General features: G+C 33.3%; 1 protein-coding gene across 5 annotated transcripts; it reads right to left on the bottom strand.

Annotated features, from left to right (window-relative positions):
• Positions 1-28,803: 28,803 nt before the first annotated feature.
• Positions 28,804-43,340, bottom strand: LOC120087991 (putative cadmium/zinc-transporting ATPase HMA1, chloroplastic). 5 transcript variants are annotated; one of them, XM_039045015.2, is made up of 14 exons: positions 42,537-43,340; positions 41,387-41,537; positions 41,121-41,305; positions 39,578-39,724; positions 37,768-37,963; positions 36,171-36,283; positions 35,187-35,428; positions 34,573-34,678; positions 33,708-33,872; positions 30,947-31,163; positions 30,572-30,756; positions 30,401-30,487; positions 30,070-30,246; positions 28,804-29,166 (listed from the first exon to the last, which is right to left on the bottom strand). In XM_039045015.2, the coding sequence occupies exons 1-13, from the start codon at positions 43,014-43,016 to the stop codon at positions 30,070-30,072; spliced, it is 2,451 nt and encodes an 816-aa protein (XP_038900943.1). In that variant the 5' UTR covers positions 43,017-43,340; the 3' UTR covers positions 28,804-29,166. The 5 variants fall into 5 exon arrangements, with proteins under 5 accessions (XP_038900943.1, XP_038900942.1, XP_090161885.1 ...); XM_039045014.2 differs by lacking the exon at positions 28,804-29,166 and adding an exon at positions 29,552-29,781; XM_090305759.1 differs by lacking the exon at positions 28,804-29,166 and adding an exon at positions 29,552-29,781 and having other exon boundaries at positions 41,387-41,461; positions 42,537-43,166.
• Positions 43,341-72,089: the final 28,749 nt, after the last annotated feature.

Below are 72,089 nucleotides of genomic sequence, written 5' to 3'. Positions count from 1 at the left end.
GAATAGTAACAATATGGATAATATGAGATTTGGAAAAAATATACAAATAAGATAGAGAAAACAAATGAAAAATTGAGATAAAAGTGAGATTTGAAAACAAAAATTTGATATTATCTCAATATTCAAACAAATAGGTGTTGGATTTTATATCCTAAAACTCGTAGTTTGTAAAATGATAAACATTTTCTATAATCAATAAACTTATTATTGATTTCATAAATTGTATGAAGGTCTAAATCCAATAAACCAAGACTAATGACTATTGTATGAGTACTTGAACTTTATGTGGAGACATAAGAGTGGATTAGGTTCGAGTAAATAGTCAAAATAATCTATGGTACATGAATAAGGTTGAGTACCTTATTCTAGTAACACCATTGGATGCGGCCTACTCTGGAGTTGTTACAAAGAGTTGTAAAGTGATACATACGATGTGATCCTAATTCGTACATGTTATGACATGAGGAGTGGGAGCGTCATATGCAATGAGTTTGTATAAGATCAGATCAAGAAATAAGTCATTCTTACTTTATAACATTGTTTATTGTATAAGATTGACTATTTCACTTAGATAACCTAGGTAACTCAATCTTAATTCTGAGCTAACTATGAACTCCTGTTTATACGGGATTGCCCTTAGATTTTCATAGATGAGGGTTGGCTCAACAGCGCCGACTCAATAAGACTCCCATTTCAGGGGTAAGACCGAATAGATAGCTGAGGACATAGGGTGCAAGACGGAGTTTACGCCTACCCGATTTAGGGATAGGAGGAAGGTTGTTCTCTCAAGTATCATATCTAAATCTTGAACAAGGGGTCTCATCCTCTCACTGGATTGAGAGAGTTTGGTTTAGTGATTGGATCACAAACCAGTTGTTCATTTGAGTAGCAATAGAGGCTTGAGGAATAAGACATTATCTCGGGGTAAAATAGATATTTGACCCAACCGTCGCAACAACCTGTGAAGGGTCGACTTGTTGATTATGGTTAAATCATATAGACATAATATATCTAGGAGTGCAACTATGGGCTTTAGTGGAGTGACTCACTAGTTAACGAATGGGGATTAATTTGGTCTAATGAGTTTAGTCAATTAATCTTGGATCGTTGGAGCCCATGATCGGTAGGTCTGCGAGGTCCCCTTATATTAGCTCTAGAATAGCGTGATAAGTTAATTTGAATCGTTCAAATTAGAAAAGGGAATTAGTAATTATATGGGATATAATTACTTGTTTAATTTGAGAATTAAACGGAATAGGAGAATTTATATATTTAAATATGATTTAAATATATACAGATGAATATATTTAATATTTGATATTAAATTAATTAAGTTTTATTTAATAATTAATTAATTAAATTAATTAAAATTTTCAGTTTTAAAATCAAAGTTGATTTTATAAAATCAAATTTTGATTTTGAGATAAAATTGGAAAATTAGAAAACAAAACACAAAATGGAAGAATCTTATTTTCCATTATCCATCACATAAGTAGCTCACACAAATAGCATTCATTTTGCCCTGTCTTCTCCAAATATGAGCTGCAACTCATGCAACTCTCTCCTTTGCATGTTGATATGCAATATAATGAAGAGTTTGTAGTGATTTTCGGGCATGCAATCTACAGAGAATTTTAGAGAAAATTTGGGTTGAAGAAAGGATTCTTCAGTAAGATTGCTGCTGTGAGCATTTCTTCTTCATCCCTTAATTCATGCTTGTTTTAACTCCCACAACTCAATCTAGAGCACCAAAAGAATAGTGGGGAAGATCTTGAGGTAGTCTGCAACAAGATTTAGAGAAGATAGCAGTTGGAGAAGGAGCTTTGAAGAAGTTATACAAGAGGTATGTCTTGAAACTCATTTGTTTTCTACAAGAGCATGCTTTATATTTTGCTAAAATTAGTGAATTAGAGTGCTTAGATAATTCTTGTGCTTCCATTGTTGTTGATACAATCCTATAATAGGGAGATTTCCTAGGTTATAATATAGGAAGACCAAAATTTAGTTACAGTATAATATAAGATATTGAAGGCATTTTAGGATTAATAGAAAAACGCATCATGTGCAATAGAAGTGTTTTGCCATAATTCAAATGAATCCAGTCATTTACTATTTTTACAAATGATAGTGTAATTACTGTTATCCCTAATGATTATTGAACTTCATGAATGTTAAAAAGTTTTTGAACAAGTCAACTTTGGTGTAAATTAAACACATCGTATAAAATAGATTAAAAATCACTTTGGATTTTTAAACTTTGAAGTAACAATCTAGTCTCTAAATTTTAATTTGTAACGAATTAATTCTTGTATATCTAAATTTATAACAATTTAATCCCTACAATTTAATAAGTATCAATTTAATTTGTATACTTTACCATTTATAACGATCTAGTCCCAAACATGAAAAGTACTATTTAGGTTAAATGAATTTCTTACAAACGTAGATTAATAAACAAGGGTCAAGTTTATTTATAAATTATAAAGATTGATTAATCACATAATCAAAATTGACAATCAAGTTTGACAAATTTTTTCATGATAGGTATTAAATTGTTACAAAGTTAACAACTAAATTATTATATGGCTAAATTGTTACACATCAAAGTTCAGAATTAAATCGGTACTTTTATGAAAGTTTAGAGGACCAAAAGTGATTTAAGGCTATTATGCTTATGAGAGGTTTTTTAGTCCATGTGTGTTTTGAGAGTTTTTTAAAAAACTACATTTATTTAGGACTATTATGCTTTATGAGAGATAAGCGAAGAGAATCCTCCTTCTAATTGTCCGTCATATGCATGAGGAGCAGCAAAAGCAATAGGACGGATGAAATCTATAGTTGTGCTTATCGATTTGATATCATGGACATGGGGTGCTAACGCGACCATCGATCCCAACGGGTTAGGTGTGGGCAGACAAACAAATCTTTGATATCAATTATCCGATTTGACGGATGGATGAATGTATTTCTTTTGTTTTAATTTGTGCACTACCAAAATGTACATATTTAGTCTCATGATTTAAATCAATCTTAAAATTATTTCTTAAACAGTTTATCATTAATTTTTTCAAAAAAAAAAAAAGAAAGAAAGAAAGAAAAATCTTCACTACTCTCCTATATATAAAATTTAAATGTCATTTTACTTCCTATACTTTAAACTTAATTTATTTTACACTTTACACTCTTAAATATCTAAATATCTATATTTTTAATTAATCTTTACTTTTAATTTAAAGTTATTTTTTATAAAATAAAGTGAAATAATAAAAAGAATTCTCGTATGTTAAAAGACATAATGTGAATAGAATTTGTTTCCAAAAGTTGTAAAGAATAGGCTTATGAAGATAACTTGTTGAATGTACCTTTGCTAAAAACAGAGAATATATATATATATATATATTTTAAAAAGAATAAACTAAGATAAAAAAAAACCTAAATTTATGATTTATTAACTAGTGTGGAAGTATGAAAATACAAATATTAAATTAGAACAAATCTTAATACAAGATTTATTATTTATTATTTTGAAAAAATGTGTGACAAGAAAACATGGACGAGGAAAAACGACAGGAACTATCCCAACTGGACACTGCTTATTACCGTCACTTCTTCTATATTTTTTAACGGTCTATTTTTATTTCCTCAATTGCCACTATCTATCACCCACTCAATTCTCATCCTCCAAGTTCGAACATCTCAACTTACTTTATTTGGTTGGTTATCTTTTTAGTTATAGTTTTCTAATTGAAAAATTAGAAAATCTTTCAAATTTTGAAAATAAATTATTTAACTTAAAATAAATGTAATCTAAAAAAAGCTCTTTTTGTAAGGGGTTCTCAATTTTGATCTTCTAATTTTTTATTTCTATCATAATTGAATTTCAAAAATTAGTACCATAAAAACAAAATTTGGTTTTGTATAAATTAAGTATATACAATTCCCCTTCATTTATCTGTGTTTATTTACTTCCTTGTCTACTTTTATAAAAGGGTAAGAAAATAGAACTCTAAATTTTAATCAATTTTGATGTTTTTTTTAATTATTATTATTATTTTTTGAGTTCAAATAGGAGATTGGATAAATTTGTATCAATTCATATACTTTTAATTTTGTGTTGGGTAGTTTAAAATGAAACTTCTTGTTTTTCTATGAATAAGTCTTTTGACCTTTCGATTTCATGTGTAATAGGTCGTTTTTGACTTTTTTTTTTTTAATTCATAAAATTAATAAAATAAATATAAAGTTGAAAGTTTAGACCTCATTTAATAACTATTTGGGTTTTTATTTTTTGTATTTAAAAATTATCTTATAATTTATAAACACTACTATTGCCAATAATTTTTTTCTTTTTGATATCTACTTCTTAACCATCTTTTAAAAAATTTGAGTATTCGAGAAAACTATCCAATATAAAATTGAAAGTTTGAAAATTTATTTGACATTTTTTAAATTAAAAAACTTATTAAATATATATTTTTTAAAGTTTAGGATCCTATATAACACAAATGTATAAATTTAGGGATAAACTATGAGATTATGAACTATTAAAAAGAAATATATATATAAAAAAAAACCATTTTTAGTCTCTAGGTTTGGGTCTAATTTCGATTTTAGGTTTCAAAATATTACATATTTAATTATTCAGTTTTGAATTTTGTTTTAATTTAGTTTGTAGGTTTCAAAATATTGCAATTTTATCATTGCCATTTGGGTTTTGTTTAAATTTGGTTTTAAATTTCAAGATGTACATTTTTAACCTCAATTTTTTATTCAATACTTGTTAATGTATGTTAATAAATTTATACTTCTACTTCATAATTATTTAAAATTAATTAATAGACATTTACCTCAATGTTTGAAAGTAAGTATTTAATGAGAAATTGAAGTTAAAAATGTAAATCTTCAAATCTAATGTCAAAATTCAAACAAAACTTAAATGTCAAGGGTAAGATTATAATATTTTGAAATTTATAGACTAAATTGAAATGAAATTTAAAACTTAAAGACTAAATATATAATATTTAAAAATTTTAAGGATCAAATAGAAATTAGACTTAGGATAAAATCTTTTATTTTTTTTAAAAAAAGAATTATTAAAATGAAAAGGTGCGTCCGTGGGGAGGGGGAAATTAGTTGAAGAGTCGCATTAAATGAAACAAAGAAAGAGAGAAAAAAAGGGTGTGTTCCCACTTATGAGAGCATTAAAACGAATCGTATCAATTTTCTGTTACGCTTTGTACGTCCCCAACTACCATTTAATTATTTCAATTTACGACTATTTTCTTTTTTTCAAAAAACAAAATTATGAAAAACAATAGATTGACTTTGACCTTTACCGTTTACTTATGAATATGCACCATAAAATTGGATTGGGTTGAGTTGAGCGTATTTTTGGATCAGATTGACACAATTTAAAGAATTAAAATAAAGTCTCCAACCCAACTTTTAAAATTCTGGTGGTCGGATTATAACTTATTTTGGAAATAAATTATAACGACCCAACTCCTTATGACTTAAACTAGGTTGTTACTATAGACATGCGTGCATACAATTCAAATTGACATCTTTTCATGACTCAGTAAAACCAAATAAATAACATAAAATAATTAACTTTATTAAAACTAAATAACTGAAATTCATTTAATATGGTACCTTAAAATCATAAAACGAAACTAGAAAATTCTCTTAAAAAGTTTAAAATCACAAATACCAAAACTTCAAGTTCAAACAACAAGATTAGCAATTTTAAAACATAAAATTCTGAAAATATGAGCGAAAACATATGACTGGTTCTAGTGGCTCGATCGCGGATTTCGTTTGTTATTCACTGACGTGTTCTTACCTTTACTTGAAAAGAAACATGAGAAAGAATGAGTATAAAATATTCAGTAAGTATCCCCACTACCAGTATCAGGCTAAACATTTATGTCCTTCAGATGCCACTCTCTAGTGAGACATTCATAAACCTCTACTTTCCATGGAATGACTATCAAGTGGATAATTGAACTCATCCTACCGTAGGTGAGATGTACCTACAAACCTCTGGTGAAATCCCGTAGGAGATCAATAACCTCTGGTGAAGTCTCGAAGGAGATCATTAACCTCTGGTGAATCCCGAAGAAAACACAAACCTCTAGTGAAATCCCAAAAGAGATCACTACCTTTAGTGAATTTGAAAGAAGACACAAACCTCTGGTGGGTATCTAACTACGGGTAGGGGTAATTATCACTATCATATATAACGTGCGTCATAAAATAAAGTCCCTTGATCATGCTCAATATTCTTCTAGCAAATCATATAAAAATTTAATTCATGCTTGCACTCATAACATGCTTCAAAACGTAATTGAACTCTTCTTGCCATAGATATATTTCTATGTCCATTGGATATAACCAATCATCAGTACGATAACCCTTCAAAGATGCTCGTAATTACACTAGGCCAATTTACCGTTTTGCCCCTGTAATTACATCTTCCTCCTTATGTACCACTGATCCCTCTAATGGACAACACAACATAGTCCTACTATGTGTGAACCCCTCTCGGGCCATGAGAAGGTGCGTGGTACCACATTGTTCAAGCCCTGAGATCAACTTTTAAGAGAGCGATCTACCTATTCACCCCTGCTCTGGGGAAGGGGTGAACTCCATCTTGTGAAACTGAGTTTGCAACTCCCAAATCAGACGAATCCTCAAAGTGGTAGGTTTGAGTCGGCGCTCTGGTCACTCACACCTATGCAAATCAAAGGACCGCCTTCAATAGCAGGAGTTCCCAACTCACTCAGGATTGAGGTCATGTTACCTATGGTCATCCTAGTGAAGTGAAGTCTCAGTCATGAACAGATTTATATAACTAGACATTAACACTTCGAGGTTAGGTCTTATATAAACTCTTTGTATAGGACGCCCCCGCTCACATATCCACTACACGAATGATCAGGATCGAACCATCTATGACAAGTCATAACACTTGTAACAATTCCACAAAGCGGGCCGCGCCCGTAGTGTTATCAAGATAAGGTTTCCCTCCTATATCCATATACTACAGACTATGTTGGTTGTCACTTAAGACATGATCCACGCGTATGTCACTACATACATGCTTAAGTTACATAAAGACAACCATTGATATTAAGTTTATTGGTTTGTGGCAAAATAAAAAACATCTAAATATGCAAAGTCAAGAAGTGAAGTAAATATCATATATATTTTACATCACAAGTGTTCTTACAAAGTTGTTTACAAACTACAAGACACGAGACTTTAGGGCACAAACCCCAATACCCATCTCATCTCCTCAACCTCTTAGGCGTCTTAAGACACATTTCCTTAGATAAAGTGACTTTATACCTGAATGACATTGAGTACTTGAGCAACATCTTGTCAATGTACGATGCCTGAGATAGTGCTAGGACTTTGTTCTTATGATTCTGAAATATCTGAAATATCTGCACCTTCCCATCAGCACTCCATTTGCGCTTGTTGATCCATTTACAACCTATAGGTCTTACTCCATCAGGTTGATCTACAAGATCCTATACTGAGTTGAAGTACATCGACTCCATCTTGAGATCCATGGCCTTAATCCATTCATCCCGGTCTACATCCTCCATTGCCTTCTTATAAGACAACAGATTCTCAACATCGCCATCTGCTGACATAGCAAAGATTTTCATGAAACCCAGATAGTGAATGAGTGGGTTCACAACCCTCCCATTGTGTCAAGGTTCCCTCAACTCTTGAGGTGGAACCGACCTACTAGATTAAATACCATCAACAACTCTTGTTGATGAAGCAGGTTCTTCAAAAACTCTTGTTGAAGTTTCAGTAGTTTCATTGGAAAGTTCACACAACACGACTTTACTTCATGGACTGTGCTCCCTAATATGATCATTCTCCAAGAAAGTAGCGTTCGTGGAAACAAACACCCTATTTTCCGATGGATCATAAAAATAATTCCCTCGGGTACCTTTGGGGTAGCCTACAAAAAGGCATAGCCTCGATCGTAGTTCTAACTTCTTGGGATTTGCCTCAAGCACATGTGCAGAGTAACCTCAAATGCGGAAGTGACGTAAACTAGCTTTACGCCCGTTCCACAACTCTAGAGGTGTTCTCGCAATACTCTTAGAAGGAACATAGTTGAGTATGTATACCGCAGTATCCACGGCAAAACCCCAAAACGAGTTCGGTAAGGAAGCGTAACTCATCATTGAATGAACCATGTCCAACAAGGTTCTATTTCTCCTTTTCACTACACCATTCCACTGAGATGTACCCAACATTGAGAGTGGGGAAACGATTCCATGTCCTATCAAATAGTTCCGGAATGCCGAGTCCAAAAACTCTCCACCTCGATTTGATCGAAGTGTTTTAATTCATCTATCCAATGCGTTTTCAACTTCAGCCTTGAATTATTTGAACTTTTCAAAGGATTCAGATTTCTGTTGCATAAGATAAACATACCCATACCTAGAGTAATCATCAGTAAAATTGATAAAATACTCATAGCCACCTCGGACTCGTACATTCATAGGACCACAAAGGTCAGAATGTACTAACTTAAGAGACTCTTTAGCTCAATAACCTTTTCCAGTAAAAGGTCTTTTAGTCATCTTACCCTCAAGGCAAGATTTGCACACCGGTAAAGAGTTTTCTTCTAACTAAGTTAGAAGGCCATTTTTCACCTATCTCTCAATCCTATTGAGATTGATGTGCCCTAATCGAAGGTGCCAAAGTTGGGAATTCTTTTTTGGAGAAATTCGTTGATGTTTATATTAAGTTAAGACAGTTTTAAACAATTATGTGTTATGGAGGGAACTTATGGCTAATGGTCTTGGCACATACAAGTTACTTTCCAGATAAGCTGTACAAATATTAACACCATCTTTATGAATAAACACTATACTTTCCATATAAGTTGTAGAAATCTAACTCAAACTTGATTCAAAATCTCGCTTGAACTCGAAATCTTGCTCGAAAATTCCATCAGAATCTCGCTCGAAACGAAATCTCGTTTGAAACTTAATCAAATCTCTCTACTTGAACTCAATCTCGCTGGAATTGTGAGTACCGTTGTAACGCTCAAGGGCAGCTTCGCAACCTACCTGATGTAAATGTTGCTCTTGTTGGTTTTGAATAGGAATTTCACTTGACCTTTAAACGAAAATCTCGCTCTCACTGAAACTTTGAGTAGCGTTGCAACGCTGCTACCTAGGCAGAAGCTTACGATCTTTAAACAACAACTCGACCTTCTTCACTTCTTTCTTTAATTACAACTTAATTTCAACTCTAATGATTCCAAATAAATTATAGACTTTTAAGAACACATATAAGCTCATCAAACAAGAGCCAATTATAAATTTATCAAGGAATCAAAGAGAAAATAAATGCCTCAGAAAACCATATCAGTGCACCATTTTCATATATCTCATAAAAAACACCCATCAAGCCAATATTAAACCAAATTGAATGCTTAAATAATGCTCTGATACCGATTGTAGAAGTATATCAACATGCAGTGGAAGCAACAAGGATCAATAAGTATTCTAATTCATTAATTTTGGCTGTAACTAAAGCATGCTCATACAATAATAAGAGGGTTTCAAGTAATACCTTTGTAAAACCTCTTTGAATCACGAACTCAGTTGCAAATATTCTCCAAAACTTGTTGTGAACCACCTTAAGATCTTTCCTACTATTTTTTTGGAACTTTAGATTGAGTTGTGGGACTTAAAATAAGTTTAAATGAAGGAAACTTGGAGAAGAACTCACTGCACCATCCACTTGAAGAACACCTTTCTTCAATTGATGCATGCCTCAATTCCACTTCCATCTTCTCTATTTATTGTAGGACACTCATGCAAAGAAGAAGGCTGCATGAGATGCAGCTCATGCTTGGTGAATTGAAGCAAAAGTCAAGTGGATTTTGTATGAGCAACTTCATGATAGTGGAGAAATCCAACATTTCCAATTATGCGTTTTTCCTAATTTTTCAAATCAAACATTTCCAATTATGTGTTTTTCCTAATTTTTCTAGTTTACAAACTGAATTTCCAAAATCAATTTGAATTTCAAAATTGAAGACTTTTATTAATTTTACAAATTTAATTTCATAAATTAATTTTCTAATAAAAATAGAAAATAATTAATTAAACAATTTAATTAATTCTAATTAATTTAATATCAAATATTAAATTAATTTTACACAAATTCCTTTCATGAATTTAATATTTAAATCATATTTAAATATTAATTAATTCTCCAATTCCGTTTAATTTTAAAATTAAATGCGTAATTATATCACATATAATTACTAACAACCTTAATTCTAATTTGAACGTTTCAAATTAACTTATCATGCTACTCTAAAGCTAATCCATTTATGAGCTAGTAGGGGGACCTTGTGAATCTACAGATCATGGGCTTCAATGATCCGAGATCAATTGGCTAAACTTTTTACACCGAATTAACCTCCATTCGTTAACTAATGGGTCACTCCACTAAAGCCCATAGTTGCACTTCCCTCACTGTAGATATATTATGTTCACTTGATATAACCATGATTAGTAAGTTAACCCTTCACAGGTTGTTCATAATAATGGTTGGGTCAAATGTCTGTTTTATCTCCGAGATTACCTCTTGTTCATTAAGTCCCACTAATCCTCTAATGAACAATTGATTTGTGATATGATAAAAAAATCGAGTCCCTCTCCGGCCAATGAGAGGGTGGGGCCCCTTGTTTAAGACCCAGAGTCAGCACTTAAGAGAACAACCTCTCTACTATCTCTAAAAGTGGGTAGGAGTGAATTCCATCTTGTACCCTATGTCATTAGTTATCTACCCGGTCTTACCCTTAAAATGGAGGTTTATTGAGCTGACGTTGTTGAGCCAACCCTCACCTATGGAAATTTAAGGATAATTCCGAATAAACAAGAGTTCATAGTTAGTCCAGGATTAAGGTTAAGTTACCTAGGTCATCGCTTTGAAATAGTCAGTCTTAAACAGTAAATAGCGTTATAAAGTAAGAATGACTGATTTCGTGGTCCGATCTTGTACTAACCCATTGCACAGGACACCCCCACTCCTCATATCATAACATGTACGAATTAGGATCACATCGTCTGTAGCACTTTACAGCTCCTTGTAACAACATTAGAGTGAGCCGCATTCGATAGTATTACTAGAATAAGACACCCAACCTTATTCATATACTAAAGATCATTTTGACTATTTACTCGAACCTGATCCACTTTTATGTCTCCACATAAAGTTCAAGTATTCATGTAATAGTCATGGGTCTTTTAGTTTATTGGATTTCTAAATCGATATAAGCAATACATATATTCTATAACAACTTATTGAATTTTTAGAATAAGTTTTATTGTTTACAAACTACGAGTTTTAGGACATAAAACCCAATAAACTCTCACTTGGACTAAAACTCCAGTGGTAACTTATATATCCGAATATATAATACTAAGTTTCTGAGTTTTATAGAGAAATACAATAAACTAGGACACCCCATACCCATGGTTTACCATTCGGTATCCCAAACCCGATTTTTCTCCCACTTGCCTTAGGTTATTAACCTGGTATTCCTAGTCTTACTAGGTGATTCTCTAACACTTTGGCTGAGAGAATCTTTGTAAACATGTTAGTGTACAATAGAATTCTTATTAAACTATATGAGGAATGCATCTTATTCTCAATAATGACCAGGAAGTCATACTTTTCTCCCACTACATTGAAGTACTCTCAACTCTTTGAGTAAGACGCAACTGACCTTCTTTCAAACAACTCTTGTTTAACAGTGTTAATTTAGTAACTCTTTATTAATTTATGCAAGTTTTTATGGAAACAAATAATACAAAGTGATCTGGAACAATATTCCAATGATGTTGAGAAAATAATCTTAGGTATTTAGAAAGTTGTTCTTTGGATTTCATGTTCTATCAAATAGACCTAGACATCTTAAACTTTCTATGCTTTGATCCAATCGAAGTATTTCGATTTTATTTTACCTAACAAGTTTTGTACACTCTAAACATTTCAAGTGTTCTAAACTTATCATTTAGGTTAAATAACTACATGCCTTAATTGAATTCTAACCGTGCTATGAGATAGAACAAACATAATTTTCGAAAATGAATATTTCATTCACAACAAAAATCTATACATTTTGTTCTTTACAATATAACAAAAACAGATAAGATTATCATCAAATAGTAACATCTTCCACTAGTTAGGCTGAGCAAGCAGTCTTCAGGAACTAGTTTGCCTGTTTTGCTTTATTTGCTCTTTTCTCAGCAAGGTACTGAGGGCAATTCCTCTTCCAGTGCCCTTCCTCGTTGCAGTGGAAACACTTTCCTTTATTTGCAACGTTAGCCTTGCCTTTTTTACCAGTGGGTTTCTTCTTCCCTTTTTCCTTTGCTCTTCTTAACAGAAATACTCTTACTTTGTGAAGAAGAAGCAACATTAAGCTTTTTGGAGGACGTTCCTCTCTTCTCAGCGGTAGTAACGTGTACTTTCGGTTCCAGACCTTTAGCTGTCACTATGTCTGGTAAGCTTGTAGCTCATTCAGAAGAGTAGTCAAGCTATATTCAATTTTATTCATTAACGTGTTCGTGCAGAATTGTAGAAAACTCTTCGAAAGATATTTTAGAATAAAACCAACTTGACTTCTCTCGTCAATGACAACTCCATTTACTTCCACCACATTGAAGTGGACTATCATGTCCAGGACATGTTCACGAACAGAGGCCCCCTCTTTCATGAGACAGTTGTAAACGTACTCAATAGCATCATGCCTTAGGGAGAAAGACGGTTGGCCGAACATCCCTCATAGAGATTCCATAATTTATTTGGTACTTATATCATCATGTTTCTTCGCCAAGACATCAGATATGCTGGCGAGATTATAAGCACGGGTTTTATCATTCACCCTAATCCATCTATCGTACGCATCTCGAATAGTTTGATTTGCATTAGAGCTTGGAATGGGAGGACAATCCTCTGTTAAGACGAACCGTAAATCGTCTATCACCAGTATAGTATACAGATTCGATTTCCATGTTGCATAAGTATCCCCTATCAATTTATCAGACACCAATAATTGTACTAGTGCACTCGTCATTCTAAAAAATATAAATAAATTTTATAAGTGAATTTCTTTTAAATCCAATCAAGTCTTAGCAAAGTAATAGTATACCCAAGATTATTTTTGCAACGATACTACAACAAGACATTCTTAACTAAACACTACCTCCAGAATAACTCATATTTCAATAGTCATTTAGCACTTTTTTCATAAGAAATTACTAATTCTTTAGTAACTCTGTAAGTGTAACCCTCTGTTTTTAGACTTCAGAAGTCCGATCCCAACGATGCTCCCAAAGTTGAAAAGTCAAAGTTGAAACCGACTTTAAAAATCCTATCCATTTCTGGAGTTTGAGTTTTTCCGAATCCTATGTTAAAACCCTCCTAGGGGATAGCCGTTGTTAAACAACTAGCGAGGCCGACTTAAAGACGATAAGCAAGCACAACATAAAAATCACACGGTTTAAACCAACAGAAGAAACCGTAGGATATGTAACACATATCCTTCACCCACTTACTATAAACTACCTTCCCCATTCACTTTGGTCTTGATCTATGATGAACACTTTCCGAATGGAGGTCACTTCTAAGGTGACACGAAGTGCTGCACGGATCTCACGGTGGGAATTATATAGGGATGTGAGATTTGAAATCAATATATTATATATTTGATTTTTTGGTGGACAACTTCCTTGTTCACCATGAACAATTCACGCAAACACTTTCCATATGGAGGTCACTCCTAGGGTGACTCAAAGTGCCCCATGAACCTTTCGGTGTGAACATCTTGAGAATTGAAAATTTTAAAATCGAAACATCATAATTGATTTTAAAGTGAACAACTTCCCTCATTCACCAAAATCTCAATTTATGTAAACACTTTCCGAATGGAGGTTACTTCTAGGGTGACACGAAGTGCCACATGAATTTTTTTTTATTGTGAACTCTTAGAGACGTGAGAGCTAGAAATAACCACATCATATATGTTTATTAATCTCCCACTGAAGTGTTCTAACATATCATATACGTTATTTGATTTTCACTGAAGTATTCTAATAGTATCATATATGTTATTAAACTCCCACTGAAGTGTTCTAATGATTAAACTGGGTATTCGTTTCTTAGGCTTGTTTCGGCTAATTAAACAACATAAGTCTAGGTGTTTATCTAAGTATAACGTTTATAATTGGATTCAACATACGATGTCTAGGTGATAAACTAGTTTTAAAACCTCACATCGCTCACGTATTGCTCATAAAACCAGTTAATAATGCTCAATAATTCGACCATAATATCCTGGTAGATGGTGTTCCGTAGACCGTCAACTTGAATACCTCCAGCCTTCGACAAGATTATATACCGTTTGAGTTTGTAACCCCAGTTTTACAAGTTTAACGACCTATTTTAACTATTAAAACGAGTGGTTAACCTACGTGAGCATGCAACTGTTCTTTGTTATAGATTTTAAATATCTATCCCAATTTTATAACAGCTTACAAAATTTTAGACATGCTAAACATCCACAACAGACATCAAAGACATTCAATATTTAATATAAAAATTATATTAAATAAAAGAAACTCTAACATGTATACTATATATTATAACAGTTTATAACATACTTTCAATGCATGCAACATGCTTCACATGGTGGGATTTTAAATGTACATGGCATACTGTATGCACATACAAGATTTATTTAATTATAACACACATCACATGCATAAATAATTAAACACATACTGATATAGTTTTAGTTTTGACATAAACAAGCAAACAAAGGCCTAATATTTACAAAAACAACAAGAAACAGAATTCGCTCCTAGCTCGAAATCTTGCTTGAACTTGATTCAAAATCTCGCTCAACTCGATTTCTCGCTCAAAATTCCATTACAATCTCGCTCGAACTAGAAATCTCACTCAAACTTGATTCATAATCTTGTTTGAACTCGAAATCTCGCTCGAAACGAAATCTCGTTTGAAACTTGATCAAATCTCCCTACTTGAACTCAATCTCGCTTGAATTGTGAGTAACGTCACAACGCTCAAGGGCTGCATCGCAACGCTACTTGATGTAAATCTTGCTCTCGTTGGTTTTGAACAGGAATCTCGCTTAACCTTCAAACGAAAATCTCACTCTCGCTGGAACTTTCAGTAGTGTTGCAACGCTACTACCTGGGCAGAAGCTCATGATCTTTAAACAATAGCTCGACCTTCTTCACTTCTTTCTTCAATTATAACTTAATTTCAACTCTAATGACTCCAAATAAGTTACAGACTCTTGAGAACACATATAAACTAATCAAACAAGTGCCAATTACAAATTTAATCAAGGAATCATAGAGAAAATAAATGCCAAAACTCAGAAAACCATATCATTGCACCATTTTCATATATCTCATAAAAAACACCCATCAAGCCAATATTCAACCAAATCGAATGCTTAAATGATGCTTTGATACTGATTGTAGGCGTATATCAGTATGCAGCGGAAGCAACAAGGATCAATAAGTATTTTAATTCATTACATTTAACTGTAACTAAAGCATGCTCAAACAATAATAAGAGGGTTTCAAGTAATACCTTTGTAGAACCTCTTTGAATCACGAATTTAGCTACAAATCTTCTCCAAAACTTGTTGTGAACCACCTCAAGATCTTTCCTACTATTTTTTTTAGCTTTAGATTGAGTTGTGGGACTGAAAATAAGCTTGAATGAAGAGAACTTAGAGAAGAACTAACTGCACCATCCACTTGAAGAACACCTTTCTTCAATTGATGCATGCCTCAATTCCACTTCCATCTTCTCTATTTATTACAGGACATTTATACAAAGAAGAAGCTTGCATGAGAGGCAACTCATGCTTGGTGAATTGAAGCAAGAGTCAAGTGGATTTTGTGTGAGCAACTTCATGATAATGGAGAAATTCAACATTTCCAATTATGTGTTTTCCCCCAATTTCTAATTTACAAATTGAATTTTCAAAATCAATTTGAATTTCAAAATTGAAGAATTTTATTAATTTACAAAATTAATTTCATAAATTAATTTTCTCATAAAAATAATAAATAAATAAATAAATAATTTAATTAATTCTAATTAATTTAATATCAAATATTAAATTAATTTTACACAAATTTCACTTTCATGAATTTAATATTTAAATCATATTTAAATATTAATTAATTCTTCAATTCCGTTTAATTTCAAAATTAAACGCGTAATTATATCATATATAATTACTAATTCCCTTAATTCTAATTTGAACGTTTCAAATTAACTTATCACACTACTCTAAAGCTAATCCATTTATGAGCTAGTAGGGGGACCTTGTGAACCTACAGATCATGGGCTCCAATGATCCGAGATTAATTGGCTAAACATTTTACACTGAATTAACCTTCATTTGTTAACTAATGGGTCACTCTACTAAAGCCCATAGTTGCACTCCGCTCACTGTAGATATATTATGTCTACTCGATATAACCATTATTAGTAAGTTAACCCTTAACCATTATTAGTAAGTTAACCCTTCACAGGTTATTCGTAATAACGGCCGGGTCAAATGTCTTTTTTACCCTCCGAGATTACCTCTTGCTTTTTAAGTCCTACTGATCCTCTAATGAACAATTGATTTGTGATCCGATTGACAAACTGAGTCCCTCTCGGGCAAATGAGACGATGAGGCCCCTTATTCAAGACCCAGAGTCAGCACTTAAGGGAACAACCTCTCTACTATCCCTAAAAATGGGTAGGAGTGAATTCCATCTTGCACCCTATATCCTCAACTATCTACTCGGTCTTACCCCTGAAATTGAGGTTTATTGAGTTGGCACTTTTGAGTCAACCCTTGCCTATGCAAATTTAAGGATAATCCCGAAAAAACAGGAGTTCATAGTTCGCTCAGGATTAATGTCTAGTTACCTAGGTCATTGCTTTGAAAGCGTCAGTCTTAAACAGTAAACAACGTTATAAAGTGAGAGTGACTGATTCCATGATCCGATCTTGTACTAACCTATTGTACAGGACACTCCCACTCTTCATGTCATAACATGTACGAATTAGGATCACATTGTCTGTAGCATTTTACAACTCCTTGTAACAACTATAGAGTGGGCCGCATCCGATAGTGTTGCCAGAATAAGGCACCCAAACTTATTCATATACTATAGATCATTTTGACTATTTACTCGAACGTGATCCACTTTTATGTCTTCACATAAAGCTCAAGTACTCATGTAATAGTCATGTGTCTTTTAGTTTATTGGATTTCTAAAACGAAATAAGCAATACATATATTTAATAACAATTCATTGAATTTTCAGAATAAGTTTTACTGTTTAAAAACCACGAGTTTTAGGACATAAAATCCAACATCATTATCAATCACAAAAGGATCATGATCTTCTGAAGGACCAAAATCTATTGAAGTAAGTCCTCGTGATCTCTCATTACCAAGCACAGGTCCGTTACATTGAATTTTTCTTTCCAAGTCCACTGCATGAATGTTGTCATTGTATATTGATAATGTTAATGGTTGAATGTTCATAGACAGTGGAATATCAACCTCTTCTCGATTAAGCTCATATGATACTTCGTATTGTCTATTTACATCTGTACCATCATAACTCATATTCATATTTTCGTCGTGGTATCATTTTAGCGTTACATATAACTGAACTTTAGAAAGATCTTCTCAGAAAAAAAGTAAGCAAACATCACCGTCATTCCGTATGTATTGTGGAGGGGCTTCAAAGTCAAGCTATATTTAACTCTCATCAAACTCTGTGCAATTTACATTTGCAACCCTGTAAATGTGAGCTTTAAATTCTTCATACTTCAAGGTAATAGGAACAATGTTGCCTGTTAGCTTGCCTTCAACATACAAATTTTGGTTCTCATCTCAATGACCTCTATATCGAATTAGTACACACTTTTCTGTCATCCTACAAAGTAAGATTCTTTTTTCTTTTTTTATTAAGCAGATAGTAATACACATGGATCTTTCTCGTTGTCGCTCCCAATTGCTCTCGCTCTCACGCCATCGCTCAATCTCGCTCTTGCTTTCACTCTGTCGCTCAATCTCGCTCTCTCGTTGTCGCTCTATCTCGCTCTTTCCACCTTTCTCGCTATCATTCTCTCTCTCTCCACCTTTCTCGCTGTCGCTCTTTCTCACAACCCTTTTGTTATGCTATTTACATACCTTTTTTGAGACCACGTTCCTATAAACACCAATGAAACCAGGTCCAAGAAAAGTCCGTTCCGTCTTAAAAACCCATTCTGAAAACTCCGTTTGGTTTCGAAAAACTCTGTTTTGGAAAACCTCGTTCAATAAATCTTCGTTTAACAAAATGACAATTCAAATGAAGTTTAGATTTTAAAGAATTCACCATTACATATTTGTTGGGTTAATGATTTTAAGTTGTAGACAGATTTCGTGAAAATTGTCAAATTAATTGTATAGTGACAAATAATCACATCACGATAGAAAATAGACAGACAGTGAGAGCGAGATCCAAGTAGCGAGAGCGAGACAATTATCAGGGACAATTCTTGTAATCTCATATCGTGATAATGTCAGCAGAAGGTCAATTGACAGTTTTTTAAAAAATGGGTCATTTGACATTATAGGTGTAGATATTAGGTCATTGGCCCAAATTTTCCTGAAATTTTGGCCATTTATCCAAAGAACCCCTAATTTTAACACTCGTAGAAGTTTGAGGGCCTAATTATTACATTTGAATGTTTGAGTATGTAATTGCAACTAGCTACCATTATAGGTGAATTTTACAACTTGTCCTATAAATAGTGAATATTTTAACTCATTTATAGAAAGATGTTTATATATATGTACATGTACATAAAATTGAGGACTGCTTTGACATCATCATTTTAAAAGTGTTAACAATTTTGAAGTGCATTTGACGTGCAAAGTTGATTTGATTTGATTTGAGTCGGTAATAATTATTTGTATTTAAAGTGTAAAGTAGAGCTGGTTTGGAAAAACTGTATTTGGAGTGCAAACTTGAGTTAAATTGAGTTATGGGTACCTGGTTTACTTTTTTTATAACCTAAAAATTTATGAATTTTTTTGTTAAAAAAGTATCAATTTTTTTATTTCCTTTTTTTTTTTTTTTGTTTTGTAAACTATTCAACTACATAGACACTTTCCTAAATTTTTAACACACATTTAGGATGTGAACTCAATAACTTTAGATATATTTTACCATTTTTTACCAGTAATTATAATATTGCACATAACGTTGATAAAACATTACTTTTTATATCATCAACAACATTACACAATATTTTTAGAAAAATTTATCAAATAATAATAATCTTCAAGTAAGAAAAAACATTACGTGAATATATATTTCTTAAATTTATCAACGTAATGCTTATGATACTTTTAATTTTTTTAAACCAACATTAAATTAATAATAGTGACATTTTTAAATTTTATTGAAAGTATATGGACTACCGTGAATGTGACTCAAAGTACAAAGATCAAAATGATATTGTAATCTAAATTGATTTTTTTTTAAAAATAAATATATTTGCTAGCTTTAGACAAAAAATTGGAAATTCCTTTTTTTTTTTTTTTTATCAATGACTTACTCTGTCAATTGTGTTTATATGTGTTCTTAACTTTCATCGACCTCAAGTTTTTTGTTTCAACAACTCTGATACATATTTTTGAACCTCTATTTCTTTTTAGTATGAGGATATATGCCTTAAATAATCAAGTTAATTGACCTTTAACGTTAAATTATTTTGTTTTTTGTTTTTGTTTTTGAAAATTAAGCATATTTCATCCACATTTCCTATAATAATTTGCATATTTCTTAAGTATAATGGTTGAATTCTTAGTCAAATTACAAAAATAAAAACAACATTTTGAAAGTTAATTTTTTCCCCTTAAAATTTGAGTTGATTTTTTAAACTATCGATGAAAAGTAGATAACAAAGAAAAGATATGGAGATGGAAATAGTGTTTATAAATTTAATTTTTAACGGACAAAAATAAAAACAAAAGTATTAATTTAGAAATGAACATCAACAATATACGGATAGAATAAGAATATTCACCCAATAAAGCCAAACACTGGGACATACTAGTTTTGGGAATAAAATGCATACATAAATATTTGTTAAAATATTTTCATTAGAAAATGTCAGTTATATATATATATATTTATTGTGGTATAATAATAGTTATGTTCCAAAAAGGTTTATATTATCTATTATAACCCTAAATTAACTATTTAAAGTCTTACCAGAGAATAAGAAAATAATTAATTAAACACTAATTAATCTAAATTATCAACTAACCAAATATTAAACATAAATATACTAATTATCCTATAATTCTACGCATCAATTTCTTACTTCATCTATGAATTCACGTGATAATTCAGAATTCAAGAAGTGTGGCTTTTGAAATTCTTTTTGAGTCAATTTAAGCCTAATAATGTTGGCCTTAGAGTATTTGTATGGAACTTAAACGGACGACAACAAACTAGCCCTAGGTCATATATGGTCCCAAATGGGAGACCACCTTGGTGGTTGGCCAGATATACGTTGTCACATGATGTAATCTTTTTGTCCCATATTGAATATGATAGATAGATTTTTACGATTTAGCGAAGTGAAATTATAAACGATTAGAATATGCATATTTCTTATCACAAAAATTATACTAAATAAGACTAAAAAACATAAATAACACAATATGAAGGAAAATACAATCCGAAACTTAAAAAAAAAAAAGAAACGTCAAAACTTCAATGTACTTTATGATTTATAACAAATAAAGGTGACCTATAAGTTTTAGTACAGCAAAGATGGCTTTGATGCCAAAATATCTATGAATATTTAGGAACTATTTATGGAAGCTTTGAATGCTCCATAGGGATATTGATACTCACATTTCAATGAAAGATCATGCAGTCGGTAATAACATAAGACGACAAATAAATGAAGTTGATAACAAGTGCAATAAATAAGAAAATGATTTCTCATTGATCTCTTATTAGTGGCTTTAATTTCTCTTTTGCTATAACAGCATTTCTACCGTTTGCTTTATCATGGCATGGTTATTATTGCCTCGTCATGATATAATTTCCTTTCTTTTTCTTTGAGGTTTTCATATATCCTCAGTCTTTGTAAACTTCTTTTTGCATTGGCAAAATACACTGTCAGATACAAATTTACGTGGTTTATTAACGATATATTAGTTACGTCCATAAATTTAGGGTAGAACAATTTTATTAGTAAGAATATTATAGAAAAATATAAAATATGCCAAATAATGTCTATAGGGTTAGAGAATTTATATAGTGCAACAAGTGGGCTATTTCTTTGCGAAAATTTTTTAATAATTAAATATATCAAATACCAATTCTAATTAGGCTTTGGATTCAATGTATTCCAACAAATCACCACCTTAACTTGAAATTTCCTGTACCAATTCTGATTAAGATTCAAGACATTCTAACAAATCTCCACCTTGACTTGAAATCTCCTAAACCAATTATTGTTTGAATTCAAGGCATTTCAACAATGAATTTAGACCTGGCACGAAATAAGTTAAAAGTTTATTAAAAGATAAGATAATATAAGATAAGATTTAATTCTAGTTTGTTTGGGATTAAAAAAAAACTCTTATATTAATACTAGGATTAAGATAAATCTTTGATCAAATCAGCTATAAATATATCATTATAGTTTCATATGAGGTAACTTAAACTTTTGATGATTTCTTCTCCATTATAGAATTTGCATCTTAACTTTGACATTGGAATAGGTTTACTTTTTCTCAAATTATAAATTTACTATTGCTGTCATGTGAAGATCAAATGCGTTTTCTCAGTCCAAATTTTAAAAGTATTCTCTTACCGATTAATATTTTTACACACACCAACAAACTAAGAATAAGAGTTAAAATCGTAACAATAACTATATTCAATTTCTTGATAACTAACAAGAAAAACCATCTCTAGCTAGTAGGTTGTTCTAGTTGGTTGCAATCAGACCAAAATTATATACTTTACTCAAGTTCCTTAACCATCTAAATTTTGTATGAGAGTTTTCTTAAAAGTGTTACTAGCAACAATTCATCAAATAAATATCTATTAGTATATATAATGAAAGTTAGGTTAAATTGATTAATACAATATTGGATAGTAAAAAAATTAGCTGCATGCACTCTAGCCTAGCTTGTTGAGTTGACCTAAAAAACTTATAATTTGATTCCCAATTTACAAGGAAGAACATCATCTTCATGTTCCAGATTGATTCAACTTAATTTTCTCCTAATTTTGAGTAATTTTTCATTATTATTTGAACTATTGTAAGTATTGAAAGGTCAATAAGACTTCAAAAACTCAAGTACAGTTTTATAACTCTAAATTAAATGGATCCCAACAACTAATCTTACATTAAAGAAAAGAAAAAAAAATTAACAAAAATGATCTAAGATGATATTATATATACTTAAATTATATGATATTAAGAAGCAAACAAAAAGGTAGCAAATATTATAAAATAATGTATGAGTGGGGGAGGTGATTATAATGATAGAGACCAGCCAAAAGGTGTTGGTATATATATGAAAGAAAGAAAGACAAGCATTTAGAAACTAAGTTGAAAAGTGGTATAAATTTCTGAAAGTTTCATAATTTATTTGGAAATAATTTATAATGCAGACTTACCCAACAAATTATATTGGATTTGTCAAAGGAGTGGAGCCATGCCATGCCATGCCATGCACATATCCCAAAAAAACTAAGCATTTTATTTTGCAGTTAGGTCAAATGTCATTTTCTTTTACCACTCAAATAAAACCTTAATTAGCTTACACTTTTTTTCCCAAAAAAAAGGGAAACTTTAGCTTTCACCCATTTCATAAACTCATGAGCCTTTAGATTCACATGACCTTGTACATTGATAACATATATACATACTTTTACAAGTATATATATATATACCCTTTTGATGATATCTTTTCAACCTCCTATCTCACTCAAATATTTATAAGCGGTAGGTTTAAAATTTTACTCATTCACTACCAATTAAGGTCTCGTTTGATGATAATTTAGGTTTTTTTTTTTTTTTTTAATTTTAAACAAGGCACATAAACGAACATTAATACACCTATAAGTTTTTATGTTTTTGTTATCCATTTTTTACAAATATTTTTAAGAAATCAAGTCAACTTTTGAAAACTCGAAAGAATAGTTTTCAAAAACTATTATTACTTTTATATATGATTTAGCTAAGATTTCAAGTGTTTCTTTAAGGAATGTGAAAATCACAATTGAAAAATTGATATATAGCTAAGAAATAAACATAGGTTTCAAAAATTGAATACTACAAATGAAATTGTTACCAAACATGCAAATAGAATATAAACTCTTTTATTTTTATTTTTCTTTTCCAAAATTTAAAATTCATTTTTTAAAACAATATTGGACTAACTACTACACATTAAACGTTATTATGAATAATGCTATAGTATTCCACAGAATAACTGACGTAAATAACAGATAAAAGGAATGCCAAAGATTAATAACCCAATTCAGTGAATACAACCTACGTCTAGGGGACAGTGTGTTCAGGAAAGATAACTTTACTAATATAGATGATAAGAAATTACAACATAGTACTTATCTGTAATGACAACAAAATTACAGTGGTTCTTGTAGAGCTTAATTGCTCAATTGTTCACCTAGGCTCTTCCTCTAGATTTGAGACACCCTCTTTCTTGGTAATTTAGACTCCCCCTAACTAGTAATATCATTGAAGAACTTCTTAGGCTCCCCCTAAGATCGAGATTTCCTCTCAGTAGACTTAAGCTCCTCTTAATTCGTGAGACTCCCTCCCACTTGATCTTAAAATTCACACATTTTGCTTAGGTTCCCCTTAAACTTGAGAATCTCTTCTCAAGTAGTCTACTGATGAAGCATACAAATAGCTTGGAGTATGTCTCTAACCTTACATCAATACAATCTTCGATACCTTCACAGATTGACACCATGCTATTGACAAAAACACTTTACAAGACAACGACTCTCGATATCTTTCGTGAAAATAACCGACACAACTCAATAGACTGAAAGTCTTTAATATGCACAACAGATACTCAGATGAGCAACTGTAATTTTAAAAAATAGTCGTGCACGAAGAATGGAAAAAGCTTTGCATATATACAACATACAAGATTTTTCACATAAGAAAAATATTTTGCAGAAATATTATTTCCAAAAAATGTCCCTTTATTAGATAAATTGAATGGAGAGACAATCCAAGAGATAACTGTTACAACATACAACTTCTAATAATTTTCGTAATTTATTATTAAAACTTCACCTTAATTAAATTCAATAGATTCAAAAACTTATTCCAATAGAATAGAATATATTTATATATAATAATGATTTATAACACTATGCCTATAATTGGCAAACTCAACAATTAACATAAAATGAAAAATATGACTATGATTATTAATCAAGGAGGAGAAATGTTATTACAATAGTTGGCAAGATTTTGATGGTCTGTCATTTTCATTTATCACCATGGCCAAAGATAATGATAATTTAACTTTGTATACAAACTATAATGGGTAAATTTACCGAGGTAGACCAAAGGCGAGAGTTTAGAGAGATAGGAGGCTCAAGAATGAAGATAAAGATCGAAGATGGTTGAACCAAGGCCAATGAGACCTGTCGAAGAAATTGAAGGATTAACGTTAGAGACTGACGAAGGATCAGCATGGAAGAGGTCAAAGGATCACAAAACAGTCATGGAGTAGTTTAGAGGACCTATGTAGAACCTCATAATACCCATAGAGGAGCTTAGAGCAGCCATGGAGTAGCTTAGAAGATCCAAGGAGGTCCTTAGTGATATTGTTGTAAGGAAGGAGGATATTGAAAGGAGAAAATTGGTGATAAAGGAAATGGGTCCAGAATCTTCCTCAACAAACTATCGTACAATCAGGTGGTGTTACTTAGAGATCTCCCATGGCATGTAGATTTATTTGTTTCAATTCTTATTTATTCAGTTCTTTAATGTATATTTGAAAACCCTAAATGGGTGTATTTATGCTGTATAAGAAGAAAGTTGTGCAAAATTCTGATTTCTCTGTATGACCTCATCAACACCTACGTTTGGATCTCAAGTGACGCCAATCAAGCTGGAAAGAAACATGTAACTTCAAATAAAGGAAATAAGGCTTTCAAATTCTACCTTTCTTGAACCATCATCTTCCCTACTATTCCACCTTAGATTCAAAGGTGAATTCCAAAATCACTTCAAGAAAACGATTAAAAAAAACAGTTGCATATCTTTCTATCTCAGCCAGCTCAATTGACTTTTGTTCAACTCCCTCATGCATTCAAATTGCATGACAATTTTACACCAAATGTGTTCAAATTAAGTGGGAATTTAGTGGAAAAACTAGGATTATTGAGAATTAATTTTGGATTTATTTTAATGATTCAAATTAATTGACGAAATTAATTATTTGTGATGTAATTAATTTCATACATTATAATATAAAGTTTATCTCGAGAGGAATTAAATATTTAGATATAATTCAAATATTAATTATATGAATTAGATTCATATAATTAAATTTAATATAAATTTGATTTATATTAGATTCATGAATTATTGAAAGTTTTAGGACTATAAATTATATTAAATTTGATGTAACCTAAATTATAGGTTATGTGTTATGTTTGATATAACATATAGTTATATATATATAACTATACCTAATGGAACATAAGTCTGAAGCCCTTGAAAAGTTCAAGAAAACGATTAAAATACTTTAATCGGATCAAGGTGGAGAATACATTAATTTAGCATTCCAAAACTATATGATAGATAATGAAACCTAGTCCTAACTTTTAGCACCACCTTGTTAGACATGATTTGTTTTATGATAATTTATGTTCAATTACCTAACTTGCTTTGGATATGCAGCAGAGATTGCAGTTCATATTAAATTCATATTTCATTTTTCATTCACTCATTTAAAAAGTGTCTACCCAATGTATTTTTTTTTTTTTTTTTACATATTTAAGTTAGTAAATTTAAAATAACAAAAGTATAAAAAAACAAAATTTTAATTTTAAATTTAGTTATATTGGAACAATACTAAAAATAACTTGTTTTAAACTTAACTATATTAATATAATTAAAATAAATAAAGGTTGTTCTCCAATATAGAAAAATGAATAATTTATTTATAAATATACCAAAATGTCATTGTATATCAGTGATCGACAGTGATAGATGTCTAACAGTAATTGATGTCTATCACTATCAGTCACTGATAGACAATAATATTTTGTTATATTATAAAATATTTCTATCAATTTTTCCATTTAAAACATTTATCCAATAAATAATGAGATGAAAATTTTAAATTAATCTAAACATTGATTAAATATAATGAAATATTTCACAAATCCAAGATTTCTAATTTTGCACTCTATTCCCAGATTTTCTAAACGTGCACTCCAAACCCAAATTTCATAAATTCAAACTTTCTAAACATTCACAAAGAAAAAAAAAAAAAAACATATGGTTTTCATAAAACTAGGTTATCTAAACCTACAACTTCATTCCCGTGTGTAACGTTTTCAAGTTTGAGATTTCAAACTAGCATGTCAAATCCCCATATACCCACTTTTACTAATAATAACTTAGGTTTTATTTGATCATCATTTTAAATATTAAATTCATAAACACTACTTCTACTTGTAATTTTCTTACCTTATTACCTATTTTATCTATAAATATTTTAAAATTAAGCCAAATTTTGTTGAAAACTAAAAAAAAAAAAAGAAAAGAAAAGTGTAGTTTTTACAAATATGGTTTTGTTTTAGAAATTTGGCTTGAAGATAGAGAAATCTATTATGAGGATGAAACTAGTATAATTATTAGATTAAAAAAAACCAAAATAATTATTAAACAAAACATTCCTGCCTTCATGGCGTTAGGAAAATAATATCTTACTTTAGATGATTTAATTTTAGTCTCAAACCTGATTGATAAGGTTCTCATTTTCAAGGAAAAGGACATACTTGCACAGCCAACTGGGCAATTCGATTATATTTGTGGTCATTCAAACACATTAAATTTTATTGCATGTAAAAAAAAAAATGTAGTATCATATTAAAGAAACAAAAAGGACATGCTAACTCATCACACCATATATTTCTTATGAATATGAACAAGCTAACGTTGAAGTGATCATATATTTTTTTAAAGAATTAGAACGATAGATATTGTTTTTTTTTTTTTTTACTACAAATACTTAATAAATTTATTTTCAAATTCATAAATACCAAAATGCGTATTTTATATGGACATTCTAAATTATCAACAACAGTATACACTTATTGTTGGATAATCATAGTTTCTACAAGCTTTTAAATAGCTTAGGTATAAAATATCTTTGACACTAATAAATTTCCAAAATGTTAATTAGTCTAAAAATCTATTATGATTAAAATAATTGATGCATGAAAGAAAAGATGCTAGCTTTAGAATTGTCTTTGTTCAAAGGAAGGCTTTGAAAAATCTAATCCTTTGACCAAATAAATCATAAAATATACTAATCAAAGTAATGGCCATAGCCTTTGATTGACTATACAAAGATTATGAAGACAGCTTACTCCCACTAACTGATTCACATTTGGAATCATCTAATTCCTTGTTCCAGACTGCAAATTATATCCATTTTTTTTTTTCCAATTTTTTCTCCTTTTGTTGTCTTCCTCAACAACTGTGAAAAAAATGTTTAATTATTAATCTACATTCCCTTTCAATTGACTTTTTAAATACTTGGAAAAATGTTTTTAAGTGCTGCACTTTCAAAATCAATCCTAACTGACTCTTGATATCTGAAATTATTGTGTTTAATCTTTTGCTAATAATTAATCTCAGCTAAATAATGTGATATGACGTAAGAAATACAATAATAAACATATCAAGTGTGTTACTGCACTATTAAGAGACGTTTGAGACAAAGTTAAATTACGAAGTCTGAATTTAATGTGTAAGAGTTAGAAAGTTTATCTTTGAGATGCAGAGTTGTATTATGAAATTCTTCGATAAATATGAAAACTTTAACGGTGTTTACTATTGAAGTTGAGTAATTTAACACCGACTTATAAAGTTGGTGGGCCAATGATAGGCCTCCACTTATATTGCATTATCAAAGAAGAAAGAATAGAGGAGATGAGGGGAAATCGACGGTTGAGTCGGTTAGGAAGGTTGGGGACCACAACTAAATTACTTTCAATTCTGTTGGGAGAAGCTGGGGTTTAAAAGAAGAAAGAAACCGAAAGAGAAGGCACGAAAGTTTGAATATCTTGAGTAAGGAGAGTGAGCTCTCGAGGGTGGGAGTTCGGGAAAGCTCATCGTGTAGAATCAACCGAGGAGTACAACTCATCACCTACTTCTACTAAGCGATCGAGTAGTAGAGCCCAACGATCGTGTAACGTTTTGTAAGCGATCACATAGTGTTTCGTAAGCGATCGTTTAATATTAGTAAGCGATCGTGTAGAGTTAATGGGCGATCATGTAGAGCTTGTAAGTGATCGTATAGAATTTATAAACGAACGTTTAGAGTTTGTAAGCGATCGCGTAACAATAGTAAGCGATCGTCTAGTTGCTGATTGATTCTCATCGTTTAATGAAGAACAAGTTCATCGTTTAGCTGTTATATTGAGCAATTGTGTCAACCCGTTGAATCAATAAATTCCTTTAAAAGATCAGTTTCCTAACAGCCAAACACGTTCTTAGCGTGAATTAGGCATACAACGCAAAATGCTACTCCCAATATTGAGCTTTGATTTGACACAAACTTATAATCTACGTCGAAACATTATTTCAAAAAGAGAGCAAACCCTGTTTGGCTGCTTCTTTCTTTGTTTTTTTCCACTTGTTTGAGCCATTGTTGCAAAGTATCAGTGCAGCTTTGGACTCACCCTTCTTCCCTCATCTCAGTGTGAATCATTGCCTACTAGGGAATTTGACAACTGGATTGTGCACCTATTATTACCATAATTAAGTGGCCATGAGGATTCTTGTTTATTATTTATTTATTTTTTTAGGTTCAGTACCACCATAAACAAAAAAGCTAATGAGGTCTAAACCAAGGAGTTATCAGCAAATTTGATCGTTTTAAATTAAGTTACAAACTGTCCTTGCTTGAAGAAGAATTTACCTGATAAATTGCTTTCCTATTCTTATTAAACTTGATTCTAGAAAATTGTTGGGGAAATATGATATATATATATATATATATATATATATATAAAAGAATTAAATAACACTTACAAACTGATTACAACTTAACTAGATACAACCAATTAGAGTGTCAATTATAATGCAGACACTACACAATAATAATGTTGAAACTAAAAACCAAGCCAAATGGGATAACAAGACTACTTTAGGTATACTATATAATTTCTTTCAATTTACAGTGCAATTGTATTGTTTGTTTTAACAATCATTATCGTTTTTAGTAACATGGATAAGTGTATGTATTTTTTAAATTTTATTGATAGAGGATGTGGATGTAGTTTCATCCTTGAAAAAAAAAAAAAAAGCCACGTAAGATGTCCTTGACATGTCAACAGCCACATCAGTATTCTATCCTACCTGCTAACAACAAAGACAGTTTTAAGATTGTTTGAATGGTAAGAGTATTAGTGAATCTTCATAAATATTGTTGAAACTATGATCAAAATTCAAAGACGTTGCCTATAATTTAGCCTTCTAGATAGAATAAAATAAAATACACATGGAGTTTCCGAGGCATCACCCATAGAATCAAAAGAGTACAATTCATTATGAGCATGCTCAGATATTTTACAGCTTAAACGTAGCTTATTGTGTGTGAGAGAGAGAGAGCTATAAACGGGAAGCTTGTAGAGTGGTAGAGCAAACCTATACAGGGGAAGATTGTACAGTGGTAGAGCTGGTATTAAGCCTTGGCTGCGAGCCCTTAAATTTCAGCTCCATTAGCAATTGCTTCAAGTCCTGCTTCCAGGACCAACTAGGATTATTCAAAGCGCGTATGGAATTGAGGCAAACGAGAAGAGTACCACCTTCATGCAGAAGTACCTGCATTAGGAAAAAAAAAAGAAAAAATTACATTTACAATCTGTACAGAATGTATGGATATAGCATTGGCTATTGCTAGGCTCTTGTAAATGGACATAAATCCATGAGCACACATAAAAGGAAAACAAAAGAAAAAAGGGCTAAATTTCCATACCGTTAACCACAAGGGAAGAAACCCTAAAACTGCAGGAAGAGAGGCCACAAATATAGAAAACAAGGCAAGACTAGCATTCTGTTTAACCTGCAAGCAAATAAGTAGAGATTATAAGCACTAGTGACTATTAATAGAAAGGTTATCAGAGCAAAATGGTTGGCTTAAAATTACTAGGGCAGTCGTCTGGCGAGACTTGGCAATACAGAAGGGTACACCAGATATGTTATCCCACAGCAACAGAACATCAGCCACAGCTATAGCAGTTGCACTAGCACGTTGAGCAAGCACTATGCCTACGGTAGCAGCAGCAAGGGCTGGTGCATCATTAATGCCTTCACCAACCATAATTAGTCCTCCTGTATGGTCAACAGCAAACGAGGAACACAGAGCATTACCAGACACACAAGGGAAAAAAAAAAAAAAAAAAAGAATGCAGAAAGCAAAGGAAAATGAATTCTGACTGTAAGCTAGGAACAAGTATATGTTCTATTACCACTGGATAATTAAGTCAATCTATGATGAGGACAAAGGGGAAAAATAACTAACCATTCTCCCTAGAGATACTTTTCACGTGACTAAGCTTATCTTCAGGTTTTAGACTGAAGTGGACTTCCTTGATGCCCACTGCATTTGCCACTCTTCGTGCACTTGACTCATGATCTCCAGTCAACATCATTACATGAAGTTTTGCTCTATCTGTTAATTCTGCTATTACACTCGAAACTCCAGGATGAGGTCGATCCTCTAGATGAATAAGTGTTACCTGCACCCTCGCAGCATTGAAGTTGGAACAATTGGATACAATCAACTGCTAGATAATTCAGTACTTAAAATAGATGTCATTTTTCAATTCCATCTCTAATATTCTGAAGTATCAGCTGACCTCCAAGGTATCAAAAGTTTTCAACCAAGTCACTACGAAATAACTGTTGAAATTGAATTACAGTGATGTGGCATTCTAAAAACATTATTTTCTGTGAGCTACTATTTCTTAAATACTAAATATCTACCACTCTACAATAAACAATTATAAAATCCAACCAATCTTACCATAATAAAAACTTAATCCAGTTCCATTACTAAATGTACAGAAAGAAGGATTCCACATGCTATTAGAGGCTACAAAATTTCCTTTTAGACAAGAAACAATGGACTTTTAAAAAAGGAAACAAGACTTTTCGTTGAATAAATGAAAAGAGGCTAATGTTGAAAATACAAGGAAATGAAACAATATAAAAACTTCATGTGTACATTTAGAACAATACGTAGAACCATACAAGATAATTAAACTGGTAAAATAAATACGTTCCCGTTGTCGGGAAAGAGAACACCAAGAAGAAGCTTTAACCTCAAGTAACTTCAAATCGATCAAACCAAGGCCGTTGCTTGTCTTGAAAAAAAATAATTGGTACAGTGAGATGGAAGCTTCCACAAGACTTTATAGAGAAGTAAATCCATTGGAGAAGAGGCAACCAAATACTTGTAAAGAGACTTAACGGAAAACAATCCTGAGGACTTTAAACTTCAGCTACACAAAATAGGGTGATCAGCCACTCTTTTACCCTCTTATGAACTCAATAAATGCTAAAAATCCAGCACTTTATCATCCTTCAAAAACCGTCTGAAAAGTGAGTAAGCTTCAAGAGATGTCTCTCTCAAAAACAAAATTTAGATAACGAACTTCTAATTTTGTGTCTCATCAGTCTTAGTCATCAACTCCGCAATGTAATGCTTACTGTTATTGAAAATTTCCCAGCATATTCCCACTGCCCATAATCCTTGCTGGCAAATGGCGTTAGTGAACCAATCACCAAGCTAATACCTTATTCCACAATATATTCTTAGTAAGTATGAGCCTCATCCCTTAGAGTGGTCCGTGACTGTGAGGGGTTTAAAATCACTTCCAGAAACCTGTAGAAAGTGATCGCTTCAGAGTCCTCTTCTTTTTTCAGTTTATTTATAAATGTGGTGGGGTAGTTATTTTCGGGAGGACAGGTGGTTAGAAGACCGTCCTTTTTGCTTCTTGTACCCTCGCTTATTGTTAGCACCCGAAAGGTGCTACTTTGCACACCTTAACTCGGGATCGTTATGCTATTTAATGTTTTAAATTGCTTATTTTATAGGTATCGGGTATCCAAGAGGTACAATCGAGGGTTAGGGAGAGATCTAACGAAGCAACCAGGTCAAACGAATAAAGAAAAGACGAAAATGCCACCAGGCAAGACCGCCTTTCATAGATGTGCTTGGATGTAGAGAACTGCTGCGGCGCTCTGAGGGATTTTGTGCAGTGCCGCAATGCTGCGACCTGCTGTAAAAGCAGTTTTTCTCGATTTTAGGTCATTCCAGCTCGGGCCTCCAGCCCCCAATCTGATTCTCTCCTCTTTTCTTCTCCCTTCCTTTGTATTTCTCAGTTCTTCAACATTGTTTATGATTGTAAACTCATACTTGGACTGGATTTCTGGCTAAGGTGAAGTTCCTTGTGTGGAAGGTTTTGCATGAAATAGATAACACCTTGGATCGAATCTCAACTAGAGGGCTTTTGGTGATTTCATTGTTATATTCTCTGAAGAGACAATGGAGGACGTCATCATATCCTATAGAAATGTGATTTTGCTAGTGGAGTCAGGGGTGCATTCTTTGAGGCGTTCAGCTCTAGGATTTGCAGGGGACTTGAGGAGCTTATCCTCTATGTACCTTTTTGTTATAAAGGGAAATTTTTGTAGCGGGCTAGGGGGTGTGCTATTATCTAGGGGCTTTGGAGAAAGAGGAACAACATAATCATTAGAGGACATAAGAGTTCTTGGGCGATGTTCAGTCCATTATTAGGTTCTTTGTTTCTCTCTGAGCCTCTGTTTCTGGGCTCTTTCGTAATTACTTGCTCGGTCTAATTTCAAGATCTTTCTTGTAGTATAGCTCTTTTCGTGGACTTTTGCTCTCATATTCTTTCATCTTCCTCTATGAAAGTCAAGTTTTTTTTAAAAATAAATAAATAAATAAAAATAGAAATAAGAGGAAATCAACGACAATCACAGCACCAGAGCCAACTTACTGTTTCAATAACAAAATTCTATTCTTAAATTAAACCTCAAGAAACCTAAAGAAACGTATTCAGCTAACAGGAACCAATAATAGAATGCAGGCTCATTGGGGAAACCATGCCATAGGAACTATCCTTGTTTCAGATACAGTAAACATTACTAGATGAGAAAAGCAAACCTAACAAGGAAACACTAGATTAATATCCAGCCATACTAGAAAGGTAAAGAATAACCAGAAACCAGGCCCTTTATGAAATTTTAAATCCTACCTTCCCATCCACTGCAAGAGCAGCATGAACAAACTCACTTCCATATGAAGATGTGTTCGCAGCTTCTTTGATCTCTCTTGATTTGGATTCTGATTGGTAGCATGAAGTGATGAAATCTAAAGAACCAAGAGATGCTTTCAATCGTTTCCGACCTTCAGTTCCTGACTGTAATTAATCAAGACGAATGCAAAATCACCTTGCCAATTACTAACTATGCAATATGATAAAGTAAGTTACAATAAGAAAAGACACCATGCATAAATATCTGGTCCCCTGTATTACTAGCTAATTTTCTGAATGTTTTATATTATATATGCTTTGTTTCTTTGCAGAATTGTTGCGTTTCAGTTGATAAATCACAATATCATGCAAAGATAGATCAATGTCACAAACTTTTACAGAAGAAAGGACAGGCACAATACAGATGACAGTGTACAGACAGAATCAAATATTAATTGTGTTAACCATCATGTGTTGGCCTAGTGGTAAATAAGGGAACATCCCCTTGATAAAGAACTAAGAGGTCATGGGATCAATCGATGGTGGCTGCCTACCTAGGATTTAATATCCTACAAGTTTCCTTGACACCCAAATGTTGTAGGGTCAGGCGGGTTGTCCCGTGAGATTAGTCGTGGTGCACGTAAGCTGGCCAGACACTCATATATATATATATATATATAAAAGAGAGAGAGAAGAAGAATTGTGTTTATTTGATGAATGCATCTGACTCTACACCCTTATCATGAAGTCATGACTTACATCAGAAAAACTCACAGAAGGAATAGTAGATGATGACGGTTTTATGGATGGAAAAGAAGCACATGAAAAGCACATACTAGTATGGATTGTAATTATGAATCATTACCTCAGAACCATGAAGAGTTGCAATGAGTCCTCTACCCGGAAAATATTCCAAATTTTGGACAGAAAAGGAAGGGAGGTCTTTTCCCATACTATGGTCGACCACAGCTCTGCAATGAAAATATCAAAAAAAGAATGTGGGTACTTGAAGCATAAAATAAATGCTTTCCTATCTATTATCCTTGGATATTTTGTACGTAAATAAAATAGTGAGACCTGCCTCGGGAGAGCCAGGAGGCAAGGCATTTGGGAAAATTTTCAAGAGGTATATTAGTACTAAAAGTCTAAATCATTCCATAATTATAACATCAGTATTTAGCCAGCTCACTTATTTACTGGCATCAAAATAAAACACAGTGGTGAAGTGGGTAAATATAACTCGCAGTTTACTGTCGCAGTTGAAAATTTCCCAGCACTTGACCTGCACATTTCAGGCGTATCCTAAATCTGGTGATTACATCTCCAGCCCCTAAACCCAATAAACTAATAAACTAATAGTAATATCTACTTAAAAAATGAGCATTTCCAATCAAATCCAGCTAGACCTTTTTAGTAAAGGAATAAAACACAAAAAACAAGGATGCATATGGTCGAGAAAATATTCTCTTCAAGAAGTACCTCCCAATGGGGTGAGTAGTACCCTTCTCCATTGCAGCTGCTACAGCAAGAGCTTCTTCTTCACAGCAGGGATTGCAACAGGAACCAAATTCTGATTTGTTTTCTCCAACCTCATGTCCATAAATTGGTTCAATTGCTTTGAAAATAAGGCCCCCAGTAGTCAATGTCCCAGTTTTATCGAATGCTATAGTGTGACAAGAAGCTAAAGCATCTAATACACGTCCACCTTTCAACAATATCCCCTGTGCATTGAATGAAAAACAAAATCACAAATGGTTGTAACAAACCGATCCATTTTACCAAAAGGAAGAATCTATCTTGAAGAGTTGTTGAAATTTTGAAAGCAAAAGCTGCACTTCATCGTTTCAATCCAAAACTATCCTTACAACCAAGTCTTCACTATTTTTAATCATAACCCATTCATTGTTTCAATCCAAAACTATCTGTCAGTGAAACAAGAGTTCACACCTTCTTTGAACATATATTTGACTTTTAATCCTTGAAATCCCAATATTTAATGAAAATTTTGTTGGCTAATGAACATGAAAAATTAATAGGATAACTAATATATTTTTAATAAAAAAAAAATCACAAAAACTTTTTTTTCACCACAAACGAATGAGTAAAACATATTTCATACTTTTCTTTATCTTATGTGAATAAATCATTTAGGGGAAAAAAAAAATTAAAGCTACAAGTTGAAAATAAAAACTGTTAAGTGGACATATTTTTATTATTATTATTATTATTAATATCAGTATCAGTATTATTATTATTACTACTACTACTATTATTAATTTTGGCAAATGAAAAGAAGATTGAAAACAAAAAAATATTGTATATCATATGTTCAAGGGTAGATAATCTTTTGTAAATATTAAAAAAGAAGTATCATTTGACTTATAGACTTCCATGATGCATGTATCTTTATGACATAAAATGGAAATAGTAAGTATTGTTCTATGAAAATTGATTTATTTATACCTTTCTTGCACAGGAACTAATTGCAATAGCATAAGCCAACGGTGCAACTGCCAAAGCACAAGGTGATGCTGCCACCATGAGGCCTAGAGCTCTGTAAACCGATCCTCTACAAGCTAAAGAATTAAGTGGGCATCATACCAGATGGAATAGAAAGTAAACAAAGGAAAAAAAAACAACAAATTACAACTGAGAAAAGTAAATGAAAACATGTAAGATAGAGAAAGAGACGATGAGAGGGAAAGAAGAACTACAGAACTGCAAGAGATTCACCTTCTGAATTTGAAACAAAACATACAATTAAGGGTTAGCAGACGTTCCCAAGTTATAAGTTAGTTTAGGTTAAGTGAATCTAAATGATATCCTTCAAATAATAATTCACGTAACACTATCTGTACCACATACTATGACCGAAAGCTCCAAGTAGGAGATGTCACAGACTTCATTGATTTTGAATGAGAGAAAATTGCACAACTTGAGTTGCTAAGATCACTTTTTGAGATCATATTGAAGTTGATAATGATTTTGTCAAAAGTTGATAGCTGGTATTTATGATAGGAAAGTTTGAACAAACAGACATAATTAAATGCTTTCAGAAAAAGTCCTCTTCTTTCTCCCACCCATCCATAACTAACCATTCCTTTCCATTAGCCCACAGATCCAAAGAGCTTTAACGCTGTCTCCAAACTTATGAAATTATTCTTTATTAAGTGGTATTCCGCTATGATAGAAATTGAAAATTGATCATAAATGAAATACAGACGGATAACTCTTGGACCCTCTTCCCTCTCTTGAGCACACTCAAGTCTACACTCAAGCCAAAACCAACAAAATCGATGCCTACGGTCATTTCCTCCCACACCTAAAGTCAACTCCTAGCTAATTACTAAGATACCCTAATTATTCAAATAATATTTCTGACTACCCTAGTGACATTCCTACCAATAGTATGCAACATCCAACTGCCTTAGATACTATACTGAAGATGCCCTGATATCAAAATGATGAATGAACAAGAGGTTTGCACATGATTAGAGTCCTTGGGGCAAGGTTGGAAATCCCATTGTTCACATCATGATAGCAATATCAAAATAATAATAATAATACTAAATAAATAAATAATTTCATTCTCTTGTAAAACTTGACATCCTCTGGCACGTTAGTGTATTTTAATTTGTAACTAATATTCCAGATCCAATTTATAAGCCATATTTATTTTTTATTTATATACTATTTTATTTACTTTTTCTATTAAGAAACAAGAAACACCTTGCATTCTTAAAGGAATAAATGTTTATTTTAAAACCGTATAACAATGTAAGACCTGCTATATAAGACTTACAAGGTACTAGCAATATCATTTAGTATAGAAGATTAAAAAATACTTAGGTGCATCTTAGGCTATACACATCTTTGTGCATCCCACCAAATTGTCCAATCATATTTTGCCAGGTGACATTCTTCTTACAACTTTCTTTAAATATTTTAATTCTTTTTTTATGTGTGATGAGAGTGAAATGTATAGAGATAGGCGCATCTTGGGATGCACCCATGTATTGCTAAAAGATTTTATGCATTGTCTGTAAATTTTGATGATTACCTGAAGTACCAATAAATGGCCACTTGAATAATACTGGACCAACGAGGGCAATAGCAATGGCCAATACTACAACTGCTTTGCTATAATGCTCGCCAAATTCATCAAGCCACCTTTGAAGTCTTGGTTTATTCAGTTGTGCCTCTTCAGTCAAGTTCACTATACGACTCAGAGTTGACTCTTTCCAGGTCTTTGTTGCCTGGATCAAGGTTCAAGCTTAACTGGGTGAGCTAGCAAAACAAATACAGAAGTAGAATAATTGGTACTTTCAGATTTTAACCAACAGAAGGAAACGAGTAACAAATAAATGTAGGTTGTCTATCTACACATAATGCTTTCAAAAAATGTCTTTGAAAATTGAATAATCCTTTTCTGATTTCTTCTGAGCAGGTTAGGAACGGTTAAAAGATTTCCTTTGTTTGACTGAAAATGAGTTTCAAACTAGTAAGCTTGCTTACCAGCATTTACAAGCTTCTCTCTAAAGTTCTAGCTACAAGAGTAAAACCTGTTCAATCTAATACTGTCCTTTCTTTGCAGACGGAGACTGTTGCCAACAGAAAAATTATAGATACCATTTCAATAGCCAATACACTGGTGGATGAGAGGCATTCAAGAGTTAAAAAGGGGTTCATCATCTTTACGTTAAGAAAAGTAGATAGGGATTTCCATTTTGTTGATCAAGACTCTTGCAGCAAAAGTTGACCCCTTCAATTCTTGCAGCACAGTACTATGTGTGTTCCAACTTTGGCCAACGCAACTCCAGTTTTAGTAATTCTATTTTAGCTGGTGGTTGATTGTCTCAGCGGTTTATTTCAAAGGTAGACAAGACAGGTAAGGAAGAGAGTTGGATTGGTTTCAGACTGGAATGGATAAAAATCATGTCACTCACCTCACCACCAACAGCATTTTCCCAGCTAGTATTCTATTTTGGATAGATATGAGACATGAAGATGCCTCCCTGAAGAATTTTCCAAGGCTTTTTTTGGACTTTTGAATAAAGGGATTACAGTTAAAGATGCTTGGCATAGCACCGCAGTTTCTTTATCCATCAATTCAAAAAGAGAACTTCAAATACAGATATGATGTATGTACTTCAACTCAATTGTTTCTCCTTTCATCCTGATGTGAGATTCTGAAGCTTAATAAATCCAGGTTTTCTTTGTCGTCAAGTCCTTGTTTTCTTGTATTTCTCAACACCCTCAAGTTATTCATTGAGGCAGAATTTTGCAAAATTTTTCGGAAGTTGGTAATTTCTAAGATATGTTTAGCGTTCTTGTGGCCTCTCATCATTGAAGGCAATGTTAATGACAAGACAAAAAAAAAAAAAAAAACAAAAAACAAAAACAAAAAGCATGCTTCTCTTTTTACAACCTCTGATGCAATTTTGTGACCTTTTTGACATTCAAGATCATTTATTCTTGTCCTGTTCAGCCACCGACTCCTGGATCAAATTTTTGCCTAGGAGTCTGAAAATGGCTTATTTCAGTTGAATACCTTTGTTGTAAAGTATATTACATTTCATACATCAACTAAACTACTTTCTTATTAAACTAAAAATAAAATAAAATAAAAATGTTATAAACTAGGAATAGAAAAACTGTCATCAAAATTGTAAGAAAAACAATAGATAATTAGATGAAATTGCTCTTCATTTGATTTTCAGCAATTGTCTCTTCAAACTTATATCATATTCTGCATCTCTTAGTCTTAGTTTTCAACACAATCATCCGGTTTTGTCTTTCCCTTTTAATATTAAGAAACAATATTAAGTTTAAGAAATTATATCAAACCTAAGAAAAAATTATGAGCATACCTTCACGATTATCCTCCCATCCAAGTTTCTTGCACCACCAGGAACTCTGCTTCCAACAGTAATCTCTAATGGTTTGATTTCACCGGTTAGGTGCTCAATGGTGACTGTCGCACTACCTTGGAAAACTTCACAATCTACAGGCACAAACTAGTAAAATACAAATCTCCATTATGATTTTTCTCACATATTAACAAAATATAAGAAATTTAGGTACTCAAACACTATGGTGCAGCTACTCTTATAATCCATGCATTGGACAATAATATTTCTACAACTTCAAAAGCCCACCAAAAAAGTCTCAAGAGACAAAGGTTATAGATAATACCATATGTCAGAGGATATTTCCTTACTTTTTTTTGGAAGCTTTATCTTGGAGGCTTTGTTAAAAAAATATCTGGAAATTACAAAAATAAATTAAGCTTTCTGATCTCAGAAAATTCACAAAACATGGTTTTGAAAACAACTTGTAGAAAAATAAAATATTTTTTAAGTACTTTCTTATTGTTTTCATGTTGTTTCTTTGTTGTCTAAAATAATTCACATTCAAGAACTTGTCAGTTGGAAAGGACACAATTACAGCAAGAGATAGAGATACTGGTTATTATATTATTTTTATAAACAGGAGCTATGTACAGATAATGATTATTATACTCAGGAGCAAGAGATACAGATACTGATTATTATACTCAGGAGCTATGTACAGGAAAAAAAGGTTCTACGCCTAGAAAAAGTAGAAACAAACTGTACTTCCAGTTAGAATACTTGGGGGAGGCAGGAATATGATAGGCATAGTATTAAGGGTATTTAAAAAAGTGAGAGAAGATTACAGACAAGGAAGTTTATGAAGAACTTCCACATTACCTCAAATCTACCATGACTATTGACTACCAGAAATTTTCTATACTCTAGTTACCCATGGTTGTGCCTTCTAAGACCACTTGCTTCCAGTTAATGATTTAAGTCCCTTAGGTCCATGCATTCCCTTCTTCAAACTAATTTTTCCTATTTACAGCTCTATATTCCTTTTTTTGCCCACTTTATAACCTCCTTGTGTAAGTTAAGCAGATAAGGGGCCTATCCATACCTAGCCGAATAAAGTCACCTTGTCCTTAAGATGAAGATGGAGAAATTGATGCATTATAATTTATACTTTATGTTGGCTCCTCAAACAGTTGTTAAGCATGAGGATCACCCTTTCTTTCCCTGATATGTACATACTCATAATCACCCCATGTATGAGGTTTAGGCTTAGTTCTTACTCAAAATCAACTACTTCCTTAAAAACAGTCATTAATTGCCCCAATGTCAATCATAACCAGTATGACAAGCTCCAATATGCCTCTTCTCTCGAAACAACATCCAGTAACAAAGATTACAAGCCAGATTGTCAGATTTGAGAACTTCCTCTTCCTCAAGTATATTCATAAGCTTGAAAATAAGCACTAAAAAAACTACAGATTTTGTATTTTGGGTAGACATTATGCTTAACTAATTTTCTCTAGACCATGTTTTAATGTAACGAAAACATTTTGAAATCACATACCTCACCAGCTCCAACCAATATATAGGAGTCAACTTGTACATCATGGACAGGCACCTTTTGGTAGGACAAATCTGTACTATTTGGAAGTTTACCATCATTTGTATCTAAAACAAGGGCAGAGTCTGGATAGTTTTCCTTCAACTCCTTGACATCAATCATCGCACGACTTGTAAAATGTTCTTCCGCTGCAATCATCATTAAAATTGCCAAGTTAAAAGCCACAACAAGAACAGGTAATTCAGCTAAGCTAGCATTATATTTCTTACCAATGTGAGACAAATTAAACATGGCAAGTAGTAGTCCTCCTTCCAAGGCGTTCCCCATAAAGATGGAAGCAAACGCTGCAAGGGCCATAAGTACATGGATGTTTACTTTTCCACCACTAATATCAGTTAAAGCATCAAGGGATGAGGAGACCTAACAAGCAGTGGCGTAAATTAGATATAACATAAGTTTTTGTATAGAGTCAAAAAGGAAGACGAGACATCTCCAGAGAGAAAGGAAGAGGTGAAGAAAGAAGGCCTAGGGAGATGAGAAAAAAGTTCCCTATAGTTAATTATAAAGAACAGAGAGTAATTACAAAGGTCCTAGCTATAGAACTTTATATAGAAGCTATGGGAAAAGAAAAATAAATGCCTTCCTTTTCTATCTTTACTCTTCAAATATTCAATGATTTTGCCCAAACCTCCCAGTCATAGAGAACTGAACGTGAATATTGATAATTACTAATGTCTGGCTCCTGTTACAATTAATTATTCAAGCCAGTAAATTTCCATTTCTAGTAATAGCTATTAATTTATTTTAACAATATAAGGCATCCATTACTTGTTTTCAGACATAGAGAACTATGAATATATATGGATCAATCAGGCAGGTTCCTCCATGGCATTGGGGAACCAAGCCCACAATAGGAATCCCACCAAAGAAAGGGACTCCACTTAAGCAACATAAGACCTAAAGAATAATTACAAAAAGATTTGGACACTACAGCCCAAAGGAAAACCACCTAACAATAGACCAAACACATCAACGGGGCCCTCTCAACTCCTCTAATATACATAGTTGAGAGGTTCAAATGAAAAACTATATCATGGATGTTCATCATTGTTCACAGCCTAAGCATGAATGTATGCCAGTCTTTAGGTTGATTGAACAACTCTAAATTACAGCTGTCTACTACATGTCCTTTACTAAGGTCCCGTCACAAAATCTCACCATGTCAGCACCCAATTTTCAAGTTAGAATTGCATTGATTCGAGAAGATTATTAAACCCTCACAAGTCTAATACTGCTAGTTTTAGAATTATAAAAACCATATTAACTTCAAGAAATTTAAATTAAATTTACAACAATCACATTCATTCAAGCAATTGAAATGAAAATAGAACAAAAAGTGGCAGTGGAAGACATCCATACCCCGACTAAAGGAAAAGCAATGACAATGAAAGCATTTTGCAAAGGCTTCACAATGGGCTTCGGCACAAAATAAGGGCAAACAGCAGCAGCTACAAACAAAGCCATAGAGCAGCAACATAATTGCAAGTGTTCCCTCAGATAGTTAGCCAAGTCCGTCAACCTAATGGCTTTAGCAAATCCAATCACCGCTTTCTGAGGCCCAGACAGCTCCACATCATGATCACAATGGTGGTGAGCATGGCGATGGTGGTGGTGGTGGTGATCATGAACATGTTGGTGGTCATCGTGATTCGAACGACCAGTTACGGCAGCGGAACAGAGAACGCGCCGCCGTAGATGGAGAATGGGAAAATTAGGAGGGCGAAATGGAGAAGAAGAGAAAGATGATTGAAGAAAAGGGTTGGAAAATGCAATTGGGTGGTTCGGAGTCGATGAGAGTCGGGATTTTGAGGACGCAATTGGGAAGGAGAGGGTTCCCATACGGTGAAGAGAGGAGAGATGTTGCCTTCATGCGCAGTTGAATTCAGTGCCTTTTGAGAAGGGAGCTGGAGAACGACAGAGAGAGAGAGAGAGACGACTTCAGAGAATTGACCAAAGATTGTAGCAGGTGAGTGAATAAAAGTGCTGCTCAACTGAGTCCATGGCATCAACGTATTGACATCATGAGCACATCTTCAGCTCCTTCGTCCCATTCTCCTACCCAACTTGTCTCTTTCATTTTCATCCATGCGAGCAGCCAGTTGCCCCAACAAATTCAAGTGCACAGCGGTCAAATTTACACATTTATTGAATAATTCCTCTTTTTTTTCTATTATCTTTACTTTTCATATTTATTAGATAAGGCTCTCTTCTTTCTTTACTTTTCAAATGAACTTTATCTTATAAATCTCAAAGATAAATTTGCTCATTCAGACATATTAATCAAACTTACCTTTATGTTTGGGCCATGGGCATCAACTTGAAAAAGTTGATTAACCAAAAAATAATAATTTCTTTTAAGTGGCTGGTTGCTCTCTAGGGAACAAGCGAAACTTGACCGAACTTTTTTATTTCATCCATTCCTCACATTTTCATTTCTCTATCCTCTTCGACCAAGAAAAACTCTTCCAATCCCTCTTTTTTGTTAATTTTCATGGCTAAATTAAACATCAAATCTTTTAATTTTCTATCTTATCATCTTAGAAATTCTATTATAATCAATTATTCATAAACATCACCAAATTTATGGGATTTAACAAGAAAAAAAAAGGTTATTTATCTTCATTCTAGTTTCAATATTTCATCAATTATACTAGACTCAACTAGTAATATGTGATAAAAATCATCTAAAAGCCAACAAAGAATGCTCCCCCACTACACTACTTATGTCTACTTCTCTTTATTGTATTTATGGGGTTATTTTAAATTTTTTGGTATTGAAATTTATCGATATTCCCATATATTGTATTTGTGTGATGATTTTTAATTGAAGATTAATTTTTTAGTGGAGAGAATAAATAGATGTCTAGATCTTGAAGTTTTTGAATCTTATTTATGGATGACTAATGTTTCACATAATTATTTTCCTAATTATTTATTTATATTATTTTTCATTCCCTCACTTCGTGATTATGAGTTTTTGGTGGCTATTATTATTTGGCTTTATGTGCAGTTAATGTGTTAGTAAAGATTTGCAATCAAAGGATATGTTTGTCGATGTTGCTACAAAAAAAGTAAATGGACTGATTTCTTTATTTGAGCAATATAGAGAAACTGGCTTTGAAGAATATTGCCATGGAAATGAATATTGATCCTTTGTTTCTGAAAGCGTGAAATTAAAAGGCATTTTTTTTATGAGAATTCAGATAACACCCTAAATATGCATCCACAATCTACAAAGAAGTCCTTTAGAGTTAGTTATTTCTTATATATCATTGATCAAACTCTTATTTCTCTTAGTAGGAGGTTTGAACAATACTAAGAATATGAAAAAATTTGGCTTTTTGTTTACTTCTCATAAGAAGATGATAAGTTTGTTGTCTCATTATACTAGTTTTGAATCTGCTCTTTAAGAATAATGAAAAATTAGATTGTTGGAAATGAATTGTATATGAAGTTGAAGTCACTAAGAGAGTTCTTCCTACTGAAAAATGGAGCCATTGAATCTTTTGAGATTTGTGAAAGGTAATATTTTTCCTAATGTTATTATCCCATATAGAATTTGGTTGAGTATTACTATGACATTGCATCCATAGAAAGAAAATTTTCAAATTAAAGTTGTTGAAGACCTATAGTGCGCTGTATACGATAACACAGGAAAGGTTTAATGGGTTAGTATTGAAAGCAATTGAAAATGGTATTTTGATTGTCTATATATAAAAGTTTTCTAATAGAATTTTTGTTAAAATTGGATTTAGATGCAATGTTCTAATAGAATTTGTTCATTTTTCAGCTTGTTGAACTCGATAATTCAACTCCTAGCTTTCGATAAATTCAATGGTGAGGGTTATTCAAATTGGAAATCAAACATAAATACAATATTAGTTGTTGATGATCTGAGATTGGTTTTAACAAAGAAATGTCCTCCTCGTCCCAGTTCAAATGCAAACTGAAGTGTTCGGGATGCCTATGACAGGTGGGTGACAGCTAATGAAAAAGCCAAATCCTACATCTTAGCAAGCATGTTTGATGTACTTACTAAAAAGCATGAAACCATGGTCACTGCTAGAGAGATCATGGAGTCGTTATAAGGGATGTTTGGACAGTCGTCCTCATCAGTACGACATGATGCTATAAAATACATCTACAATTCCCGCACGAAAGAAGGGACCTTTGTTAAGGAACACGTCGTGGACATGATGGTCTATTTTAATATTGTGGAAGCTAATTACGCTAGCATAGATGAGAAAAGTCAAGTTAGTATGATCATGGAGTCTCTTCCGAAGAGCTTTTTAACTTTTTGCACTAACACTGTAATGAATAAGATTGATTACAATTTGACAACTTTCTTAAATGAACTTCAGACTTATCAATCTTTAATGAAAAATAAAGAATAGGAAACAAATGTTATTACCCAAAGAAAGTTTTAAAAGGGATCAACATCTGGTTCGAAACTTTCTTACAAGAAGTCTGGCCCTTCAAAGGATAAGAGTATCTAGTTGAAGAGGAAAGGAAAAGGGAAGAAGAATACTCCTGCTAAGAAAAGCAAGACAAAAGTTGCAAAAGGAAAATGTTTCCATTGTAACGAAGATGGGCATTGGAAACGAAATTGTCCAAAATATCTTGTAGAAAAAAGGCTGAAAAGGCAAACCAGGGTAAATCTGACTTACTTGTAATAGAAACATATTTAGTGGAAAGTTCTCATTTGACTTGGATACTGGATTCAGGCACCGCTAATTATATTTGTATTTTCATTCAGGAAACTAGTTCCTGGAAGCAACTATTGGAAAACAAAATGACTAAGGCAGACATAGTATCCCAAACAATGATGCAGCCTAAGGCAGGCATAGTAGGTGAAGAGGGCATTAGTGGTGCCAAACAAAAGGGTGCAGTGGAATGGCCACGTTAGTAGGGCAAGGTTTACGTCATGACCCAACAGGAGGCTGAGAATGCACCAAATGTCATTATTGGTACAATCTTTATTCATGATAGACCAACATATGTTTTATTTGATCTAGGAGCGACTCATTCATTTATTTCTAGTATATTTGCATCGAATACTTATAGGGTGCTAGAAACTATACTTGTGGAGTTAGTTATTTCTACCCCTGTAAGTGATGTGGTGGTAGTTAATAATTACTATAGAAACTGTGTACTTTGCATAGAGGAATAATATATGGAGATTGATTTGATTTCCTTAGAATTGTTAGAGTTTGATGCTATCCTGGGAATGGACATCTTATTTAAATATCATGCATCTATTGATTGTTATAAGAAAGAAGTAATATTTAGATTACCAAATTAGGCAGAAGTAGTGTTCGTAGGGGAAAAGAAAATGTTCCCCACTTGTCTGATTTTAGCAGTTAAAGCCAGGAAGCTGTCGAGTAAAGGTTGTACAACATACTTGATCCATGTAACAATTTCTTCACCAAAGAAGATAAAACCAGAAGATGTTCCTATGGTGCATGAGTTCCTTGATGTATTCCTAAAGAGCTATCAGGGTTACCACCTGATAGAGAGGTGGTGTTTACCATAGATTTGATACCAAGAACAACACATATCTCACAAGCATCATACAGGATGGCTACTGTAGAGTTGAAGGAATTGAAAGTTCAATTGCAGGAACTAGTAGATAAGGGCTATATTAGGTCCAATGTGTCACCTTAGGGAGCATTAGTTTTATTTATGAAGAAGAAAGATGACACACTCAAATTTTGTATTGACTACAAGCAATTGAATAAGGTAACTATATGGAATAAGGGAGCGTCAGTATTTTCAAATATTGATCTAAGATCAAGTTACCACTAGTTGAAGGTTAGGGAGTCAGATATCCTAAGACAACATTTTGAACCAGATATAGGCATTATGAGTTTCTGATTATGCCATTTGGTTTAACTAATGCTTCAGCAATGTTTATGGATTTAATGAACATGATATTACATCCATATTTAGATCAGTTTGTGATAGTTTTTGTATGATATCTTAGTGTATTCAGGAAGTAAAGAAGAACATGTAGAGCATCTGAAGATAGTATTGCAAACACTACGTGAGAAACAATTATATGCTAAGTTCAGCAAATGTGAATTCTGATTAGATTAGGTGGTATTTCTAAGACACGTGGTGTCTATAGTAGGATTTGGTGTTTATCCTCAAAAGATTAAGGTTGTAGTCAAGTGGGAACGACCTACCACGATCACAAAAGTACGTAGTTTCCTTAGTTTGGCAGGTTACTACAGGAGGTTTGTGGAGGGTTTCTAAAAAATAGCCCTTCCATTAACCAATTTGACCAGAAAGGATGCTAAATTTGAATGGACAGATAACTTCAAATGGAGTTTCCAGGATTTGAAACAAAGATTGGTGACTACGCCAATCTTAACTCTTCCAGATTATGTGTTATATTTAGTATTTGATACAATATAAAAACTATAGATTATGTCTTATATTTAATATAACACATAGTTTAATACATATTATATGATAAGGTGGTTATCATATATATATATATATATACATATATTAAATTTTTTATTAATTAATTTTTTGAAAATTAATTTTAGGAGGGAATTGTAACTCCCTCTTCTTCTTTTCTCTCTGGTGGAAAACATATTAGGGGTTGTTCAGTTTCCTACGGTTCTTCATCTTCCACATAGAAGATTCACAAGGAAGTGATCTTTGTTTGTGTAATTTTTTCTAGAAAAACTCTCCTACACAAATCTTCTTCCCTTTCAAATTTTTTTCCCTCTCCCAAAAGTTTCAGAGCCCACACGTCGTGAATGGTATCCTAATTGTGCTTTTTGGGCTAGGTTTTAGAGCCCACAAATTTTTTGAGTGGTGTCCTAAAAGTTTTTAGAGCCCATAATTTTTCAGAGCCCATTCTCTCCTTCTACCCCTAAAGGAAAATACAGAAGGCTCCACTTGGTGGTATCCTAATTAGGCTTTTTCAGTACGAGGAGAGTTCGCAATCAAATTAAGGGATTACTTGAAGACCTTTTGGCTTCAAGAGTAAGTTGTTATCCCAAACCCTAATTCTGTATTCTTAAAAGCATGTTATGAATTCTCTGTATAATGCATAAGTTTTATGCTTTGTAAATTTTTCATTATGTGAAAATTGTAAATTGGGACGATCTCGCTTCCGCTGCGAACTTCATCGTTCCTTCAATTGGTATCAGAGTCAGATTGTCTTGGTCCTAATTTTATATCTTCCATAATTAATTTACAGTGTTTTGGTGGGTTGCATTATGTTTTTATTCATGTTGATGAATGAATGTTGAATGGTTTACAATTTATGGATGTTTACGAGATTATGCTTTAAATTTAGATATTTCTTTACAAATTTGATTTGTAAGGGCCCATCATTTTGGGCATAATTCTTGTTATTGAGTTTGTAATTCTTAGTATGTGTCGATTGTGAGTTTTTTCATGACATTCTAGTGGATTTGAGGCCCAAATTAGAGAAGAAACGAAGCAAATTGCAACTGTACAGTGGGCGATTGTATAATAGCATTGCAATGTTGTGCCCTAGCGTTGCAATGCTGCGAAAGGCGGATGGAAAATTTTTTCATAGCATTGCAACGCTCCGAGACAGAATTTTTTTTTCGGTTCGCGTGCGATTTGATTCATGGTTCAGCTGGTTCATGTTCGATTCGCTTGGTTTGAGCGGTTCGTAGACGATTTGGGTGCTAGGCGGTCCGATTCGTGCGGTTCAAGACCCGGTTCACCTGTATTGAACTGGTTTGGCTATTCTTTATGTAACAATTATTTTTTTAATTAATTAAATTAATATAAATTTTATATTAATTTAATTAATTATTTTGGAGTCCAATCCTGATCCCTAAATTGCTGTTTAATTTATGCATTTGATGTATGGTTTATTTTTAATTATATATGTCAAAAGGTATGCCATATAGTAAAATCCCACCATAGGTTATGCATTATTCATGAATCATTTATATTATAAATGTTATAATATATAGTTGTATGATTTAATTTTATAGCATGTTCATGCATCATATAATATAATTGTTATGCTATATGTTTGCATGCATTATAACATTGTCATGCATCATTTATATTATAAGAGTTATAATATATAGTTGGATGTATGTATGAATATTATTTTATTTCATTACTTTAGTATATATAAAGTTATGTATGTTAAGTAATAAAACGAAGATTGCATATAGCATGTCATTACTTTATGTAATTTTATAAATGTTATAATTTTATAAAATATGATATCAAATGCAATGAATGATTTTAATTTGTTTCATTGTTTTATAATCATTATAATTAAATGAGATTAGAAATTAAAATCAATAATTCAGAATTGCATGCAAACTTAGGTTCAAATCATTTGTTAAAATAGTTTCAAAATATGATTTACATAGACTTAAGATCACAAAATTTCTAATGAGATTAGAAATTAGTTTAATCTTTTTAATCAATTTAATAGGATTAAATTGATTTTAAAACATTAATCAAAATTGTTTAACCATCCAAAGTAAGTATTACTGTTTGGCAAACTTAAACAGTCACTTGGTAAAAATAATTAGTCGTATTTTTCCTAAGTTAAATAAACCCTAGTTTTTTTTTAAGTACATAGTTGGAGGAAAAAGATGTATACGGTGCATCAATCTTCAACTCACATTTCTCCCTTAACAGTCACACCGTGAGACTCATGCTTGGCCTCGAGGCGCCTTGGGAACGCCCCTTGAGATGGTGTTTGCTTGGGTCAATATCAAGATGAATGGAGAGAGTATTTATAGTAAGTGGGAGAGGGATGCGTGTCAATATGTCTATGGTCTCCTTCATTAGTTTACAACGTGAGATCTTCTTGTACAACCTCGAGGCACCCTGGGAGCGTACCCCTTTGGATGATTTGTGCATTAGGTCAATATCAAGGCGAACTCCAGAAATGGATAGGATCACTTTAGCTTTTGTCCCAATCGGTTTTTTCCTTCGATTGGTTCATTAAGGTGGAATTTGAGGGTCTAAAATGAAGGGTCACACTTACGAGAAATTGTTAAGCTAGTTAATGATTTCTTGACCAAATTAATGATGACTAATTGTTATAGGAATAAGAGCTATTTTAGTATACTAATTGGTTGAGAGTGTCTCAGTTTAGTGAAGGGACAACTGAATACCATTCGGTGGCTTTTATCCTAAATCACTGAAGCATCATTGCAAAAATTAGATGATAAATGAGGTCCATTCAGTTTTTACTAAATTTTGATTGGATGTTTTAGAGTTATGCTAAAATCTAATGTAGATCAATTTGTTTCTTTTCAGCAAAAATGTCAAATTGTATTTTTTTCGTTATTTGCCTCTACCTGTTTGACCGGTTTTGATTATACACCTTGGAAAGATTCGATTAAAACTTTTTTCGTGATTAATGACCTTAATATTATGTTGACTGAGGATTTTCTTCAAGTCCTAACCCTTGATGCAATATAAAATGTTTGTGTTGCATATGAAATATGGACGAAGGCTAATGATAAGGCCCAAATTTACATTTTGGTAAGCATACCTGATGCTTTAGCTAAAAGATTTGAGAGCATGGTCAATACACATTAGATCATGTAATTAATGCAAGAATTGTTTGAGCGAATGTTCTCACAATTCAAGCAAAGTGGGGTTGATGACGACGAAGCCAATAATGTTAGCTCCCTAGATAAACTCCAGTCCATATTGAACGTGAAGGGACAAATAAAGAAAGCAAATGTTGCCGAATGTAGTGAAATTAAGGATTATCCTTTAAGATGAAACTTGGAGTTTATGATATGAATTTTGCAGCTGATCCCACTACTTTCCAGAAAAGGAAGAATTCCCAAGAAAATAAATTTGATTTATTTATCTTGGAGACGTGCTTAGTAAAGAATGATGATTCTGCCTAGATAGGTGTTTTAGGAGCTACTAATCACGTATGTTCTTCCTATCAGAGATTTAATTCCTGAAGACAATTGGTAGCTGGAGAGATGATTCTTAGAGTCGATACTGGTGAGGCCGTTTCAGCTGTTGCCGTAGGTAGGCTTAAGTTATTTTTAGACAAGAAATGATATATGTTATTGGATGACATATATGTCATTCCTAATATCAAGAGGAACTTAATTTCTATTTCTTGTCTGATTGAACAAAAGTATTCTCTATCCTTCTCTGAAAATAAAGTATTTATTTTTAAGAATGGAATGGAGCTGAGCTTTGTTTCAATGGAAAGTAACTTATATGTACTAAGGCCATTAGTTACCAAAGTCGTGCTAAATACTCAAATTTTAAAAAAGGCAACAACTATTAAAAGACCGAGAATTTCTCCCAAAGAAAATGCTTACCTTTGGCATCTAAGTTTAGATCACATTAATCTCAATAGGATTGAGAGATTGGTAAAAAGTAGACTTCTAAATGGTTTAGAAGAAAAATGTTTACCTGTATGTGAGTCATGCCTTGAAGGCAAAATGACAAAACGACATTTTACTGGAAAAGGTTATAGAACCAAAGAAACCATGGAGCTTATACATTCAGATCTCTACGATCCGATGAATGTAAGAGTACAAGGAGGATATGAATATTTCATTTCTTTCATAGATGATTATTCTAGATATGGGGTATCTATACCTAATGCAACACAAATTTGAAGCACTTGAAAAGTTCAAGGAGTACAAGACTGAGGTTGAAAACTTGTTTGGTGAAAAGATAAAAACACTACGATTTGATCATGGTGGAGAGTATATGGACTTAAGATTCCATAATTATATGATGGAACATAGAATTACATCCCAACTCTCAGCCCAGGTACACCTCAACAAAATGGTGTATCAGAAAGGAGAAATAGAACCTTGTTGGACATGGTTCGGTCTATGATGAGCTGTAACACCCCCAGAGTTTTTTTTTCAAGAATGAACTTTCGAGGATGAAAGTTCTTTGAGAGGGAAGAATGTAACACTCCGCACATTTTTTAGTAATAATGTAATTTCAGTAACTTTATTATTTGGAATTTCAGTAATTTTTATTAATTAAGGGAATTTTTGGAATTTTGGATTTCAAGTGTAAGTGCGAGAATTTAATTGTTGGCGTGAAATTATTCAATTTGAAAATTAATGGCAGAAATTAATTTTCTTTTGAAACGGAAAGGAATTTAATAGTAAAACGGAAAGGAATTAAATGTAATAGAATTTAATAGTATAAAACGAAAAGGAATTAAATGTAATTATATTTATTTCCTTTTTTTTTGTTTTTTTTATTATTATTTTTTAATAAAAAGTCAAACCTCACCTCCCATCTGTTCGTTTTCTCCTTCCAATGAACAACGACAATGCCCACAATCTCCAACCAATGTCCTCTGATGCCGCAGCATACAACTTCAATAGCCATAATGCTTATGACTGAGATTTGAGTTACCCACTTCTTAATGGCTCCAAATTTCGAACAACAACCAACAAGGATTAAAGTTGTTTTGCATGTTTGTTTGATTCAAGGTTCCATTGGGCAAGGAAGAGGTTGAGCTTCTAGTTTCTAGAGTTTGCGATTAGAGGTAAGTAATCTTACTACTAGAACTGCCCACGGGCCAGACATTAGATGTATGATAGCATGATAAATAAATGATATGGCAGAATGACAGCAAGATGGACTGATAGTATAACATGACCAATGTATGTTCTGGTATGAGATCTGAAAGATTTATTTGTGCACATAGGCACTTGAATGCTAGCATGAGATGGTATGTGATTCCATATGGTTGTATTTAATCTGTTGATGTTGAGGATTGTAAGACTGGTTACAAGGATAATTTTAACTGTTCTAAGATTTAATAGACCGTTTAGATAAGATATATGAACATGTGATAATATGACTGAAGTATGTTAATGTATGGGCATGATTTAGAATTTTATGAAATATATTAAAATGACGATTGGGCATGACCCTAAATTATGAGTTAAGCGACACTATTACGGAAATGTCTTAAAGTTAGGTGAAAGTTGGAGCATTTTGTTGATGTGCTTATTGATGTGACTTATTATGAAAGTGTTCAAGTTATATGATGTATTATAAAATTTCAAATGTTTGATTATTACATGAGTTAGTGTATAAAAGTGATGTACTAGAGTGGATCCATTAATACTAGATTAATTACGTATGTTGAGGTTAACTAGCCTAACCTGATCAGGAGATTTTTTAGAAGATTCATGATTAGGTGAATGTTATATGTAATATGAAGTTAGATGCAATCTCTTTTCCTTTCCAGACTATGTGATTGCATGAAAATGATGCACGTCCAAAGGCGCTAGTACATGAAAAAGATGTACTAGGGCTGGTGTGTATAAAAGTGATACATACCTAGAGGGTACTGGGTGTACGAAAGAGGTACACACTCAGTGGGTTATGTGTATACAAAAGAGGTGTATGCCTAACCATGTGTATGAAAAGAGGTATGCATCCTTACATTTATAGAGAGGATCTGGGGTGTACAAAAGAGTACATACTCAGTGGGTTATGTGTATACGAAAGAGGTGTATACATAACTAGATGTACGAAAGAGGTACATACTCAGTAGGTTAGGTGTATACGAAAGAGGTGTATACTTAACCAGGTGTACAAAAGAGGTACACATTCAGTGGGTTATGTGTATACGAAAGAGGTGTATGCATAACCATGCATATGTAAGAGATTGTATTTCCTTTGGGATTCACCAGAGGTTGTGGGTCCCACGAGACTTACTAGAGATAGTGGGCATACTTAACTACAGTAGAATAGAACTCATTTTTTCATGTATGTATGTGTCCCATGAGGACTAGAGAAATTTATATGTTTCACCAGAGGTGGGTATCTAGAGGACATAAATGCCCAGCTTGACCCCAGTAATGAGGTTACTTACTGAGTATTTTATACTCATTCTTTCTCATGTTGTTGTTTTAGGAAAGGGTAGAGATGCACCGGCGATGGACAAGCGGAATTCGTGATCGAGCCACTGGGACTAGTTTTTACGCTTCCGCTCATGAGATTTAAAGTTCTTTTCATGTTCCTCTTAACTTTTAGTTTTGATGCTTAAAACTTCCTCTTAACTTTTAGTTTTGATGCTTAAAACTTACTTTTAAGAATTGTTTTTCAGACTTATTTATTGTCCTTTATGATTTATGGGTACCCTACTATTGTTTTAGTATTTGAATTTAATGAAAGACTTTTGAACTTACCTTATTTAATTAGCATTTATTTCGTCATAACCGAGTGTTGTTTTGAGTTCCATGCATGCATGTATTTAGTAATGGCCTAACTTAAGTCCTAGGGGGTCGGGTCGTTATATGAGCTATGCTCAACTTCCTGGCTCGTTTTAGGGATATGTAGTAGAGACTGATATGTACATTTTGAACAACATTCCCTCAAAGAGTGTTTTTGAAACACCTTTTGAGTTATGGAGAGGTCATAAAGGTAGTTTACACCACTTCAGAATTTGGGGATGTCCAATCCATGTGCTAATGAAAAATCCCAAAAAAATTGGAACCTCGTTCAAAAGTATACCTATTTGTAGGCTACCCCAAAGAAACAAGAGGTGGGTACTTCTTTGATATAAGTGAGAATAAAATGTTTGTATCGACAAATGTTACCTTCTTGAAAGAAGACCACATGAGAGACCATAAACCACGAAGTTAAAGGAACTCTCATTCTAGAGTACCTACAAGCAGAAGCGGATCTTTCCAATTCATTGTAACATAATTACCGCATATACATTGAAACATACTTTCATAATGCTAAAGGGATCTAGAAATCATACCAGATGAAGATTTCTCGAGTCTGAAGCCCAACTGTCTACCTCGAACAGTCACCACTCGAACAGAAGGAAATGGAGAAGACAACATCACTCAGAGCCCTCAGTATTCTTGGAGTGAGAATCCAAAGTGTGGGCTTTGTTCGGATTTGGCAAAGGAAAGAAGGAAGAGCGACCATACTCAATGATCAAACAAGTGGGAGATGCGGTCGTCTATCGCATAGACAATATGCTTGATCATTTAGGTAAAGTATACGATCGTGTAGTAAAAGTAAGCGATCGTCTATACAATCGTGTAGGAAAAGGGTGAGCGATCGTCCAAAACAATCGCGTAGGAAAAACTAAGCGATCGTCTATACGATAATTTAGTAAATACCAGGAGCTAAATGATTGCTTAGGAAAAAGGTAAACAATCGCTTAGGAAAAAGGTAAACGATCGTTTAGGTAATAGCACGCGACGGTGTAATCAGTATGTGATCGTTTAACAATATCGTATATGTAAGCGATCGTTCAACCATTATCGTATAGGCACTGATTTTCTAAACGATGATACTATCTTCTTCACAATATCCGCGCACACACTGATCAACACACCATCTGCTATTTATAAAGTACTCATCCATTATTTAGAACGAAGAGGCGCCTTCCCATTTCCTTTATAACTGTCCAATGAATGTGATCTTATCACATTCATAACTTATAAATTAATATCAAATATTAATTATAATATTTTTCCTCTACTAGATATAAATTATATTTATATCTAATTTCCTTCAAGTTAATGTATCTCATACATAAAGTTAATTATATCATATTTAATTAACTCGTTTAATTATATCATATATAATCGAACTCCCTCTTGTAAATTTGAACATTTCAAATTGACCCAACTGACTCTCAATTTGTAGCCAAGCTATCAAGGGGACCTTATGGGCCTATGACTCGAAGCTTCAACTGTACGTGAATAGCTTACTAAACTCTTTAGTCACGATATCCACCATCCGTTAACTACCAGGCATTCCACTAAAGACCGACAATTGAACTCTTCTTTCCATAGATATATTTCTATGTCCATTGGATATAACTAATCATCAGTACGATGACCCTTCATAGATGCTCGTAATTACAACATGCCAATTTACCATTTTGCCCCTATAATTACATCTTCCTCCTTAAGTACCACTGATCCCTCTAATGAACAATACAACATAGTCCTACTATGTGTGAACACCTCTCGGGCCATGAGAAGGTGCGTGGCGCCACATCGTTCAAGCCCTAGAATTAGCCCTTAAGGGAGCCATCTATCTACTTACCCCTGCCTCGGGTAAAGAGTGAATTCAATCTTGTGTAGCTGAGTTCCCAACTCCCAAATCAGACAAATCCCCAAAATGGTAGGTTTGAGTCGCCGTTCTGGCCACTCACACCTATGCAAATCAAAGGACCGCCCTCAATGGCAAGAGTTCCTAACTCACTCAGGATTGAGGTCATGTTACCTATGGTCAGTTACGAACGGTGTTATATAACGAAACGTTAACACTTCGTGGTCAGGTCTTATACAAACTCTTTGTATAGGACGCCCCCGCTCGCATGTCCCCTACATGAATGATCAGGATCAGACCATCTGTGACAAGTCACAACACTTGTGGCCATTCCACAAAGCGGGCCACATCTATAACATTACCAGGATAAGGTTTCCCTCTTATATCCATATACTACAGACCATTTTGGTTATCACTCAAGACATAATCCACATGTATGTCACCACATACATGCTTGAGTTACATATAGATAACCAGGGATTTTATGTTTATTGGTTTGTGGTAAAATCTAAATGTGCAAAGTCAAGTAGTGAAGTAAATATCATTTATATTATATATCACAAGTGTTCATACAAAGTTGTTTACAAACTATCAATAGAAGTAAAATTGTTTTATGTAAAATTTCTAATGAATCTACTGAGACTTCAACAAGGGTTGTTGAAGGGCCTGATACCTCAACAAAAGTTGTCAATATCGGTTCATCTTGTCATTCACATCCATCTCAAGATTTGATATTGCTTCGATGTAATGGGAGGGTTATGAACCCATCGATATACTACATGGGTTTAACAAAAGCCCAGGACATTATAGTTGATGATGATGTAAGTATCCATTGTCTTATAAACAAGCAATGGAAAATGTTGACAAGGATGAATGGATTAAAACCATGAATAAAAAAATGGAGTTTATGTACTTCAATTCTTTTTGGGAGCTTATAGATCAACATGATGGGTTAAAACCTGTAGGTTGCAAGTGAATCTACAAGAGAAAAAGAGGTGTAGATGGAAAGGTACAAACCTTTAAAGCTAGACTTGTGGCAAAGGGTTATACCCAGGTTGAGGGAATGGACTATGAAGAAACTTTCTCATCTGTTGTCATGTTAAAGTCTATTAGAATTCTCTTGTCTATAGCAACATATTATGACATGAGATATGGAAAATGGACATAAAGACAGTTTTTTTTTTTAAATGAAAATCTTGAAGAGGCCATCTACATGAATCAACCTAAAGGATTCATTGAACAAGATCAAAAGCAAAAGGTTTGGAAGCTTAATCGATAAATTTATGGACTGAAACAAGCATCTCAATCTTAGAATATAAGATTTGATACTGTGATCAAATCTTATGGCTTTGATCAAAATGTTGATGAGCCTTATGTTTACGAGAAAATCATCAATAACTCAGTAGCTTTCCTCGTACTGTATGTGGATGATATCCTACTAATTGGGAATGACGTAGGTTTCTGATTGATGTAAAGAAATAACTGGCCGCCCAATTTCAAATAAAAGACTTGGGAGAGGTGCAGTTTGTTCTAGGGATCCAGATTGTCAAGGATTATAAGAACAAAAAGTTAGCCTTGTCTCAGGCATCGTATATTGACGAGATGCTTGTCAGATATTTGATGCACAATTCCAAGAAGGGTTTATTACCTTTCAGGCATGAAATTGAATTGTCTAAGGAGAAGTGTCCTAAGACTTCTCAAGATGTTGAGGCAATGAAAAGAATTCCCTATGCATCAGTTATATATGCAATGTTATGTACCGAGCCTGACATTGGCTATGCAGTAGGGATTATGAGTAGATTTAATCTAATCTAGGATTAGATCATTGGACAACGGTCAAAATAATCCTCAAGTACCTTCGGAGAACGAGGAACTATATGCTTGTGTATCGAGATAAGGATTTGATCATTATAGGATACACGGACTCTAACTTCCAAACTGATCAGGATTCTCGAAAATCTACATCATGGTTAGTGTTTACTTTGAATAGAGAAGCTATAGTTTGACAGAGCATCAAGTAAGGATGCATTGAAAACTCCACTATGGAAGTTGAATATGTAGTTTCTTGTGAAGCTATTAAAGAGGCTGTTTGGCTTAAGAAGTTCCTTACTGATTTGGAAGTTGTTCCAAATATGTCTTTGCCCATCACACTTTATTGTGATAATAGTGGTGATGTGGCAAATTCAAAGGAACCTATGAGTCATCGAAGAGGAAAACACACTGAGTGGAAATATCACTTGATTGGGGAGATTTTGCATCGAGGTGACGTGATTGTCATGAAGACTGCTTTTGAGCACAACATTGCTGATCTGTTTACACAGGCTCTCACGGCTAAAGTGTTCGAGGGTCATCTAGAAAGTCTAGGTCTACGAGATATGTGGCATATTGTCTAGGGCAAGTGGGAGATGTTACTGAGGTATAGTATATATCTTAGTTTATTGTATTTTGTACTTTATTTGTATTTTACATTTGGCTCCCTAAGCTTTAGAATAAGTAAGTGATTATTGGGATTGGTGTCCTAAATCTCTCTTGTATTCTTGTAGTTTGTAAACTATGTATAAACAAATTGTTATTACTAAAATAATTATTATTTTATGAGCATACACTTAATCCAATAAACAAAGATCCTAGGTCATTATATGTAATTTAAACATGTATATAGAGACATACAGGTGGATCATGTTTAAATAGTAACCTAAGTAGTCTGTAGTAGATGGATAAGGTTAGGTACCTTATCTTGGTGACACTATGGATATGACCCACTTTGTAGATGTTACAAGTGTTGTAAAGTGCTACAATGATCTGATCCTGATCATTCACGTGGGTACATGTGAGCGACGGTATCCTATACAAAGAGTTTGTATAAGACCAGACCACGAAAGGGCTAGTCTCATTATATAATGTCATTAATAGTAGACTTACATTTCACTAAGATGACCATAGGTAACATGACCTGAATCCTAAATGAGTTATGAACTCTTGCCTATGAAATCGGTCCTTTGATTTGCATGGGTGAGCATGGCCAGATTGCCGACTCAATGTTCTTACCATTTTAAGGATTTGTATGATTGGGGAGCTGGAAACACAGCTACATGAGACAGAATTCACTCATTCCCTCATGTCAGGGTAGGTAGATAAATTGCTCCCTTAAGGGCTAATTTCGGGGCTTAAACAATGTGGCCACACCCTCTCTTAGCTCGAGAGAGATTTGGTCATAGTTGGACTATGACTTATTGTTCATTAGAGGGATCAATGGTACTTAAGAAGTTAGATGTAACTATAGGGGCAAAATGGTAATTTTTGCCCAACTGTACTTAAGAGCAATTTGTGAAGGGTCATCATACTATTGACTGATTATATTCAATAGACACAAAAATATATTTGTAATACGAAAAATGCAGCTGTCGATCTTTAGTGGAGTGACCAGCAGTTAAAGGAGTTTAATTAATTGTTCAAATACCATTAGAGCTTCAATCTACAGGTCCATAAGTTTCTCTTTATAGCTCAATAAGAATTAATTTTGGATTAATTTGAATTATTCAAATTAATTGAGGGAATTAATTATATATGATATAATTGATTTCAATTAATTATATGTGATAAAAATTAATATAATATATTTGATACATTATAATGTAAAGTTTATTTTGAGAGTAATTAAATATTTGAATATGATTCAAATATTAATTGTATGGATGAGATTCATCTAATTAAATTTAATACGAATTGGATTTATATTAAATACCATACATTATTCAGAGAAATAAAAACTATAGGTTATATTGTATTTGATATAATATAAAAACTATAGATTATGTGTTATATTTGATATAACATATAGTTTAATCATATATATATATATATATATATATATGTATGTGTAACTTCCTCTCCATTTTTTCTCTCTAGTGGAAGATGTATATTGGCTTTAAGGGTAAGTTGTTATCCCTAACCTCAATTCCTTATTCTTAAAGGCATGTTGTGAACTCTCTGTATAATGCATAAGTTTTATGTTCTATAAATTTTTTATTCTGCGAAAATTGTAAATTGGGACGATCCCGCTTTCGCCGCGAACTTCACCGTTCCTTCATTGTTCTCTTAAGTGTTGACTCTGGTCTTGAATAAGGGCCCTACCCTCTCATTGGCTAAAAAAAGGGGCTTCATTTGAAGGATCGACTTACTAATCATTGTTATATCGAGTGGACAAAAATATATCTACAGTGAGAAGAGTGTAGCTACTAGGCTATAATGGAGTGTCCCGGTAGTTAACGAATTTTGGTTAACTAGATTAAAGAGTTTAGTTGGTTAATCTTGGATCGTTGAAACTTATGATTTGTATGTCCATTAAGTCCCCCTACTAGCTCATATCGGACTAAACCTTAGAACAGTGTGATGAGAAAATTTGAAACGTTCAAATTTTATTTAGGGAGCAAGCGTTAATTATATTTGATATACTTAACGACTTATTGTTTAATTATGAATTAAAACAATATAGAGAGTTGGAAATTTTAAATATGATTTAAAGGTCAAACACATGAATAGGGATTCATGGTTGGAATTGGTGTTAATTAATTAAATTGTTTAATTAATGATTAAAATTAATTTTATTTATAATTAATTGTTAGAATTAGTTTTATTTAAAAATTAGTTTTAAATTAATGTTATCTAAGATTAATTAATTGATTAATCTTATTTAAAACTAATGGAAATTCAAAAGTGGGTTTTGTTGGATTTTGCCCAAAATCACTTTCGTTACACATATAATCCCATTTTTGATAATTTATGTTTCATTTTAAGATGAATTTAATTCTGCATGTTTTCTTCTTTAAATAGAGGAGAGTTTGCTGATATTTGGTTCTTCTTGCTGGCTTGTGAATCTAAAACTTTCTTTCAAAGTACACAACACCAATCAATCTTGAACTCTATTTTTCCTTCAAATCTATCACGAACTTGGATCCCACAATCCATTCTAAGGTCGAAGAATAGCGGGGAAGACTCTAGTGGTGGTCCAAGAAGTGTTCATAATAAACATCCAAAGGATTGCTTCAATTTTAAGCTACATCTAGGTTTGCTTCACAAACTCTATTTTTACAATTTTAAACGAGCATGTTTAATGCAAAAATTAATGTAATTAGAGTGCTTCAGATCTAAATTACTTCCACTTGCATGTTCTTTACTCCAACAATTGGTATCAGAGCATATTTTAAGGACTCAATTTATATTAGTTTAAGCTTGGTGAGTGAAATTTCATGAGGTGAATGTTATGGTTGCTAAAGTTGGATATATTACTGGTTTGGCATCAAATTAAGCTTCATTCTGTTAAAATTATTGTAATTTCCCACTTGTATATGGGTTGTAATGTGTGAGGAAGAGTCTGCTTTGCTAGAGTCATTAGAGATGAAATTAGGTTGTATTTTGAAGAAATTTGGAGCAAAGCCAAAACAAAAGGAGCTGGGACCTGAGGTGAAGCGTTGCAACACTATATAACAACGTTGCAACGCTGTTCATATTTTTTCTAGAAACGCGAACACGGGAAGAAATCTCAACAAGATCGATTCGGTTCAGTTTAACCCTATTCCAGCCGATATGCCCTATTTGAAGCCTTTCAGGTCCTATTCAAGCCGTTTCCACTTGGTTTACGCTGGTTTGAAGTGTTCGAGAGCGATTCAAGCCAGTTTATCGATTATTATTGTAATAATTTAATTGTTTGATAACCTAAGATGCCAAAATCAGTTGGGTTTAATTAATTATGCATTATGAATGTATGTTTTAATTAATTAAATTTGTTTATGCATAAAGTATGCCATATAGATTAAAATCTCACCATAGGATAAGCATGTTTCATGCATTGAAAGTATGTTATAAGTATTATAATATATAATATACATGTATAGGATTTCATGAGAATTAATATAAATTGTTATTTCAATTTATGAAATGTTTGATGTATGTTATAGTTTTTGTCTAAAGTTATAAGTGTTATAAAATGAATTAGACTTTTAAAATCTATAACAAAGAAAATTGCATGCTCACATAGGATCAACAATCACAACCTTTTTTAATAGGTAAAATAGGTCGATAAGTTGTAAAACAAAGGTTATAAGAAAACTCATGCAGCAAGATCCTATCTAAGGCTAGAGGTACTTAAGTTGACGATTAATAGAACACCTGCTATCTGGGGATTGAGCCGGTACTTGAGTTAGGTTAACCCAATTTTATGAGCATGCGTGAGCAATGTGAGGTTTTAAAGAGTTTATCACTTAGACATCGTAGGTTAAATCCAATATAAAATTTATACTCGGATAAACACCTAGACTTAGGATATATTTAGTTAGTCGGAATATACCTAAGTAAAAAATATACTCAAAGCGTCTAGAACACTTTAGTGGGAGAAAAATGGTACATTATGATATACTACTTTTAACTCTCACGTTCTTAAGAGTTCACACGTGAGATCAATACTCAACTTCATGTCGACCTAGGTGTGGCCTTTACTCGAAAAGTGTTTGCATGGGTCAATAGCAAGGTGAATAGGTGAAGTAGTTCATAGTAAGTGGGAGAAAGAAGTGTGTCAACACATCCTACAGTCTTCTCCATTAGGTTGCACCGTGAGATTTCTATGTTCTGCCTGCGTGTCGTACTAGAACGACCACCCATTCGGAGGGCGTAACATAAAGATCGAAACAACACAAACTTCATAAATGAATAGGCTCTCTTAGGCCTGTTCTCAGCATTGTCTTTCCATTCAGTAGCTTATTGGGACCGATCTATGGGATCTGAAAATGTAAGGTTATACTTACAGGAATTTCTAAGTGTTAATAAACTTTTAACCAAACGAGCGATAACTAAATGCTATAGGAATAAGAGTTATTCTAGTATTAATGTTAGTCAAGAAAGTCTTCATTCAGTGTGTAGTAATTAGCGGTTATTCTGGCTCACTTAAGTATTGTTGCAAAATTAATAAATCATATGGGTACATTATTACTTTTGCTAAAACCTAATTGGATTTAATAGCAATTCACTAATAGAAATTGTTTATTTTTTTTAGCATGTCTAGCTCATTAGTTCAACTACTCGCTTCTGAAAAATTAAACAAAGACAACTATGCACCATGGAAATAAAATTTAAACAAGATACTAGTATTTAATAATCTTAGGTTCATTTTAATAGAGGTATGTCCTCTGAATCCCGACTTATCAACAAATCGAAATGTTCAGGAATCATATGATAAATGGATCAAAGGCCCTAATGTATATCTTAGTAATCATATCTAATGTTATGGCTAAGAAACATGAGAGCATGGTTACCGCTAAGGGGATCATTGATTCGTTGCAGGCAATGTTTGGACAACTGTCCTCATCTGTCAGGGACGATGCTCTCAATTATGTTTACAACTTCTGCATGAAGGAAGAAACCTCTGTTGAGAACATGTTCTGGATATGATGGTCCGCTTCAATATAACGGAGGTACTGTCATTGATGAGAAAAGTCTGATTAGTTTCATCATGGAGTCTCTTCTGAAGAGTTTTCTATAGTTCTGTCCAAATTTGATGATGAACAAGATTGAATACAATCTTACTACTCTCTTAAACTAGCTCTAGAAATACCAGTCTCTTATGAAGACTAAAAGACAAGAAGGGGAAACAAATGTTGTTACCTCGAAGAAGTTCCAAAAGGGATATTCCTCATAAACCAAGCCTAGATCTTCCACTATAAAGAATAAGAGTATTCAAATGAGAAAGAAAGGAAAAGGGAAAGGTAAGGCTCCTCCATAAAAGCAAGGGAAAAGCTGCAGACAAAGGAAAGTGTTTCCACTGCAATGAAGATGGGCACTGGAAACATAACTGCGTAAAATATCTTGCCAAGAAGAAAGCTGAGAAAGCAACACAAGGTGAATATTATTTACTTGTTGTTAAAACATATTTAGTGGAGAATGATAACTCTACCTGGGTACTAGATTCAAGGGCCACTAACCATATTTGTATTTCTTTTCAGGAACTAGTTCTTGATGGAAACTTAGAAAAGGCGAGACGATTCTCAAAGTTGGAACAGAAGAGGTCGCTAGCTAAAGTAGTGGGAGACTTGAAGTGTTTTTTGAGGATAGATTCATTTTACTGGAAAATGTACTTTTAGTTCCTACTTTGAGAAAGAATCTAATATCTATCTCTTATTTGTTAGAACAAATGTACAAAGTATCTTTTGAAGTTAACGAAGTGTTTGTTAGCTCAAGAGGTCTGCAAAACTTGAACAACTTATATGTGTTAAGACCAACCAAGGTCAAAGTTATTTTAAATATTGAGATGTTTAAAACAGCTGAAACTCAAAATAAAAGACAAAAAGTTTCTCCTAATACTTAGCTTTGGCACTTGAGGCTTGGCCACATTAATCTCAATAGGATTGAGATTGGTCAAGAGTGGACTCTTAAGTCAGTTAGAAGAAAACTCTTCACCTCTATGTGAGTTCTGCTTTGAGGGTAATATGACCAAAAGATCTTTTACAGGAAAAGGTCTTAGAGCCAAAGAACCTTTAGAACTCATGCATTCAAATCTTTGTGGTCCAATGAATGTCAAAGCACGATGAGGGTATTTCATCAGTTTTATTAATGATTATTCTAGGTATGACCATGTTTACCTAACTCATCACAAGTACGAAGCCCTTGAAAAGTTCAAGGAATATAAAACAAAGATTGAGAACCTTTTAGGTAAAACAATTAAAACACTTCAACTAGATCGAGGTAGAGAGTATATAGACTTTAGATTTCATGACTATTTGATAGAACATGGAATCTAGTCTTAGCTCTTAGCACCCGGTACGCCTCAATAGAATGGTGTATCGAAAAGGAGAAATAGAACCCTGTTAGACATGGTTCGTTCAATGATGAGTTATGCTCAATTACCTGATTCGTTTTGGGGATATGCAGTAGAGGCTACTGAATACATTTTGAACATGGTTCCTTAAAAAATTGTTTCTAAAACACCATATGAGTTGTGGAGAGGGCGTAAAGGTAGTTTACATCACTTCAAAATTTGGGGATATCCTGCACATGTATTGGTGCAAAACCTAAAGAAATTGGAACGTCGTTCAAAATTGCTATTCATAGGATACCCTAAAGAAAAGAAAGATGGTCTATTTTATGATCCTCAAGATAACAAAGTCTTTATGTCGACAAATGCTATCTTCTTAGCGGAAGACCACATGTGAGATCATCAACCTCGCAGTAAACTAGTATTGATTGAAATTTTCAAAGAAGCTAAAGAGAAGCCAACAAGAGTTGTTGATCAAGCCGGTCTTTCAACGAAAGTTGTTGATGAAGCTTGTAATTCTGGTCAGTCACATCCTTCTCAAGAATTGAGAGTGCTTTGATGTAGTGGAAAGGATGTTCATCAGCCCAACCATTACATGTGTTTGAAAAAAACTCAGGTCATCATACTCGATGATGGCATTGAGGATCCATTGACCTTTGAACAGGTAATGAATGATGTAGACCGAGACCAGTGGATCAAAGCCATAGACTTCGAAATGGAGTTTATGTACTTCACTTCGGTTTGGAAACTTATAGATCAACCGAGTGGGGTAACCTATTGGTTATGAATGGATCTACAACAGGAAATGAGACCAAGCTGGTAAGGTACAAACTTTTAAGGCTCGACTGGTGGTAAAGGTTTATACCCAGAGAGAGGGGGTAGACTATGAAGAAGCCGTCTCCCCCGTTGGCATGCTAAAGTCAATTAGAATACTTGTGTCTATTGCCACATTTTATTATTTTTTGAAATTTGGGAAATGGATGTCAAGATAACCTTTCTGAATGGCAATCTTGAAGAGAGTATCTATATGGCTCAACCAGAAAGGTTCATTGAACAGAGTTAAAAGCAAAAGGTTTGCAAGCTTAAACAATCCATTTATGGGTTAAAATAAGCATCTGGATCCTAAAATATAAGATTTTACATCGTGATCAAATCCTATGGCTTTGAACAGAATATTGATGAACCTTATATTTATAAGAAGATTGTTAAATCCACTGTAGCCTTCCTAACATTCTACTTATTGGGAATGATGTAGGATTCCCGACTGACGTTAAGCAATGGCTAGCAACCCAATTCCAAATGAAATATTTGGGTGAGGATCAATATGTTCTTGGACTTCAAATCATTTGGAATTGCTAGAATAGAACGATAGCCTTATCTCAAGCATTGTATATAGATAAGATGTTATCTAGATATAAGATGTGGAATTCCAAGAAGGGTTTGTTACCTTTCAGGCATAAAGTTCATCTGTAGAAAGAATAGTGTCCTAAGACACCTCAAGATGTTGAGGATATGAGACGTACTCCCTATGCATCAGGAGTTGACAGTTTGCTGTATGTCATGTTATGTACACAACCTGACATGTCCTATGCAATGGGAATAGTCAGTAGGTATCAGTCCAATTCAAGATATGATCATTGAACTGCTGTTAAAAATATCCTCAAGTATCTTAGGAGAACGAAAGACTATATGCTCGTGTATATGCTAAGGATCTGATCCTTACAGGATACGCTAACTCTGATTTTCAAACTGATAAAGATTCAAGAAAATTTACATCGAGATCAATGTTCACTCTAAATGAAGGAGCAGTAGTTTGGAGGAGTATAAAGCAAGGTTATATTACTGACTCCACCATGGAGGCTGAGTATGTAGCTGCATATGAAGCGGTAAAGGAAATTGTATGGCTTAAGAAGTTCTTAATAGATTTAGAAGTGGTTCCAAATATACATCTGCCTATCACCCTATATTATGATAACAGTAGCATAGTTGTAAATTCTAAAGAACCTAGAAGCCATAAGAGTGGGAAGCACATTGAGCGCATATCATCTCACCAGGGAGATTGTGCAATGAGAAGACGTGATCATCAAATAGATAGCCTCGGAGCACAACATTACTTATCCGTAAGGCCCTCACGACTAAAGTGTTTGAGGGTCATTTAGTGAACCTAGGATTACGAGTTATGTAAGTCTAGGGCAAGTGGGAGAAGCCATGGGTATATGATGCCCTAGTTTATTATATTTATGTTTTTTTTTTCTCACACTCAACATTATATGTAAGTGCCCCATTGGATTTTTAGTCCAAGTGGGAGTTTGTTGGGTATGTCCTAAAACTCGTGGTTTGTAAACAAAATATGAATTCTGCTTTATAATAAAGTTGTTATTGAGGTTTATTCAGTAAAGATGTTATTGAATATGTGAATTGCATTTAAGAATCCTAAATCCAATAAACTAAGAACCCTTGGCTATGACATGAATACTTGAACTATATATAGAGACATAAAAGTGGATCAAGTTCGAGTAAATAGCCAAAACATTCTATAATATATGGATAAGGTTGGGTACCTTATCCTGGGACATTATAGACGTGACCCACTTTGTATTTGATACAAACGATGTGATCCTGAATCGTTCATGTAAAGACATGTGACTGAAGGCATCCTATGCAATGAGTTTACATAAGACCGAACCGCAAAATAGTCACGTTTACTTTATAATGCCAGTTACTTTTAAGACTGACTATTTCAATACGATGACCTAGGTAACTTGATCTTAATCCTGAGCTAACTATGAACTCTTGTTTCTTCAGGATTATCCTTTAATCTACATGGTGAGAGTGGCCCAACTTCGTTGACCCGATAAGCCTACAATTTTAGGGGTAAGACCAAGTGAATAGTTAGGGACATAGTCTTGCAAGATGGAATTCGCTCCTACCTAATTTTAGGGACAGTAGATGGGTTTTTCACTTAAGTGCTGACTCTGGGTCTTGAATAAGGGGCTTCACCCTCTCATTGGCTCGAAAGGGACTTGATTTGATGGTTGGACCACAAACCGATTGTTCATCAGAGGATCAATATGACTTAAGGAACAAGATGTAATTACAGGGGTGAAATGATAATTTTGACCCAGGTGTAATTATGAACAACCTATGAAGGATCAACATACTAATCATGGTTATATCGAGTGGACAAACATATATCTATAGTGATGAGAGTGCAACTACTGGGCTATAGTGGAGTGTCCTGGTAATTAAAGATTGTTGGTTAACAAGGTAAAAAAGTTTAGTCAGTTAATTATGGATCGTTGGAGCTCATGATCTGTAGATCCATTAGGTCCCTCTACTAGCACATATTGGACTAAACCTTAGAACAACGTGTTGAGAAAATTTGAAACGTTCAAATTTTATTTAGGGAGTAAGCGTTAATTATATTTGATATACTTAACGACTTATTGTTTAATTAGGAATTAAAACAATATGTAGAGTTGGAAATTTTAAAAATGGTTTAAAGTTCAAATACATGAATAGAGATTCATGGTCAAAATTGGTGTTAATTATTAATTTAATATTTGTTATTAAATTAATATTATTAATTAAATTTTTTAATTAATAAATTATTAATTTTATTTAAAATTAATTGTTAGAATTAGTTTTATTTAAACATTAGATTGAAATTAATTTTATTTAAGATTAATTAATTGAATTAATCTTATTTAAAATTAATGAAAATTCAAAAGTGGTTTTTGGTGTATTTTGCCCAAAATCACTTTCATTACACTATTTTGAAACACATATAATCCCACTCAATTTTAATAATTTATGCGTCACTTTGAGATGAATTTAATTTTCCATGTTTTCTTCTTTAAATAGAAGAGAGTTTGATGAGATTTTGTTCTTCTTGCTGGCTTGTGAAGCCAAAACTTTCTCTCAAAGTACACAACACCAATCATTCTCAAACTCTGTTTTTCCTTCAAATTCATCACGAACTTGAATCTCACAATCCGTTCTAAGGCCAGAAATAGCGAGAAAGACTCCAATGGTGGTCCACGAAGTGTTCATGATAAAAAAATCCAAAGGATTGGTTCAATTTTGAGCATCAAGGTTTGCTTCACAAACTATGTTTTACAGTTTTAAACAAGCATGTTTAATCCTAAAAACTAATATAATAAGAGTGCTTTGGATCCAAATTGATTTCGCTTGCATATTCTTTACTCCAACAGTAGGCATATTCAGTCGGTAAAACTGGCCACTCTCATTCATGTAGATTAAAGAACCACCTTCATAGGCAGGAGTTCACCATTCACTCACGATTCAGGTCAAGTCCCCTATAGTCGTTCTGGTGAAATGTAAGTCTCTTATATCAATAGTGTTATATAGAGACTATTCATTTCATGGTCCAGTCTTATACAAACTCTTTCTATAGAACACCCTACTCACATGTCTCCACATGAATGATCAGAATCAGATCATTTGTAGCACTTTACAAATATTGTAACAACTACAAAGTGGACCGTTTTCCATCTACTACAAATCATTTAGGGTACCACTTAAACATGATCCATCTGTATGTCTCCATATATATGTTTAAGTTACAAAAGATGACCTTGGATCTTAGTTTATTGGTTTTGTGGGTTAATGCTAATAAATGTCAAATAAAATACCACTTATTTTATTAGATAAGTAAATTGTTTAAACAGTACAATTACATACTACAAGACCCACGAAATCTAGGGCATCAACCCTAACAATCTCTCATTTGTCCTAAAGCTAGTAGAGTGTACATTATAAAAGTTAAACTATTATAACAGTACACACACACAAAAAAAAAAAAAAAAAGAAACTAGGGCATATAATACGACCCAGTCAAAATCTTGCACTTGCCCTAGACTAGATGCGGCCTGTCTCGTAGACCCAAACTCTCTTGGTGACCCTCAAACATCTTAGCCGTTAGGGCCTTTGTAAATGGATTAGCAACGTTGTGCGCCAAATCTATCTACGTGTCGATCATGTTCCCTCAATGCATAATCTCCCGTATCAGATGATAGTTGTACTTAATGTTCTTCTCACGCTTGTGACTTCTAGGCTCCCTAGAATTGGTCACCCTACCACTACTATCAGAATAAAGGGTAATAGGCTTTGACATGTTTAGAACTACTTCTAGATCAGTCAAGAATTTCCCAAGCTAGACAACCTCCTTGGCAGCTTCACATGCTGCTACATATTCTGCCTCAATGATTGAGTTAGAAATGAACCTTTGCTTGGTGCTTCTATAGACAACAACTCTTCCATTATGAGTAAACACTGATCCTGAAGTGAATTTCCAAGAATCCTTATCAGTTTAAAAATCAGATGTAGTGTATTCTATAAGGATCAAATCTTTAGACCCATACATGAGGATATAGTCCCCCGTTCTCCTAAGATACTTGAGGATGGTTTTAACGGCATTCTAGTGATCTAATCCTAGATTAGATTGATATCTACTGACTATCCCTACTGCATAGCAGATATCAGGTCTAGTATATAACATCGAATACATCATTGCATAGGGGATCCGTCTCATCTCCTCAACTTCTTGAGGTGTCTTAGGACACTATTCCTTGGACAAAGCAACTTTATGCCTAAAAAGGAGCAAACCTCTCTTGGAGTTTTGCACCAAATACTTGACAAGCATCTTGTCAATGTATGATGCCTGGGATAAGACCAGTGATTTATTCTTTTGATCTCTAAAGATCTGAATACCTAGATCAAACTGTGCCTCTCCCAAATATTTCATTTAAAATTGGGTCGTCAGCCATTATTTTATGTCAATCAATAGACCTACATTACTTCTAATGAGTAGAATATCATCTACGTACAATACTAAGAAAGCTACTAAACTGTTGATGATTTTTTTTGTAAACAAAAGGCTCATCCGCATTTTGATCAAAGCTATAAGATTTAATCGTAATATAAAACCTTATATTCCAAGATCAAGAAGCTTGTTTCAGTCCATAAATGGACTGATTTAAGTTTGCAAACCTTTTACTCTTGACTTTAGGTTATGAATCCAGTTGGTTGCCGCATATAGATGGTCTCTTTAAGATTGCCATTCAGAAAGGCAATCTTTACATCCATTTGCCAAATCTCATAGTCATAACATGTAGAAATAGACAGGAGTATCCAGACAGACTTTAACATGGCAACAAGCGAGAAAGTCTCCTCATAGTCAACTCCCTCAACTTGGATATAACCCTTTGCCACTAATTTACCTTTAAAGGTTTGCACCTTACCATCTGCACCCCTTTTTCTCTTGCAGATCCATTTACAACCTATAGGTTTTACCCCATCGGGTTGATCTACAAGATCCAGACCGAACTGAAGTATATAGACTCCATTTCGAGATCCATAGCTTTGATCCATTCATCTTTGTCTACATCATCCGTTGCCTTTTTATAGGACAATAGATCCTCAACATCACCATTAGATATGGCGGCTAGGGTTTTTATTAAACCCATATAAGAATAGGCAGGTTTGTAACCTTCTTGCTACGTCGAGGCTCCCCCAACGGTTGAGGTGGATGTGACCTACTAGATGAACCAACATCAATAATTTTTATTGATGTACTTGGCTCTTCAACAACTTTTGTTGAAGGTTCAGTAGTTTTGCTGGCACGCACATTTAATACTACATTATTGGATGGTTGTGCTCCTTAATGTGGTCCTCTTCTAAAAATGTAGCATTATCGACACAAACACTTTATTTTCTGTAGGATCGTAGAAGTAATCGCATCTTGTTCCTTTAGGATAGCCTATAAATAGGCATAATTTTGAATGAGGTTCCAATTTCTTAGGATTAGCCTCAAGCATATGTGTTAGGCAATCTCAAATCCATAAATGGTGTAAACTACCTTTACGGCCATTCCATAACTCCAAAGGTGTTTTAGAAAGACTCTTGTATGGAACTTAATTCAAAATGTAGGTTGCAATATTTACTGCATAACCCTAAAACGAGTCAGGTAAGGGAGAGAAACTCATCATAGATCGAACCCTGTCCAACAAGATTCAATT

The sequence above is a fragment of the Benincasa hispida genome, chromosome 10, assembly GCF_027475165.1.
Source record: "Benincasa hispida cultivar pf3 chromosome 10, pf3_genome.v1.1, whole genome shotgun sequence".
Classification (NCBI taxonomy): Eukaryota; Viridiplantae; Streptophyta; class Magnoliopsida; order Cucurbitales; family Cucurbitaceae; genus Benincasa; species Benincasa hispida.
Note: the sequence above shows the minus strand (reverse complement) of the source record. Positions and strands in the feature narration are given on the sequence as shown.

Excerpts from the sequence above, each read along its gene's own strand:
- LOC120087991 (XM_039045015.2), bottom strand. The coding sequence starts at position 43,016 with ATGGGAACCCTCTCCTTCCCAATTGCGTCCTCAAAATCCCGACTCTCA. Across the intron at positions 33,873-34,572 it reads CAACTCTTCATGGTTCTGAG|TCAGGAACTGAAGGTCGGAA; the intron begins GTAATGATTCAT and ends GATTAATTACAG. Across the intron at positions 31,164-33,707 it reads CTCTTGCAGTGGATGGGAAG|GTAACACTTATTCATCTAGA; the intron begins GTAGGATTTAAA and ends GCGAGGGTGCAG.